This window comes from Microcebus murinus, chromosome 4 (genome assembly GCF_040939455.1).
Source record: "Microcebus murinus isolate Inina chromosome 4, M.murinus_Inina_mat1.0, whole genome shotgun sequence".
NCBI lineage: Eukaryota > Metazoa > Chordata > Mammalia > Primates > Cheirogaleidae > Microcebus > Microcebus murinus.
The window spans coordinates 19,022,181-19,094,269 of record NC_134107.1 but is presented as its reverse complement, the minus strand read 5'-3'; the positions used below and the strand labels follow the sequence as shown (position 1 = coordinate 19,094,269).

At 34.8% G+C, this 72,089-nt stretch overlaps 4 protein-coding genes across 4 annotated transcripts; 1 reads left to right on the top strand and 3 right to left on the bottom strand.

The window, feature by feature from the left end:
• Positions 1–3,694: 3,694 nt before the first annotated feature.
• On the bottom strand, positions 3,695–4,734 carry LOC105884140 (olfactory receptor 4A5-like). The gene has a single exon (XM_012787858.2). The coding sequence runs from the start codon at positions 4,682–4,684 to the stop codon at positions 3,695–3,697; it is 990 nt and encodes a 329-aa protein (XP_012643312.1). The 5' UTR covers positions 4,685–4,734.
• Positions 4,735–22,818: 18,084 nt separating this feature from the next.
• On the bottom strand, positions 22,819–23,790 carry LOC105884146 (olfactory receptor 4C6-like). The gene has a single exon (XM_012787865.2). The coding sequence runs from the start codon at positions 23,746–23,748 to the stop codon at positions 22,819–22,821; it is 930 nt and encodes a 309-aa protein (XP_012643319.1). The 5' UTR covers positions 23,749–23,790.
• Positions 23,791–40,694: 16,904 nt separating this feature from the next.
• Positions 40,695–41,627, top strand: LOC105884141 (olfactory receptor 4C16-like). Its single transcript, XM_012787859.1, has one exon. It carries the CDS (start codon positions 40,695–40,697, stop codon positions 41,625–41,627), a length of 933 nt encoding a protein of 310 aa, XP_012643313.1.
• Positions 41,628–47,445: 5,818 nt separating this feature from the next.
• On the bottom strand, positions 47,446–48,378 carry LOC105884142 (olfactory receptor 4C11). Its single transcript, XM_012787860.2, has one exon. It carries the CDS (start codon positions 48,376–48,378, stop codon positions 47,446–47,448), a length of 933 nt encoding a protein of 310 aa, XP_012643314.1.
• Positions 48,379–72,089: the final 23,711 nt, after the last annotated feature.

The window sequence follows — 72,089 nt, the reverse complement described above, 5'->3', positions numbered from 1 at the left end:
AAAAAGCTCTATAGTGGTGAAAAGGAAATGCAGGAAAGAATGAAGATTATGAAAAAAGGAAATATGGGAGTAAGTAAAAATGAATATTAACTATAGGCAATATTTATAGATGTAAAACAAATAGGAAGATGGGAAATTCAAATCCAATTATATGATCATTTTTATTTCATAAAATTTACAGAGTGCAAGTGTTTTTGTTACAGGGATGAATCGAATCACGTTAAAGTAAGGGCTTTCAGTGTACCTGTCACCAGAATAATGTACATTGTACCTGACAGATAGCTTTTTATCCCTCCCCCTACTTAGTTTTCAATGTCTATTCCCGCATTTTATGACCATGTATATCTTTTGTTTAGTTCCACTGATAAGTGAGAATGTGTGCTATTTGTTTTTTCATTCCTGAGACACCTCTCTTAGGATAATTGTCTCCAGTCCCACCCAAATTTCTGCAAGAGACATTATTAAATTCCTTTTAATAGCTAGATAGTATTCCACCGTACAGATATGCCACAATCTCTATATCCACTTATGTTGATTCTATATCTTTGCAATTGTGACTTGTGCTGGAATAAATATTTGAATGAAGTTGTCTTTTTCATAAAATGACTTCTTTTACTTTGGTTAGATACCCAGTAATTGGATTGCTGGATTGAATGGTGGTCTAGTTTTATTAATAGTTATCTGAAGAATCTCCACACTGCTTTTCATCATTCCTGTACTGGTTTACATTACCATCAACAGCGTAAAAGTGTTCCCATTTCACTGCATCCATGTCAACATCTATTGTTTTCTTATTTTTTAATAATTACAATGATTAATTTTGTTTTAAAGAATAAATGAGTACAATTCACCTGTTTACATAAAACAGAACTCAATAGTAAGAACCTTACAAACAAAATCCTAAATAAGAGGCTAAGAAAGGTAAAAATAAAATAGTAGAATAAACTATATAAACCCTGACCAAAAGAATAGTTTCACAATCAATATCAGGCAAAAATATACTCCAAGACAGTATTAAAAAATTGAACACCCTAAAGAAAGAAACAGACAAATGAGCAATAACACAAGTAGATTTTTTAGCTCAACCCTCAGTAAGGCAAGACTCTGTATCCAAAACATTCATAAATATATTTAACATTTAGACAACACCATTTACAAATGTCACCTACTGATATAGCAGAATAATGCATCCAACAGCTGTAAAATGCACATTCTTCTCAAGCACACATGGAACATTTTTCAAAATCAATAATATGCTGCTTCATAAAGCAATTCTCAACCAATTTCAAAGATTGATGATCATAAAGTATGTCACTGAACATAAAGAATGCAAGCTAGAAATACAAACCTAAAATTAGGCAGATAATTTTTGTATGTTTGAAAATTAAGCAAATAACTTCTAAAGAACCCATTGGCAAAATAAATAACAGTAGAAGTTAGAAAATATTTTGAGCTTAATGATGAGGATATAGCATATCAGAGCTTCTAAAAGTGATCAAAAATATTGCTGGCATTTATTAGAAAAAATATCAAACATCTTGCAATATCAGATTTTGGTAAAGATGTAGCGTAATGGGAGTGTCACACCTTGCTAAATAGGAGTATAACTTGTAACACAGCATTAGGGAAAATTGCAATCATCTGTAAAAGTGAGCATATAAACATTCTACTTAACACAAAATAATTGATTTCAGGATGTCTATAGTAGTACTGTGTGTAATATAAAAAACTGGAAACAAGCCAAATGGTCTTTGAGCGAATGATTACATAACCTGTAGTATATTCACACATGGTGAAATACAAGCAGAGGAAATGATGCAACTGAGCTAACATGCACCAACGTGACCAAATATTAAAAACTTAACATTGTGGATAAAAGTAAAATTCAGAAAATTATGTGCCATAAATGTAATTTTAATAAATGTAAGGAATATTAAAATCTAAATGTTATAGCTTAAGGATAAATTTAGCATTGATATTACCTTTGGGGAAAGTCGGAGAAACAGCAACAGGGAGGTACACACAGGTCGTTCCAATAACATTGATAATATTTTAGGTAAGAAGCTACATAACATATGAATAAATTCCATATATTATGAGATATCCATAATATCATTTTATTATTTAAAATATTTTATTACTTGCCCACCTATGCCCTTTGCAGGGCAGTTTTATTGGTGCCATTTGAGAAAGGTCTTAAAATTAGCCCTCAAGCCTTTGCCTTTCCTTTCTAAGAATGCAGTTGTTTCCTGGTCGTGGCCCCATGAACAAGAGCAGGCCTTGGTCTGAAGTTGCCACAAAGTCCATGTGTGAGGGTCTGAGTGCAAGTCTGTGTCCAGCTCTGGGAAGCTGAGGGAAGTTGGGTGTGTGTGGAAGCTGGGCAGAGCCCTGGCTAGAGATGTGTGGGCATGGTGAGCTGGCCCCACATGAACTCAGCTCCAGTTAAAATAAGAAGTGTTTTAAAAGATTTTTCCATATAGTGAAGTAAACATGTAGTGTAGACCTCTAGATTCAGATATACTCATTCTTATGTCTGTTTCTGCTCCTTTGTATTCTCTAATGTAGAATGTGAAGACTATAGGTAACAATATTGTACTATATTGGAAACTTATGCTAAAGGAGTATATTTTAATTGCTCTTTTCACAAATACAAGAAAATGAGTAACTATGTAATATGATAGATATGTTCATTGCTTCACCGTAGTAATCTTTTAACTTTTTGTGTGCATCCCATAACAACATGTTTTGTTCCTTAAATACACATAATAAAATTTATCTGTTAAATATGTAACTTATTGCAAAACATAATGTTCTATATTGCAATGAAAGCAATTTTATATTCCTCCTGGTTTCTGATATTCCAAGATGGCTGCTGGTTGATAAAAAACCTTTTTTTTATAAAATTGAAAGAAAAATTATTTATACCACAACAAATAATTTTTAAGTGTGTAATTATTTAAATTGAAATTAACATTTAAGGAAACACATTGCTTATGGAAACTGACACATTTCTTTACCAATATCTTCAGACTCATGAAGACAAAATAAGAACCTTTACTGTAGAGTGGCAAAAAGGCACAATAGCTGGTTGAAAATTCACAAAAATAAACCAAAGTGAAATCTCTATGTCATAATTAAGAACTAGAATATGTTTTCTTCACGATCCACATTCCAGCCAATAGATTGTCCACTCATAGTTTCTCTAAACACAATATCATCTATCAACCAAATGTCCTGAACTAGATATGGACAGACACTGATCTGATGGAACAGAAGTATTCTTAAGACAAAATATATAGAACAGTTACAAAAAGTTGCTTTGATGATAGAATAATGAACATTAAAACTAAAATCCACTGTTTTGGCCCTAGAAATTTGTTCTAAGTGTTAGCCAAATTGCTTTCTCATGAAGGGGAATGATAGTAAATTTTCAGAAACAACTTGGTTTTCCCCTTTGAAAGAGTAAACCATCTTATTTTAAGTCCCATTTCAATATAAACTAAAAAAAATTAAGTTACAAGGTGAGCTTAGTTTTATTTTTACTTGTACTAGGATACCTTTTCCTTTAATTTATCCTGCAGAATTTTCCATTTGATTCTAATCTCAAAAGATAATTTATTCTGCTTTTCTGTTGATGTAAATGTAAAGAGAAGAATTCCTAGTGAATCCATTGAATTGACTACATAACCCATTGTTAGAATTTACTGTCTGTTGCCTTAGAACTGGTAAAACACATGTCTGGTGTGGAAGAAATTTGTATTCCATCTCTAGTCAAATTTTTACACCAGAGTTTATCCATAGCATTTTTCATCTCAGAATTTCTCAATGTATATATTAAAGGATTCAACATGGGAGTGATAATTGTATAAAATACAGTTATGAATTTGTCAGTAGGAAAGTTGGAGACGGGTCTAACATACATGAAAATACAGGGAACAAAAAAGAGGACAACCACGGTGATGTGGGAGCTGCAGGTAGACAGGGCCTTACCCCTCCCTTCCCGACTGTAACTTTTAAGGGAGCTTAGAATGACTCCGTAGGAGATGAGTAGAAGGACAAAGACGACCATGCAGATGGCTCCACCATTGGCAACAACAGTGAGACCTATAAAGTAAGTGTCAGTGCACGCAAGTTCCAATAATGGGTACATGTCACAGGCGAAGTGGTCAATGACATTGGGTCCACAGAAGGGGAGACTGTACACAAAGACAATTTGAACCAAAGAGTGTGCAAAACCTCCAACCCAGGCCATCATCAACAGAAGTACGCAAACCCGTCGATTCATGATGGTCAAATAGTGCAGAGGCTTACAGATGGCCACGTAGCGATCATAGGCCATCACCACCAGAAGGAAGACCTCAGCTCCACCAAACAAGTGTTCTATAAAGAGCTGACCCATGCACGCTGGGAAGGAAATTGTCTTTTTATCACAGAGTAGGTCTACAAGCAATTTGGGTGAAATGGCAGTGGCATAAGCAGCATCCATAAGTGACAGAGAGGCCAGGAAGAAGTACATTGGGGAGCCCAAGGAGGGGCTGCTGTTAATAGTCACCACGATGAGCAGGTTGCCCACCATCGTCACAACGTATGTGAGTAAAAACATCACAAATAAAGCTTTTTGACCATCAGGATCCTGAGTGAGGCCCAGGAGGACAAATTCTGTCACATTGTTACTCTCTCCCATTTACTCTTCTGTAAGGCTTATATCAGAACTGAGAGCTCAGAACAGCACCTGTAATGAAATTGTGAACAGGACTATGAACATACCCACAATACCATGGAGCACATCTTCATCATCAGACCTTCAACAGTGGTTTACACACAATATACATTTGCTAAGTATCTACTGAGTTCGTCTTCTAAAACTCACACTAGACCTTCCTTTAATAACTCTATTTTCCTTATTTGATTTTGTTTAGGTCCTACAAGTAAAAGTTTCTATCTCTAAGTCTTAGTGGATATTCTATGGAGAAGAATAATTAAAGGCCTAACAATCATTCATACATTTATTAACTCCTTATGTAAAATATGTCACTTCTTGGCTCAGACATCAGGTACTCATGACACCTACTCTCTAGTGGTGACAATAAATTCTAAATAAATAAATTGGCATAGAGTCAGTACTTTGAAGTTTTAGCAGTTGTGGTATTTTACAATATGATTTATGTAGCACCAAACATATAAACCTGTTCTGAAATATCTCAATACTGTCGAAATTCACTGTCAGAGCCTTTGACGCCTCATACCTGAAGGATATTCTGTCTTCATTAATCTCTCATTAAATAATAAGAGACTGGACTTGAACTGTACTAAATAGCTACAAAATTATTTAGGACAGTATTTATTGATCTGACTCTTACTGTCTGCTTTTTAAGAAGCTGTAATTAATTCTATTCATTTCCTCTTTGCCTATAGTACAATTCCTATCACACTCACATACGCTATCCTGATTTTCAACAATTATTTTGAACTGAACTGAACTAACTCATGGCTATTGCCACCGAACACATTAACAGCTGGAAGTTTTTTCAAAACTCTTAGGGTGAGCTAGGTAGTGAGGAAGGAGAAAATGAATGCTGAGAATAGAGGTTAAGTCAGTGGGACAGGGGGTTATTTACAATGGTGTTCAGGCACTGAGAGTGCTCAAAAATAGAAAGTCAATGTGCAGAATCCAAAAAGAAGCAATTCAATGATCATTCTAAGCTCAACGTAAGAATACGTGGGTTTGAGTCATTTTCTAAATGTAATCTCAATTCTGTCTCGGTTTGCTCATTGGAAAATAATGGGGTTGAATCAAACAGTCTCAGAATCCTTTCTGTTGGAACTATCTATGATACTATCATGCAGCCCTACTTTAGTCTACTCCTATGACATTTTTTTTTTCATTTTTCTTATTTTTTATGATAAAATAGCAAATTCCCGGATTATCACTGTTCCTTGCAAAATGTAAGCCTGTGGCAAATGGGATTTGATCATTCAGTGTGCAAATAATGACTCTAAGTTTCTCATCAGGGCATACCTATTTAAGATCCAAGGCATTCTTGGAAAGAGAGCATGGCACAGTAGTGAATAATTTGGTCTCTGGAGCCACACTGCCTCTGCCATATCCCACCATCACCACTTACTATGTGACATTGAGCCACTTAATAAACCTCTCTGTGCTTCAGTGTCATTGTTTTTAGAATGAGGATACCTACAGAATGGAGATAACCATCTTAGAGTTGTTTCTGTATTACAATAAATTAAAGTGCCTAGCACAATGCCTGGCACCTGGTATAGCCTCCATAAAAGAGAGCTATTATTAGTGTTCTTGAATTCATTACTCTGAACATTTGGTTAGAACAAATTATCTGGATCTTGGTCAACTTGAAAAGAATTATAGAAATAGTCCAAGATAAAATGAATTGTTCACCACACTCATTAAATTTCTTTCTGGGAATACAATAAAATTATGTATCTTAGGAACTGCTTACCTAATTAAATATAAGTGGTAATTTTACCTGTGCTAGGATGGTCTTTGACGAGAAGCATGCAGAATAATAGGGGGGAAAGTTGGACCCATCAGCAGAGGGAAAGCTGTGAGGTAGAAAATGGAAGGAAGGAAGGATTAAGTTGGGAAGCAAAGAAATTATAGTTAATAAAGGAATGTCCACAAATAACAAGAATATTAATGTGATAATTAAGTGAGACTAGTATTCTTTTAAAATTTTTCTTCAAGAAGATATCTTTCAGTGAGGAAGTACTACTGGGAGCCCAACCTCCTGAGGGTCCTTGTGGATATATATGCAGGAGGTTTCATGGGGCAGCCTCAACAAATAAACACAGACAAGATCCCAGTAAAGAAAACTTTTAAAAATTCTAAAAGTCCCGGATAGAGCTTGAGTCCATCTTCCGAAGTGAGGTATCACAAGAATGGAAGATTAGGCTCCACATGCACTTGCCATCAAATTGGCACTAACTGATCAACACTATGGCGCTCCCATGGTAGTAATGTTCTTCAGGGATTAGGAGGTTGGGCTAGGTAAACTCACAATCAATGGACGCAATGAGCATTATAAGGGGGAAAAGGCACACCTTAAATCATGGTGTTGGTGTGGCAAAGTCATAACATGTAACCGAAATGTTTGTACCCCCATAATATCCTTAAATAAAAAGAAATCATTGATTTCTCAAAAGTTCTAGATCTGATGGTTAAGAACAAAGTTAAAGAACAGAGAAGAATGGGACAATTATGTATACAAATCCTAAATTTCTGTTTATTCATTGCTGAGGAAAATTATAGAATTAACCAAACCTCCCATGTAGACAAGATGATTCCATTTACATGGATTTGGCAGTGGGGGACGTTTTATGTATGAAGAGTTTGAGCTCTCTAGAAGCCGGTTGTGATGAACATCTACATGTCTCATTCACATAATTGAGGAGTTCTGTCAATTTTGAAGCTATAGACTGAAAAAGTCATAACTGTCAATAAACATAACTGTATAAGGTAGTCTTTATCCAATTCTCTATTTTTATCCACATCCCACTTTTCTCTCTTTGATCATCAATGACAGATTTCATCAGGTTAAATCTTCTATTGGACACTTTTACTATTAATATTTATTTGTAAATATCGGGTACATAAACTATCCTCTAAAATTTAAGTCATCAAAGATTTAATATTCTAAAAGCCAAAAGATAGTATTACTAGGCTTTCAACTTAAATCAATAAGTTAACACATTTATAGAGTAAGAAAAATTTTAACATAGATTCTTAAGAACATGACATTTTAAAAAAATAAATTCTCATATTAACAAAAATATTTCTCGATAGTATGTTAAAATTATAGTCTTATAAATCTTTCTAAATAATGGTAAACAAGGTACTTTCCTGACCAAGGGTATATATATATATATGTATATACATATACATATATATATATATAAACATATCTGCTGGGATAATTTTTAGATTCATACATAAAAGTCCCTATTTTGCTTCCAGAACATAATAAGCATTTGTTCCTTTACACTCTAACATATTTGGTATGATATGCAATTTAAAATTTTGTAATTCAAATATACCTAAAAGTAATTCTGAAACTTTAATACATCATGTCAATTATCAGATTCCCAGAAACTGAGATTATAATCCATTAGTTTATCTGTTATACACATAACATGCAATGTATTAATCTTTTAATTTGACAAAATGAAAAATGGACACCTATCAGAATATATATTAAAACCAAATATACTTTGTATATTCTGATTAATTTCTATTTTTCTAGCTTATATTTTCTAATTCAGATTTTTCCAATGAAAACATAGGATATTTAAGACATTAGCTATATTTTAACACATCATTGGAATTTTCAATGAGTATCTCATGTCAGTTGTTTCAAGAACTCACTTTTTGGGTTTTGTCCTTGGGGTGGAAAAATCAATGCTTCTTTCACGGACTGTAATTGTAGATACCTCATGCATCCATGTGTGATGATAGACCACATGGTAGTATATGGATGATGCGTGAATTTAGAAATTGTTCCAAGTAGCAATAGTTTCCATGTTTCCACATAGACTTCCCATTATCTCATTCTTTCAGTGATGTTGAAAGTATCCAAAGTGGATACCTAAAATATAAAGTCAAGACACTTAAACATAATGTCAATATTTATTGTACTAAAGTAGCTGAATATTCTCACCTGATGAGAAAATTCCTTCATAGAAAAACAGAGATGCTGTGTTTGCATGACTATATAAAAATTGAGCTAATTATTGGAAATTAACATGGCCAGTCCCATTATTTCATGGAACAAGTAAACTAAAAATTTATCAACACTAAACTTAATTACTAAATTTTTTTCTTCTCAGTTATTATGAAGCAACCAAAAAGCACTTTACTTTGATTGAGCATTTATTATAACATTCATGTGCCTAGTTATTAACTTCTGTACCTAACAAGGGAAATGCTGGGATCTAACTTCTTGAAAAAGCTAATGACAGAGCATTCTTACAAGTAGAAGAAAAAAATCTTTAGTTTTTCAGCCATTCAAATAGCATAACCCTAAGGCCACTGCTGTCCTAATGGAAAGCATCTCCCTATATGTCCCCAGTCTCATCCCAGGAAATTGGGATGTGGATAAAAATAGGTAAATAAAAGAAAAGTGGGATTTATTGTGAGGTTTACAAATAAGCTGTACTTTTATCAATGCCACTCAGAGTTAACAAAAAGAATCAAATGTTAATAATACTAATAAATATAGAATTAAGTATGTTAATATATGTCCTTTGGCTCACTTTAAAATAATTATTTTCATTAGGTTTCCAGGGTCATTCCTACTGGTGTCTGCACAATGAACCCCATGTCCATTTATAAGTTGTTGCCAAGGAAACAAGAGTTCAACCAAACCCTATGAGTTCATGTGATTATCAACACTCACTTATTATGTAGCAAAATTATGAATATACGCCCCAATAGTGCACAGCTTAGCCTTGGACCAAAGCAGGAATGACAATGAAGTGAAATGAGTAAGAACATCAGCTCCAGACTCATATAGACCTGGGTTCAAATCCAGGATCTTCTACTGGGTGAAACATGTTACTGAAAATTCTTTAAATTCTCAAAGCCTCAGCTGCCACTTATCTGAGTGGGCATAAGAAGAATGTCTATTGATACAGTTCTTGTGAGAATCAGACAAGACAACACACTCAAAAAATTGAGACCTTCCACAAATGTCTACCAGCAATAATGGGTATCAGAAGAAAACAGAACACCTAGAGGACTAGAGACTAACTGAATACATATTCTAGCTTGGGAAGAAATTTGAGTTTTCAGAAATCTCACGGGTTATTTAATCAGGAGAATAATTCTTTCACTTATGTGGTTCCATTGCACATCTTATATAATCATATGCCTAGTTAAATATTGAATCTTCTGTGCCACAAAGGCCTTTGATAAAGAGTCACATAAACACCTAAATGAACCAGATAAAGATCTTTATCATGTAATGGACTCCACTAAAATATGCAGATCTCAATTTAGCTAATAAATAGACTGAATCCAGCCACTGCAAATGGCCTATATATTATTCCTAAGATTTAAAGGGCATATCTAAGCACTGTGCCTCACTTATTGGTAAGTGCTAAAAGATGCACAAACATATTTTAATTGTGAAGAACTACCTGATGTGATCAAAGTTACTGGGAATTAAAATACGACTCTAAGATGAAGTACTAATATATGAATAAGGCATCATTCTCTATGTCTCTTCTAGCTGAATTCAAAGAACTACTAATGCTTTCTGCTTATGGGGCAAAAGTGTTTGCTAGAACAGATGATGCCTACAACAACCTAGAATCTGAATTTATTTACTCCAATAAAAACTACATTGAAAATATTAACTGATGGAAATGTTGCCTCAAAATATGCTGTAATCTATGGTAACTCTCTGTAATCAATATCTATTGCCAAACTAGAAAGTTAAACATAGATCTAGCAAAAATGTTTTATTTTACCCCAAATCTCCAAATAAGATCAATCAGAGAAGCTAGAAAAACATAATATGCATGAGCTTGAAAGCATTTATAAAACTAACAAGGTAAAAAGGATCTGTGGTACCAATACTTTGAATTAAAGCTAAAGAGCTAAAGTCTGCATTTGGGGTCTCTTTTCTCTATAGATATGGAATAATCTTAATTCCACAATAAAAGCCTGAAAAGCTGGGAGGAACTTTCTATACATGCTTTACCCTGAGGGACAAGAAATCAGGGTCTACCCAGGAGAAGAGTCCTTTATCAACAGACAGGCTTTCATCTGAGATCATTTGAGGGCTTTACGCTTGGAATATGGGCAAATGGACAATAGAGTAGTCCTCAAAGGAAACCAAGCCCAGCTTGAATCATCTAATTTCTTGATTGGATTAATGTTATCTGGTATCTTTACTTCTCTAATTCTGGCTGCTAGCTAGAAACACAGGAAATCCTTTTTTAAAAAAAGAAAACATCAAAACAGTCTTGCATTGTCTGACAACTTTTTATACGCAAAATCTGGGACTTAAAAATAACAAAAGTATAGGAGAAGACAAGGCCTGATTGAAAAGCAAGAGCAATAAAAAACAGACATAGATGATATAAATAATAAAAACAAGCATTTTAAAATAAGCTCAGTATGTACAAAAATATTAAAACACAAGATGGATAATATATTTGAAAACTCAAATATATTAACTGAAATTAAGAGCTCAATGAGTGGCTTTAACAGCAGAGTAGACACTGGAAAATAGAGAATTAATAAATTAGGATAAAAATTAGAAAAACATACAGACCAAGGCTGAGAGCAATAAAATAAATGCATAAATATTATAAAAGAGGTATAAAGGACATAGTGTTAAACTGAAATGTACATTTAATGTAATTACAATTCCAGAAAGAGAAGAGAAAGAGAATAGGGTAACCAAAATATTTGAAAGGATACAGCTGAAAATTTTCAAAACTGTTGAAAGACATTAAACTGTAAATTCATAGGGCGTTAAAGTTTCACAAAGAATAAATGTTTAAAAGAATAATTTGTAAAAGGATAAATAGAAAATGTAAAGCATAATGAAACCAAAAGACAAAGAAAATTTCAAGAACATAGTGCATTCAAGAAAATAACAGTAAGACCAACAACCTATTTCTTAAAAAGAAGTGCTAAAAACCAGAAGATGAAGGAAATAGATCTTCATGGTGCTAACTGAAAATATATGTGCACATACAACTAATATCAATTTTTAAATCCTGCAGAAACTTAGGCAAAATGTAGAGATTTTTCTCACCCAATGAAAACAAAATACTTAGAGATTTTGTGACCCATCAAATGATACTATATGGACCTGTGAAAACTGATCTTCAGGAAAAAGGGAAAAGCTCTGAAGTGGTTGGTAAAGAGGAAATTCAGGAAAGAATGAAGACTACAAGAAAGAGGAAATATGCGATTAAACAAAAATGAATGTTAAGTATAGGCAATATTTATAAATGTAAAACAAACAGGAAAATGGGGAATTCAACCAAATACATGATTATTTTTTATTTCAAAAAATTTACAGGCTCCAAATGTTTTGTTACCTGGATTAATTGTATCACGCTGAATGAAGTCAAGGCTTTCAGAGTATCTGCCAGTAAAATAGTGTATTTAATACATTGTACCTGATAGGTAGACTTTTATCCCTCCTCCCTTCTTAGTTTTCAATGTCCATTACACCACTTTATGACCATGTATATCTCCTGTTTAGTTCCCACTTATAAGTGAGAATATGTGTTATTTGTTTTTTCATTACTGAGAAACTTCTCTTAGGATAATGGTCTCCAGTTCCACCCAAGTTTCTGCAAAAGACATTATTCCATTCCTTCTAATTGCTGAGTAGTATTCTATGGTACATATACATACCACATTTTCTTTATCAACTTGTCAGTTGATAGGCACTTATACTGGCCCCATATCTTTGCAATTGTGAATTGTGGTGCATTAAACATTTGAGTGCAGGTGTCTTTTTTATAAAAAAACTTCTTTTCCTTTGGGTAGATACCCAGTAATTGGATTGAATGGTTGGTCTACTTTCATTAATAGTTCCCCGAGGAATCTCCATACTGCTCTCCGTGCTGGCTGTACTAGTTTATATTACCATCAACCATGTATAAGTGTTCCCATTTCACTGCATCCATGCCATCATATTTTGTTTTTTCACTTGTTAATAATTATAATGATTAATTTTATTAAAAAAATAAATGAGTAAATTCCCTGTATTAAAAAAAAGAACTCAATAGTAACAGTCTAACAAGAGAAACATCTTAAAAAGAAGACAAAAAAGGTCAAAATAAAAGAGTAGAATAAACTACATAAACCCTGACCAAAAAAACAGTTTCTTAATGAATATCAGGCAAAACTAGACTTCAAGACAAGAAGCACTACCAGAGATAATTTTTTTTTTTTTGCAATAGCAAAATGTTAGTAGCAGAAGGATATGGCAATTATAAATTGGTATACACCTAAAAACATAGCTTCACAGGACTTTTAAAAAATAGATTGACCTAAAAAGAGAAATAAACAAATCAGTAATAAAACAAGAAGATTTTAGCTCAACTTTCAGTAAAGGCAAAACTATGCACACAAAAACATTCACAAAGTTATTTAAGATTTAAGCAACATCACTACCAGTTTTCACCTATTGACTTTAGAGAAGAATGTATTCAACAGCTGTAAAATCCATTTGCTTTTCAAGGGCACATGGAACGTTTTTAAAAAAAAATCAAGCACTTGCTTGTCGGGAGCTGTGCTGGACACGGGAGAGTTAAAGTGTGGTTGCTGCCTGGAAAACTGGAGTCTTTGAGACATAGCACCTGGCGCCTTGACTCAGAACTCTGACATTCTTGGCCTTTCTTCCAGCAAACGGCTGGTGCTGGACATAGCAGTAGCAGTTATAGAAGGTCACTGAAGTAATCCTGTGCACACAGCCCTCGCAGCTTATAGCCCACCCCGAAGCCCTGCACACTCCTTTCCCAGGATTGTTAGCCACTCTTGGGTGCTGTTTTCCTTGAACTGTCTGAGTAATCATAGTTGAGTATTTGTAGCTTTATGGATATCAGAAGAAAGTTAAGTTGTAGACTAGAAAACTGCTTAAGCAAGGGAAAAGGCTATCAAAATGACGCACGGTTGAGAAAAAAAACAAGAACTGTTTTGTTTTCTGGTTTAATGAAGACATGTATCCATTGCATTCTGCTTCTCCTTTGTTCTTATCTGTATCAATAAAGCAACTGAAATAAACGCGGCACAGCAGTCACCAAGGACTCTGTCCTTCCGTCCCCATCTGTTTGTTGTCTCTTCATTTCTCAGCCTCGCCCCCTAACTCCAGGTGCCGCACGTCGCCGGCTGGCTCTGGCACTTGCTGCTCCAGAAAGAAATTCTCAACAAATTTCAAAGAATCATAATCATAAAGTATGTCTCTGTACATCAAGAATATAAGCTACAAAACAAAATCTTAAAATTAGCCAGATAATTTCTGTATGTTTGAAGATTAAGCAAATACCCTATGAAAAACCCACTGGTAAAATAGATAGCCATAGAAGTTAGAAAATATTTTGATCTTAATGAAAATGACAATATAACATATCAAAGCTTGTAAAAGTCAGCCAAAATCTTACTGGCATTTATTAGAATATAACAAAGACTGAAAAACCAATGCATTAAATGTCCATTCAGGAAGTCATTTCACTAAGCATAATATCCTCCAGGTTCATCCGTGTTATTGTAAATGATATCAAAACTTCCTCATAAGTACATAAAATTGTTTGTAAATTAAAAATAAAATAAAAAAGTTATTAAAGTTCTCCAGCTTCATGCATGTTGTCAAAAATAGGAAGATTTTCTTCTTTTTAATTAAGGTTGAATTATATTCTAATATATATATATATATATATATATCTCACATTGTCTTTTATTTGTTCATCTGTTAATAGCTTGACAGACATTTGTTTCCATGTCTTGGCTATTGTGAATAATGCTGCAGTATACACGGAGGTGCATATATCTCTTCAAGATACTGATTTCATTTCCTTTGGATGTATACCAAGAAGTGCTGAATCACATGGTAGTTCTATTTCAAATTTTATTTTTTTTATGAACCTCCATGTTTTTCCTATAATGGCCGTACCAATTTACATTCCCACCAATAGTGTACAAGAGTTCCCTTTCCTCTACACAAAAAGACAAATATCACGTGATCTCACTTGTATGTGGAACCTAGAAAAGTCAAACTCATAAAAGCAGAGACTAGAATGGTGGTCGCCAGGGGCTGGGAGTAGGGAAACTGAAGAGATGTTGATCAAAGGATACAAAGTTTCAGTTATGTGGGATGAGTAAATTCTGGAGAGCTACAGTAGAACATGGTGACTATAGTTAATAATACCATATTTTATATACTTGAAATTTGCTCAGAGAATAGATCTTGAATGTTCTTATCACAAGAAAAAGTAATTATGCAAGGTGATGGATACATTAATTAGCTTCATTGTGATAATCATTTCACAATGTATATGTTTATCAAACATTATACTGTATACCTGAAATATATATATTATATAATATATAATTTTTATTTGTCAATTATTCCTCAATACAGCTAGAAAAAGTAAAAACAAAATGCTTTAATGACAGCAACAGTTACTAATCTGCATGGTATGGCAAAAGCAGATAAAGTAGATAATTGCTGCCCTGCAGTCTCCCTTGAAGGTGGTCTTGAAGCATTATGGTGAAGGAAAATCCTCCCCGTGGGCAGTACTTTGAGCAGTCCATTGGGTTTTCCACTTAATATAGAAGGAGAAGTTGCCTGAATTATGGATCTATTCAGACTCATGGACACTGGCTAACAGATCTAATAAGATACTGAGGGTTATGGAAAGAAAAAAATGGAAAAATGATGACAAAGGAGTTGGAGGAGTGGCATGTAGATGGAGCTCTTATAATGGATACCAAATGCAACAATGTTATTTTCCCACATAAATGGGTATCAAAGAGAATCTACTACAGAGAAGTCTTTCAAAAACCCAATCAAGAAGATGAACTATACTTTGGATATCAGTCAGCCATTTCCCCAGTCACCTATGTAGTCACTGTGGCAGATATGAATACTCTATACCAGCTCAGTGAACGACATGGTCTGCCTTTCACCATGCCTGACCTGGCCACTGTCACTGCTCAATGTCCAAAATTCCATCAGCATAGACCATCATTGACGATTTGCTAGGGAAACTAGCCAACAAACTTGTGGCAGCTTACTTCATTGAAACTCCTGCATCTGGAGGAGACAGCTTCTTGTCATCATCATATTTGTCCCAGAACATCAGCCTTATTTATTATTCATGGAATACAATCCATCATCCATTAATGTGATAGCTCAACACTGTCATTTTTAACCAAAGGACACATTTTCTAGTAAACACAGTGAAACAAATCACTGACCACCATAGAATTTACTGGCATAACCCCATTTCCCATCACCTAGAAGCCATTGGTTGGATAGAACATGGGAATGTCCTCCTAAAGGCTGAGTCGTGGTGCCACCTGGAAGACTCTAACCTAAAATTTTGGAATGCTCTCTTCTATGTTTGACACACAAATGTGCTCAGTTTTATGCATCATACACCTTGTGCCATGTATATCATAGGAGAATATCCTCACACTCATGAACATTCCTCAACTCAGACTTATACTTTGCCCTTCTCCACGTCAATGTCCACAAGATCCATTTCCATACATGTTCCTCCAATTTTTGCCAGTACGTATTATCTAGATTCTGTAATTTTTTAATCAAGTAAATTATTTCCTTGTAGAAGAGGACCATATATCTAACTTGCACTCTAGGGACACCTGAACCTAAATATTATTAGGATGCAATGAGGGACTGCTCTGGGCAAGGGCATGAGACCTTGGTGAGGTGGCTCTCTGCGGCTTTCACAAATGTTGAAAGGGCTAACATGTGAAGGTTCTACTAATAGCACTCCCAACAACTAGAGAAATAATCCTTTCTTCCCAAAGGGAAGGCAGGACAGTACATCCCCACATACATCACAGGCTACTCTTTATGCCACTTGAATCTATTTCTTCATATGCATCATACAAACAGCTACTTTAGGGTTCTCTTCCAGGGTGAAAGTTAGAAAGGAAAGGTTAAGGGACAAACTGTGCTCTTTGCCACTGCAGCTGATCTGAGTTGCAACTGCTATTTACCATTTCCTTTCTTCATTATCAATTCTATTCCTCCCACTTAACCTTAGGCTACTACCGCTATTGGTCTCAATGACTTCCCTAAAGGTGTAGGGAAGTCCAGACCTTCAACTCTCAAAATTCTGATCCCCGTTCACTGTGCCCATTCAAAACAGGATTCCTGCACATTCATATTTAATTAGACAGGGGGGTATCAAGATGTGCCCAAATAGCTCACCTGGGAGACAAAAATATTACTCCTTGTCACCATTGTGTTATAGCACCTCCCTTTCCACATGATAATCTAGGTCGATTATCTCTGCCACAATTCCTACAGATAGCAATCCTTCTAGTGATAGGAGAGCCATGTTCAGTCCAACACTATGACATAGGGGATGCATTGAACAAAGAAAAGCCTCCTTTATAACATAATTGATCCATTTTATCAAATAGCCCTGAGGCTTTTCATAACATTGAAGTTTATACTTATGTTAGCCAATCAATAAATATCCTCATATTCCAAAACATGTTGAATTGAGTGTTCTGTCATTTGTACCAATAACGTCCTAACTGAAACACTCTCATTTTAAATATGTATATGAAATAAGATTACTTTATGCCTTTTTATTCATTCACATATATATATATATATATACATATTTGAACCAGTACTAAATTATTGTAGTTGTTGTAAAATTGTAATCTGTCTTATCCAGAATTGATGATTATTCTTTTAAAGTTTAGTTACAGTTTCCATATCTTTATGCTTCCAGATGAACTTTTAGAATCAAAGAAGTATCAGGAATAGCTTGTTTTTATTTGGAAAGAAATAAACATATTTACCATTTTCTCAAGAATATAAACTTAGCATACTGCCATAATTTGGTGAAATGAAATTTAGATAGAACCACACTCAAAGTAAGTTAATTCATTACATTGATAATGTTGCAATAGTTTCTTCTTCAGAAGAAGAACCTTGAAAGAATATGGGAGCTACAAAAATGTTATTAGTATGATGAGACTGATCAATCTATAAAAGACAAAATACAGAATCTGGACCAACCAGGCAAGTTTCTGGGAGCAACATGGTCCGTGACCACCATAGATAGACATCTTACAAACCTTACCATTCCACTATCTCTTCACATCCTAGTAAGAAGAAAGAAATGGCACTGGCTCTTGGACTGCAGTCCTGAACCCCCAGGCGGTAGACTGGTACCAGTCCATGGCTTGTTAGGAAACGGGCGACATAGCAGGAGGTGAGAGGTCGGTGAACAAGCGAAGCTTCATCTGTATTTACAGCCACTCCTCATCACTCATATGAATCAGTACCTGAGTTTTGCCTCCTGTCAGAGCAGCAGTGGCATTAGATTCTCATAGGAGTGAAAACCCTACTGTAAACTGCGCATGCCAGTGATCTAGGTTGCACACTCCTTATGAGAATCAAATGCCTAATGATCTGAGAAGGAGCTGCAGTGGTGATGCTAGTGCTGGGGAGTGGTTGTAAATACAGATTATCATTAGAAGCGAGGTTTAATTACGCAGAGAGCATAATAAATCAATTGTTTGCAGTCTTGGGACTGTCTAGTTGCAGGAAAGCAAGCTCAGGACTCCCACAGATTCTGTATTATGGTGAGTTGTATAATTATTTCATTATATATGACAATGTCATAATAATGGAAATAAAGTGCACAATAAATGTAATGCACTTGAATCATCTTGAAACCACCCCCACACCCATCCCCTCCCAGGTCCATGGAAAATTTTTCTTCCATGAAACCAGTCCCTGGTGCCAAAAAGGTTGGGAACTTCTGCTCTAGAAGATTTGTAATGGAAATTTGCCCAGGCAATGACATTGAAACCCAATAATCCTAATGCCCATATGTTTTTGGAGGTGTCTACTGTGTGAAGGAAGATATGCAGACTGGAGACTCTGGCAGAATCCTTAACACTGCCACCCAGTGGTGAACACTGGGATTTGGGATTCAATAATTCCCTTATGCAGTGGCCAAATGAAGCACACTTTAAAAACAAGAAATTGACTAAGAAGATATTGAACTTTCATAGAGATACCACTTAATGTTATCATGAGTGTCCTTTATTTTATGGATGATGTCAGAGGGACATTCCTAAAAAGATGTATATTGTAACAAAGTTTGTTGATATAATAGAAATAGCACATGCAGAAACATAGAAGGTGGCTCAGGGAAGTATATCGTATTTATAAATATAACTTTCAGAACAAATGAAATGTATGACAAAGGTTTTCAATCCTTCAATTCATGTCAATCAGTAACATGAATATAATTATTTACTTTCTGCTAAATAAATCAGAATACGTAATTTCCCAATAGAGGTTCTCAAATTGAAAGATATAATTCATATGGAAATCTGTTGAAATTTTCCCTCTGAATGATAAAACTTTGGTCAAAGAAGGCAAAATTTAGTCCACTGAATGAGCATATGTATGAGCAACATATCCTTCAGTGCAGGGAGCATTTGGTTCTCACTGTCGGAGCAATGTCTGTATATTTACAGACTACTATGTGGTATTCTCATCATTTTATCAGGCATACAAGCCTTTGATGAATGGATGATCAAGAAATTCAGGGATAGACAATGCTGGTATGGAAGGCCTTGCTTCAATAATCTCCTGAGGGAACATTAAAGTGGGTTTTCCCCAAAGAACCCTAGGTTTGAAGTCAAAATGGAATAGAATGCATTTAGCCTAGGTTCTGGAGATGGCCACTTGGATATATGTGACAAAGAATGACATTTAATGATGCGAAGAATAATGGCATATTCCACTAAGTCAACCAAACCAATAATGTAATGAAGACGTATATGGTATTAAGATTAGTATTAATAGAAAAGCTATTTTAAATAGCTTTGAGGATTATTTACTACCTCCAAGGACCACAACATAGCTTGTAGTGATAATACAAAGAAGTGTTAGACATACCTCCTGGTGGCTTTAAATAGATTTATACTTACAGAGACTTTTTTTAAACATTTCAATAGATTTAGGGGGTACAGATGTTATTCGTTACATGGATGAACTGTGTAATGCTGAAGTCAGGGCTTTCAGTGTTCCCAGCACCAGAATTGTGTACATTGTACTCAATAGGTAGATTTTTATATTTGATCCCTCTCCCACCCTCCTCACTTCTTAGTTTTTGATATCCATTGCTGCCAAAGACATTATTTCGTCCTTTTCACAGCTGAGTAGTGCTACATATATATTAATATTAATACACATGCACACACACCACATTTTCTTTATCCACTCATCAATTAATGGGCACTTAGGTTGATTCCATATCTTTGCAATTGTTGAATGCGCTACAACAAACATTCAGATGCAGGTGTCTGTTTGATAAAAGAACTTTTTCCTTTGGGTACATATTCAGTAATGCAATTGCTGGATTGAATGGTAAGTCTACTTTTAGTTCTTTGAGGAAACTCCATACTGCTTTCCATAGAGGCTATACTAGTTTATATTCCCACCAACAGTGTATGGGTGTTCTCTTTTCACCACATCCATACTAACATCTATTGTTTTTTGACATTTTAGTAGTAGCCAGTCTGACAGGGGTAAGGTATATCTCACTGTCATTTTAATTTGCATATCCCTGATGATTTGTGATGTTGAGCATTTGTTTTCGTATTTTCTTCTCCATTTGTCTTTTTTTCTGAGATCTTTTTATGTCTTTCACCTACTTTTTGATGGGATCATTTGCTTTTTTCTTGTACATTTGCTTGAGTTATTTGGATTATGTTACTGAGTACGAAATGCCTGATTTCCTTAAGTATTAAATTTGATAGTTGCTATCTATCTCTGACATTTCACTTTAACACTTCTTGTTTTAATCTTATTTTGAAGGTATATCCTCATACTTTCAAATGCACATTTTTGCTGTGATTTCTTTTATTGTTTTTAGAGCAATTTTTGTGAAAACATGGATAAGTCAAAAATTTGTGTTATTTTCTATTTGAGTTCTGTTATGGAACCAATGTAGCACAGATAGCTCGAAATATCAATGAAGTGTTTGGGATGATGAGCTGAAAATTATAGTGGAAGCAAATCCATCTCAACCTACCTGTGAAATGCACTACATCAAAAGCCCTGACTTAAGCATTGTAAAAGATATCCATGTGGCAAAAACATTTGTACCCCCTTAATATTTTGAAATAAAACAATTTCCAAGATTTACCCGTGGAAATGTACTTAATAAAAAAAAAGAGAAGCACCCCATTTAATGAGAACGAATTTTAATTATCCACATAAATACAGTGAACAAACTGGCAAGTGACCCTAAATTATAGGATCACATTGTCAGAAAAACTCTCAAACTATACAAGAAACATAAACCTAAAACTAATGTTAAGCTGTTTATTTGATTGACATTTGTCATATTAATAGTCCTCACATATTCAAATATAAAATTAAGGACTTCACTATAAGGTTTATTCCAAAGTTTTTCTTATTTGATTATAATAAAAAATCATCATAAAGTTTTAACAAAGATCTAAGTAATCACATTATTATGCATTTTCCTTCTGTGTTGATAAGAGAAAAAACTAAAGAAACTTAAAGCCAAGATGATTACTTTATTCTGAAATATTTGAGGAGGTATTGTGAAGTTCACTCTACAATTGAATATTAAAAGGCAAATAGAAGCTAGCTACAAAATATTTATTTTATCTTATTTAAAAAATTTATATTTATTTGTTTTTTTTTTTTGTTTTTTTTTTTTAGCTACAAAAATCTCTTCATGCCATGTTGTGCAACTCATTTATAGCACAAAAGTTAGAGTTTATGTTCTGAAAGCATTTTTGACCTTGGGTTATTTTGAAGAGTTGATAACAACATTCATTCTCTTTGGGGATTTGAGGGTGGAGGAGCTAGAACCCCAGATTTATTGTCCCTACTTAATCTGATACTTGCTATACTTCTGGTCCCTTTTCTTTCCACTTCTTACTTGGATCATTATGTTCACTCACACTGGTCTTTCAGAGTTTATTGAAAATACCCTCGTAGTTTCTGCACAGAATATTCCTCTCTAGATTCTTCAATCTATTCATCTGTATATGCCTATTTCCTTTGGATAATTTTTTTAAATTATTGATGGTCTTCATTATTATTAAACTTATTAATTAATATATTTAATTACTTTTCCTAAGGAAATCTCAAAAGGATACAAAATCAGCTGAACTGTCACCTGCTTATAGAATCCTTCTCTGCATACTAATTATGAAGTATCCTCCAAAGTATACTCATAGCCCTCCGTTTCCATTAACTTGTTCTAATAATCACTTTCTGACTTTTTTGTTTATTTTAAATTAAATTAAGTTAATTATTGACTGTCTCATTTGCTTCCCTAACCATATGAATTTGGTTATTTGGAAAAACAGCAGCTCTTATGTTCTATAATTATTCAACAAATATTAATTGAAAACCTAATAGGTGCAAAGCATAAATAAAACAAAAGTTCTTCCCTCACTCACATCCAGTCTAGAGACGGATATGGAAAGTAACAAAAGTCAAGTGATAATTACACAAAATTAATTATACTTTTGGTCATTGTTACTAGGAAAATGAAGATGTTAAGAAAGAGAATAATGGTGGGAATGGAAGAAACTTTGAATGCAGTCATAGAGGGGAAAGACTTCTCTGAGAAAATGCAACTTAATCTAACTACTACTGGAAATTCCAGAGAAACAACCACCTGAAGAGGGCAAGGGCTATTTTTCAAGTAGAGAGAAGCAAAATCACTGAGATGAAGAAAGGCTTGTGTACTTCTAAGGCTGATGCTCAGTGAGGGAGGGGCGAGGGCTCCAGCTGTGTTTGCAGAAGTGGAGGCAGCTGCAAGAGGATCAGGGAATCCCAGGACAAGACGAGGCGATTCTGAGGCAATGGGAACTGAGGACAGGTATAAAGCAGGACAGTATCATAATCTCTAAACTGTAAATAATCTGAATCATAAATCAGAGTCTATAGTTTTAATAGGTGCCCCTGGCTGCCAGGGAGAATGCACAAGTTTAGTTGTCACTCATTTCTGAAAGAATGACCTCTGCTTTGGGGAAACACATGACAGTTACTTGCCAATCAAAGTCGCTCGTTTCATCCAAAGTTTCTTCATGGCAGTTTTCACCTCTGCATTCCTCAGTGTGTAGATCAAAGGATTTAACATGGGTGTGATGATTGAATCAGACACAGCCATTGCCTTGTCAATGGGGTAAGTGACCACAGGCCTCATGTACAAGAAAATACACGGCACGAAGAACAACACGACCACTGTGAGGTGGGAGCCGCAGGTGGAGAGGGCTTTGCGCCGCCCTTCAGAGCTGCAAGACTTCAGGGAACATAGGATGACCGTGTAGGAGGCAATTAGGATGAAGAATATGGCCAGACACATCACCCCACTGTTGAGGGTGACTAAGAGGCCCAGGATAGAGGTATCCATGCAGGCAAGTTCCAGTAACTGAAACAAATCACATATAAAGTGGTCTATGACATTAGGACCACAAAAGGGTATTTGACACATGAAGAGGAGCTGTATTGCTGCATGAAGAAATCCCCCCACCCAAGCCCCTGCCACCATCAGGCGGCACACGCTAGGACGCATGATGCTCGTGTAGTGCAGGGGCTTACAGATGGCCACGTAGCGGTCATAGGCCATCACGATGAGCAGGATGATCCCCACACCGCCAAAAAAATGCTCTGCAAAGAGCTGGGTCATGCAGCCTTCAAGGGAGATGGTAGTGCTCTCAGAGAGGGAGTCCACAATCATCTTGGGGGCGATGACGGAAGAGAAGTTGACATCCGAAATGGACAAGAAGGTAAGAAAAAAATACATAGGTGATCTCAGACTCTGACTTGTGATTATGGTGACCACGATGAGTAGATTTCCAAATACTGTGGCCACATACATGATTAGAAACACGGCAGAAGATATTTTCCGCAGCTCTGTGTTCTCTATAAGGCCCAGAAGAATGAATTTTGTCACATTGTTTTTATTTTCCATTTATCAGGTGCTGATATGAGTTCCAGATGAGAGCTGGGAATCCTAAAAAAAGTCCACATATGATTTATAATTAGTGACTAGTTGGCTTGCTGTACTACCAGGACCCCAGGGAATCTGTTTTTCTTTTCTTTTCTTTCTTTTTTTTACTCATATATTCACCATGCAAACATTGGCTTTTAAGAATGTGTTAAATAAAGAATTTAAAAAACATATAATTCATTAATAGAAGGTTTCCTCAAACCTTTTCTCTTCTCTTTCTAAATTGTTCTTTCATGTCAAATAGATTTCTCTTTGTCCTTCTCATACCTTTATGATTGTTATTATTAATAGCCAAATTTTTGAGTGCCTAACTTATATTTGAGGCAATTCCTCATTACAGGCACTAGAATGATCCTATTATTAGATTTATTTTATAGATAAATGAAGTGACTCTTATAAAGTTTAGGAGACTTAACTAAGGTTGCATAGCTGGTGAGGAGGGAAGCCAAAATATGGGCCATATTTTCTGCCTCCAAAATCAGTGCCCTCAAACATCAGTATTGCTTTTCTAAGAATTAGGCTTTTAGCTTTTCATTCAGCAATCACTGTGCTAAGTACATTGCAATTATTTTCCTGTTTTATTTTAAAAACAAACTGGTGTTGTGGGTTATTCTTCTTGTGCCTTTTTAAAAAAAAATAATAATAAGGTAATTCTTTTGTATTATTTTGCCTTACTTCTAGATTTTAAATGATCATATACCTGAAAATAATGATTATATAATATTTGACTAACATTTTCTTAAATGAAAATTACAAACCTTGATGGTCCAACAAAAATTCATATGCCTAGTATAACTGACTTGAACCTGGAATCAACCCAAGTCATTCTTTTCAGTTTTCTCTGTCCCTTAAAAGAAGCAAAGGATTCTTAGTATAACAATGGCTCAACTAAACAATTAGCTTTGAGGGGTTGACTAACTGCACTGCTGGTCACTGTGCCAAGTATGTTAGAAATATTACCTCATAAAAATGAAGGTAACATATGAGGTAGCTGTCTGTGATACTCCCGTTATAAAGAGAAACTGAAGCCCTGGGAAGTTAAATCTCTAGAATAAGGTTTTATGATTATTTTGTTGTGGAGCTGGCACTTTGATGACATAGCTCAAATTCTTACCTACTGTGTTCTACCACAGCAGAAGAGAAGAACAGATTATGTGGTGTCCAAGAGGAGTTACTACTGCAACCAAGATGAAAGCTGCGCGATAAAACATGTCTCATATTACTGGGAACTTTTAAGCAGAGGCTGATTTCAATGTTTTAGGAATTTTGCAAAAAGCACAGTTTTACATTGATATTTGGACTATACACTCTGTAAATGATGAGAATTCACTCTTGCTATTCAATAACCCACTCCCCACCATCCTTTACACAAAGTGTGGAGCAACCACAGGACACTGGGGAAATGACATTTATTACTTAATCTCATCCTCTCCCTGCCAGCCCAATAACTGAGGAATTTCTTGCAACTTTACTTGTCAAGTAAAAAGAGCACTGGCTTGGGAGTCAGGAAATGAGAAGTGTGTTTTATTCCAGGTTGCATCACCAATGTAGTCCCTAAATTTAGGTATGATGCTGTCTCTGTTTCCTCATCTGCAATATAAAGAGAGTTGACTAGATGAGTAGCAACAGGACTGACTGTTTTCTCTCCAAGCACACTCATTCTTATTTGCATTAATTGTTTTTGCCTTTGGGTAAAATTTCCTTAAGGGATGGTACATTTCAAGTTCAAAATATTGAAAGCCCCTTCTCTAGGTAAAAGTCTATGCCCTGTCTGTCCTTAAGGGTTGGAACCTACAGTGACTCCCTATTGATACAACACAGAATTGAATTTCCCACCTGACCTTCAACTCCAGTTACCAGCCCCCCTCCCTTACTCATTGGACTTTTAAATTACTAGATAAAAGACAATGATAGTTATTTGAGATCAAAGTAGATTCACCAATATAGTCATTTCAAAATGATAATATTAATAATAACAATAATTAGCATTTATTTGTTATAGTGAGTTTGTCACTTGCTCAAGGTTTAGTGAGTGGTACAGCTTGGATTTGAATTCCGGGAAACTTGACTCTGTGTGATCTTTCTTTCTCAATTCTATTTCAATATATGTACATATATAAATTATAGAAGATATATATATTATATATATATATATATATACACACAAACTGTGATTTTTTCCCAGTGAACTCTTGAGTACCTAGATGGCCTATGAAACTCTGTGAGCATTCAACTGGACAAGCAGATTTATCACTGAAGGACTTCAAAACAAATCCTTAATACAAATGTCTTCCCAGTTCCTTTCTCTTCTGATAAAACTAGCACTAGTTTGTGAGAGTGCAACTAGCTTCAGTAGAATCTTTCAGAGTGAAACTGGCAATAATACTGTAATTTTAAAAATTAGGTTCTGGAGTAACCACCAGCATCACCACAACCACCATCACCACCACCATCTTCACCACCACCAGCAGCAGCATCACCACCAGTGTCACCACCACCATCACCACCACCACCATCACCACCACCAGCAGCATCACCATCGCTGCCACCATCACTTACCATCCACTTACACCTAAATTTAGTAGTTATATTTTGACACTTAGAGAAATAGAAGAATCCAAGTCCTTTCTAAATAAAAACAATTAACCAAACATGATATTGATAAAATATTACAAATTTTAAGGAAAGTAACATATTTTTCCTTAATCAGTGATTAGAGGCCAAGTAGGGACTATAAGAAAGAAAAAGTCTTGGGGACAAAAAAAAAAAAAAAAAAGAAAGAAAAGAAAAGCAGTGAGAGACAGAAGGAAAGCAAAGTGAAAAGAGTGTGGAATACACAGATGTATAGGCAGAGAGAGGCGAGAGAGAGGGAGGGAGAAAGAGAAAAGGAGAAAAAAAAAAGAAAGAGAGAAGAAAAAAGGGCATCAGAGACTCTCCTAGCAGCTATTTCCAGATGGATTATGTATTCCTTTTCTTGCTGCCTATGAGGACTCTTTGGAAATCAACACATATAATTTTATTTACCAAATATAATTTCTTAGAAGCTGGGTTATTCAATTTTTAAAATATTTGCTCTAAAGAATATAAAAGTTGTTCAAGCAAGGTAACTTGGTCTAACTCAAGGTCGCACTCAAATATAAACTCAAATTCATAACTCAAAGTTTCTTGCTCAGAAATAAATATTGCTGACAGGTAAAGCAATATTTACGAAGGAGGAAGAGGAGACCAGACCAAACAAGAAAGAGGAGACCAGACTGGATGAGGAAGAAGAAAACAGACTAGATGAGAAAAAGGAGACAAGACCAGACAGGTATTGAGTGTGAATTATTACCATACTTTACGAGACATACCTTTAGATATATATGTAATCTTTCAATAAAATTAATTCAATTACTGATTTTATATTTTGAAAGTCATTTCTATGCTATAATTCTATACAATAACTAAAATTTACATACCACTTAACCAAATAATGTGATTCTTAGAATCTTTACCATAATTTAAAAGTGGACAGCTGTGTAAAGATTCTAAGGCCATCTGAGGTATAACCTGAGATCTTCTTACCACATCCAAGATGATTCCCATGAAGTAACTTCTTCAGAGAGTAAAAGAACCAGGTGAAATTATTTCAACTTGACATTTCTAACCGTGGAGGTAAACTGCCCAGATAGAAATGGGGAAAAAGTCATCCAACTATTAACTTTTGGTCAAATTTGTAGAACTAGCATTTCTATTGTTCATACACACAAAAAAAGAAAATTTAAAGAAAAAGGCATGATAATCTATGAGACTAATGAGAAAATAATCCTTCTGAGTCACCAAGGAAATTTTGATTAAGAACAGTTTTCAATTATTAACAATTGCTACAGAGGTAGCCCAGTAGAGCACTTACCTAATCATTTCATCTTTCTTTTTAAATTCCAGGTGACAGTATTTTAAACTGAATATAGAAATGATTTTTGTTTGGCTTTTGAGGACATACATCATTAATATGTGATCCCCACTGGATGACAGACCTGGGCAATTTGAGCAGTTGTGATACGGCCAGATTTGCATCATTCCAGTTCCATCCCTTGAGGTTGGTTCTCCACTGATGGAGGTGCTAATCCCTGCTCCAGTGAATTCCCAGCCACCTACTTCAATAACTGGGTGTTCTCAGGGGCAAGAAAATCCCTAGGTCCAGACCAACATGCTAATCCACAAGCAGAAATCTAGACCATAATATTAACAGTGTAATCATTTATTTCTGTACCGTGATCTGTACCTGAACCACAGGATGGCCACAGTCTTACAGTAACTACAACGTATGCCCTGGAAGTATCCTGAATGGAATCTCATCTCCAGATTCCAGTTCCCACATAGGAGTCATACATGAGCCCAGGAAGTTGCCACTGTGATCAGAAAATGTTTATCCAGGCAGAAAAGTTCATTTTAATTATATCCAATTTTTAAAGAAAAGGCATTTTCAAGTAATATTTTGCCATTACTGACTTAAGGAATTATAGCTTTAATTCCTTCCTATTATAAGTTTCTTTAATTAAGTTGCTGTCTTGGCACCCATTTTTAGGCCTGACGTAAGTTGTCTAAATCCCTACCATATCCTGTCATTTTTGGCCTGGTTGTTTATGACATATACCCTACTTGTTCCTCATCTTCCTGACCCACAGCCCAATGCACTTAACAGCTGCTGACTGTGATAAAACCTAATTAATGATCAATGCCAGAGTCAAGCAAATCAGTCTTTACTCTTTACTATGGGTTTTCTTCAATCTAGCCCATTCACAACCCCCACAGGAAGACCTGAGGAATAATGTCCTTGGACCTTAATAAAGGTGTAGCCACACTTGTCAGCTGTTGCTTCCCACTTACTGGTTGAACTCCCTGATGCCTCTCGGCTTCCATGAGTCTCTGGTGGGCACCACTAACCTCTTTGGAACCAGTGAGTAATAAATTTCTTCTGTTTCATGCATTTTGGTTTCACGTTCTCATGATGTCTCATGTGACACACACATATCTAAACCTAACCTTCTTTCCAATCAGGGCTCTCCTAGGAAGTGGCTGTCTTGGCAGAAATAAACTGAATGTGGGTCAAATAAGAGCCACAAGTGTTTAGAGACAAGGTGGAGAGTGCTAGAAGCAGCTTGCACATGTCGCTCTCAAGGAGAAGACCGAAAGTTGCAAGACGGTGCCTACCTGTGAATGCACCTTCTTGTAGAGACCATTGCAAATCATCATAGAAGTCATGGGAGACATTCTGAGTGAAGGAGAGGGAGACGGAGTGATCCACTCACCAAGATCAGAAGGTACTTGCAGAAGGATAGGAGGAGAGAACCCCAGGACTCCACACTCCCCTGAAGACACCCTGACCCAAACTTGAGGGTTCCCCCTGACACCGTAGACCTCTGGAATAATCAGGGAGTTGCTTGGAGACTGTGCAATAACAATGCACTGGAGAGCAGGCACGGCAGGACCCTCTGGCTTCTGTTCCCAGTGTGTAATTCTCCAGGAAAATATTTTATACAATAGTAAACAAAAATGATTTCAAATTTAAATGGAAAATATCTATAAAAATAGAGGAAACTATGGCAAAATTGATGTATAACCTTTTATTTGGGAAAACTTTGCTAATAATGATGCAAGGGCATTTGGAAGTGAGAGGGTTTCAGAAGAAAATAAAGCAGATGGGAGAGTTAAAGATTGAGGAGAGATGAGAAAATGAAAGAGTATAATAAAAGTGTTAATTTTCTTGAAAGTATGGTGAGGAGAGGGACTTGTGCTTTGTATCTTGGGAAGCTGTTGTCATCATGAGTGTTGGTGTAAAGCCTTGAGTTATTTAATAGTCCCGCTTCATATTCTTAGAGGAGCTCAGCTCTCTATGATTGAATGCTTTTGATTATGTCATTGTACACAAATAGTATTTACTCCTCAACATACTAGGATTGAATTTATCAAAATTTCAGAATTGTGTGGTAGAACAGTGATGCAGAAGTGGGCGTGTGTGTCAGCTGCTGCTCTGTCCCGGGGTTTCATTAAATTTATTAGATTCAGAGAGAGAGAAGGATTGGAGTTTGCAAAGTGCTGGGAATCTTAGCCTCCCTGCGTGTTTAGTGTGTTGACATTCCATAGGCAAGTTGAAGTGTACATATGTACTGTTTTTTACTGGAACAATTTATTAATATTAATAATAATCATAAGAACTAAATATTAAATCATTTACGATGAAGATATTTCTGATAATTAAATAAATAGAGAAATGGATCAATGCTTATTATGTACAACAAAAGAGTATGTTGGCTACATTACATTTTGGGAAGAATGTTATAGAATTTTTGAGCCAATAATTGTTTTGCAAAATATAAATAATTTTAATCAAGAAGAACAATAGTGGCTAACATGTGTAAAAATTCTAATCTTTATATAAAAGTTTGATTTTAGCATTTATAACATTAATAAAATAACCATTAACAACTATATTTCATTTAAAATATTTAATTAATTTAGGCCAGAGTTCCTTAAATAAAAAGCAATCATGGGAAATTTTTTACATTGAATAGTATTGAATTAAAAACACATAATGTTCACTCTGCCATCTCAAAATATCAGAAGGAGAAAAATTCCTAAAGGGATTTAAGACTATATATTTAATACCTTGTAGTTTTAAAAAATTCAGACATAACTAATACAAAGACTATGAAGAAAAAATGCTAAGAATAAGTTAACTAAAGTTATTGATCAAGCTTACATTCACGAAACCGCTTGGCTTTGTTACCTTTGCCAGCTTGGGTTAGAGTAGAAGTGTCCAACCAATTTCCAGTCCAGTCTGTTATTAATATTATGGGTTCCCGTGAACTATTGGGGGAATCTCTGATCTCATCTTCCTAGAAGCCTGGGCCTCCACACAATGTGCCCCACAGAGCTGGTTTCAGATATCAACACCGTGAGTTAACCACATACCACTGCTGGTACAGTGTTCTTCCTACATGCTCTGGCGTATTAGAACTTGTCTCTCATGCTAGACAGCAAGAACAGAAATCTTGACAATTGTTGGTTCTTCAATAGCTGGAAACCCTAGATAAATTTCTGTGGCTGTCCTTCCTGCTGGGATGCAATCCAGAGATATGATTTTGGAAGTGTTTGTGGGCACCAGAACTTTAACCTGGAGCATCCACTATTATTTTACATGCTTCCAATGACCATGCATTTTTAACATGACTCAGTATCCTAATTCTTAGCCTGTCTTTCTCCTTTTCCTCTTCCCTGCCCTATCCTGGAAACATTTCTTCAATATCACACTGGAAAAATTCATCCAGGCCCCTTCCAATGGTCATCATTCTTTACAATTTCCAAAGCAAACAAAAAGTAAAAATATTACTAAAATATAAATTTCATATAGCTTAAGTGGTAGGAAATAGTTGCACGATTTCATTTTACTTCATGATCCTATTAAGCTAGTTACTGAAGCATCTGTGAATGTCATGGCTGTGTTCACTGTTGGAAAAGATATTAGTACTATAACTATTTATACTATAAGAGCATCAATCTCATTAAGCTTTGATATCTAAAAGAAAAACAAAGTGCAAAAAAAAAAAGAAATAATTAGAAAGTCTCTCCAAGTTACATCTATAATTTTCACCAATACTTGAGAATGAATATGTATAAATTGACAATAAATTAGATTTCCATGACTAATTTGCAATTGTGCCATTATGCAGATTGTAGAAATGACACTGAGGTAGGCATTTAGCTCTTCAGCATTTCAAGTGATGAAGTCTAAGTTGATAAGTGAATACCACGGCTAAAGCTAAACCTCAGAGAATCTCCATTAAAAAAATCTACTAAAGGGCACGCCTCAAAACCTGGTTTGGATGTGGCAAAGTCATAACCTGTAACCAAAATGTTTGTCCTCCTGTAATATCCTGAAATTAAATAAATAAATAAATAAGTCCATTGAATCTTTCTATGAAAACAAACAAAAGATCTACTACAAGCACTCAAATTTAAGAGACAATTGTTTATAATTGTTTAGATAAAAAGATAATTAAAAAGATACCCTCTGGTTGCACGTACGCAAACAAAGAAAAATCTCAAGGAACACACAGTCCTGAATGAGGATGTAGCTGTGTCCCTGCTCTGTGTGACAGGAAGGTACTTTGTGCAAAGGCAGAGGGTTGGCATAAATTCACAGATAGGAGAAAGGCACGAGGCCTCAGTCACAGTTCTTGACTAGCAGGGCACTGGGGACAGAAACAGCATTAAGGTGGTTGACGCAATAAGTTTAGATCATCTTTCAATTTGTTGGGAAAATTGAGGCCTGTGAATAGGGGCCATTTTAGTAGCTCAGCAGTAGGATTGAGCTCGGAAGCTTCTTACCAAAAAAGCATTGGCTGCTAGAGGTTACCACTGGGCAGTTGAACCAACAGTGCCTGTTAGCATGGAAGTAGTTTTGGCAACAAACATTCCAAATGATTAAATCATTGATGGCATCAGCCTCAGATACCAAGAGAAATGCGAGAAGTTACTGACCACAGTTGGACGTATGCCTCAGGGAATGGACTTCTCCTTTTTCTAGTTCATGAGCCAGACACAATGGCTGGAGTTCCAAGGATTCTGTAAGCAGGATGGACTTAAAGAATACATCATTGTCATCGCCTCAGCATAGTTCATGATCCCAAGAATTTACACCCTAGAGAATCACTTGGCATATGCATTTTTCTGCGTAAGGATGATATATCTGATTATTATTTTTGAAACAGGAGATCTTATTTTACTTGGCTAGCTTTTGAGTCCAGGCTATATTCTACGAAACAAAGAACTCTAAAATATCATATAACAATATAATATTTTTTATTATTATGCCTCTGCTAACCTTTCCAAGTCATCTTTAATTAAAGTAGACATGTAGGGATGGAAGGAAATATTTGTATAAATATGCTTTTTATTAACAGAAACATAATCAAATACCTCAAATGGAACTTTCTAGATCACATATTTAAACATTATTTAATAAATAAGGGTAAACCTTTACGCCTCAAAGAAAATTTATTTCTTTTACAGGACATCAGTCTTTCTTAGTGCTCAAGAAAATTTAGTTCAAATATGACATAGATCAAATGACTAAGTACCGACATTTTAAAACTGACATGAAAAGATAAGCACAGGGTGTCTGTGAATTACAAGTTTATCCATGTACTTAATTAAAACAATAATAAAATAAAAAATTATTCAATTACTATTTTCCTCATGGTGTGTATGTTATATTAGGTCTGTTCACAAACTTTCCATCTGGCTTCTTTTTGGCACATAGTTAGATTGCATTTCCTGGACCTTTTGTGCAATCGCATGAAGTAATATTATCCTAAAAAGCTGTATATTGGCACAACCTGCAATGCATTCCTATCAATGGCATTCCTAGGAGATACTTGTAAAAATGTTTATAGTTGCCCTGTTCATAGTAGTCAAATATTCATTGACAGGATAATGAATAAGCGCATTTAAATGATACAATAGGTACAGCATACAGTTAAATGTAGAACTACATTTAACAACTCATACTTGACTTAGAAACTTAATGTTGAGTGAAAAAATATAATAAATTCTTACAATTCTACAAATATGTTTAAGTTTCTAGATCAGGTAAAAATTTAACAAAAAACACATATATGTAACAAAGATAATTCAATTTCAAGAAATAAGATACTAATACATTAAAAAATAAGGATATTGGTTACTTTTAGCATGAGGCAGAATAGGAAAGGTATTAAAATAGATTCAGTCATTGGTAATATTTAAATTTGGGGGATAGATAGTAAGTTTGGAAGTACTTGTGCTATATAAATAAAGGTAGAAAAATCAATACTGTAAAACAAAATAAAGTAGTTTGGAAATACATGACTCTGGTAGTTGAAATTTTATTACAAGAACTGAATTTTTCTGCTTGTGTGTTGGCTCATATTTCCTTTGGGGTTCGTTCCAGTTTTGATAGGCTGTTTCCACACATGGTAAGATTATAGGCAGGAGTTCTAGGCCTCTCCTTTTGGAACCCTATTAGGAAAAAACTGAATGACTTTTCTCAATAACCCAAAGGAAAGTATGGAGTTTGCATCTCATTTGCTACTAGATTTCTGACCTGATCCTTCTATCTTTGTAGACATATTTTCTGATTGACCAAAGGGAGTCATATTTCCATTCTGGGGAGATAACCTTACCAAAGCCATATAGATTGAATGTGGAGAACTTGTGGTTTCTCAGAGGAAAATCAGGGTTTAGTTATTCAAGATGGAAAAATGGGAATGGACAATCAGGGCCCCGAGACAGTTTGTACAAGTCATCTTTAGCCATCATTATGCAGTGGGCTGGATGTATTTGCAGACATGTTTAGACATCGTGCAGCAAAACAGTGAATGTCCTGCAAAGGCAAATGCATACTCACTGTTGGTAATGCCTTCCACACTACATCAGGAAAATATGGCCTTCTATTGTGGGAACAACATGACATTTTAAATGTCCCACAGATGTCTCTCAGTGCTGTTGAATGTGCTAGGAAATCACAGCTATGAAAGGGATTACTGGAGGGGTATTTATTGTATCCTAACATCAGATCCCACTTCTGTCTGCTGCCTTCTAAATCAGTGGTCAGTTCAGAATCAGAAAAGATTCTTATTTGATATATGCTCACAGAGGTAGTTTTTCAGAAAGATTGAGTATAAATTGTTACTCAAATTCTTTTCTAATTTGGTTTCTTTTGTTTCATTTATTCCTTTACTTATGGAATGATTATTAATTGCATGCTATAATTAGTAGTTTATAAATATTATGGTAAATATAGTAGACAACACAATAGTCATGATCTCTACCTTCGGTAAGTGCCCACAATTGATAGAACTTGCTAAGAGTTTGAACAATAAAGTAAGAATCCTTTCCTGGTTTCTAGCTGTTATGTAAAATTTTCCTATTTTAAAGTTCTGTGGTTATTGATCACTTCAGTCAGGACCTGGATGTATGTGAGTTTCAGACACTAATGCTCATGTGGTTTTCTTACACAGAACACTTACTCACTCCTTGCAAAGTCAGTCTATCTAGAATTAACTTCCTAGGATTCTTTTGAATTTGGTATGACCTTATATTTTGTTCTTGATTCACTTCTCTAATCTCTCTACCTGTTTTCTTTGGGTTACCGCATACAACCTCATTATTTAAATAGTTACTTACAAATATTTTCAATGTGCATTCTCTAATACTGACTCCAAATTTATACTTTGCAAAAAAAAAAAATCAACTGTCTGCTGAAAATTCACATGTATATCCATAGCTACCTGAAATTCAACCTGCCCTCATTGCCTCACTATCAATTTTTTTTTATTTGTCTTTTTCATTGTTTTGAGGGAAGGTTGCTTAGTCACCCAGGCTAGAGTAGAGTGGCAGGATTCATAACTCACTGCAGCCTTGAACTCTTGGGTTCAAGGGATCCTCCTGCCTCAGCCTTCCAAGTAGCTGGATGACTGGCATGTGCCATTACACCCAGCTAATTTTCTTACTTTTGTAGATGTGAGGGATTGCTATGTTGTCTAGGCCAGTCTTGAACTCATATCTTCCTCCCAAAGTCCTGAAATTCTAAGCTCAGCTTGATGAACCTAGAATTAATAGTAAATAATACCATTACTCAGCCAATAGAAATGTCTTTCATCATACTTTTTAGTACTTCCTGGTTTTTAACTTAGGGTAGTGTAGGAAATGTTTGTAAAGAAGAATAGATACAGAATAAACCAGTCATTACAGATATTAATACTGAATTTACCATATGTGTAACCTGGGAAAACAGCTTAACTCTCTGAGTTTCTGTTTTCTCTCGTCTGAAATGTCATTGTTCATACCTACCTCACGTAACAATTATGTGAATTCAAAGATATAACTTATGTATGCTGGTAAACACAGAACCTAGTATATAGAAGGTATTCAATAAATATTTGGTGAAGTAATATTATTTCAATAAAATATATTCCTTATTAACTGTCTTTTTACTAAGATGAGTTAGTAAAACCAATGGAAATGAATTTGAAAATAATGTGATATTAGTGCTCCTTATACATATTTAAATCCTTAGATCATTTGCTGTCAATCTGTGGTTATCTGGTGGGTGTTGTCTGTGGCCCACAAGACAGAACCTCTGGTATCAGAACACCCTATTTTCAGGATGGTCGCAGTGCATGTTGTAGTAGATTGCCGTAATTTTAGCACTGGGAGGTCAAGGTGGGAGAATTGCTTCAGACCAGGAGTTCTAAACCAGCCTGGGCAACAGAGTGAGATCCCATCTTGACAAAACAAAACAAAACAAAACCTTACACTGCCATGCCTGAATTGCAAATATATTACAAGTGTATGCAGGAGCTAGAAAGTTTTGTTTTCTCATGCACAGAGTGCCAACTCAGGGCACTGGGTAGGAGCAGAGTTACTTTCTTGGTGATCCACTTCTGCTTTTATCAATGATATCACATTTTCATTTTCCTGTGTTTTTATAACCCTCTCTACCATCCATTTTTATTCTTCCTCTTTTTCCCTTGTACCTTTGGTGTGCCTGTGGCACATAACACTTCCACAATTTGTGTCTGGTTACTGAATATGAGGAGGATTAACTTGCTACTTTTATGGGTTAAATAGGTAATCACAAGTTAAATTTGTTATAACATCTGAGATGTTTCTGATTAGCAAAAGAAGGGAAACTTTGGGGACTAATGCTCTCTAGGATACTAATATCTTACGTCATTATGAGTTACAATATTCCCTCTGGATTGCACAATTTTTTTTTTTTTTTTTTTTTTTTTTTTTTTTTTTTTTTTTTTTTTTTAGTATTCTATGTGAAGGCAGCTTTAAAAAAGAGATGGATAGATGACCCTAATTTCAAGAGTCTTCTCACAGGTAAGTGATAGATTATTTCTATCTTTAAGAGCTAAGAGAGTTATGATTACAAATTTATTCAACATAAATTTGAAATATATTTCTATATGTGTTGTGACTATACTGTTGATGCATCAGCCGAGTAAGAAATAGGAAAAAATGAATAACCCAGTTTTATAGACTTACTGTTAATATAGGAAATAAAATGAATGAAATACAAGCTTTGGAACAAAACAATCTTTTGAATTCAAAAAAATATCTTCTGAGCACCAAGCATGTGATAATTCATCATTGTTGTGTGGGAAAAGAAGGATGCATTATATGACTTAAGGTTTATTACTGTTTTTGAGATGGCAGGGTACATAAAATTCCATAATGATTTTTCTTTTTTAAATGAAAGGCAACTGGGTGGGACAAATCCTCCCTAAGAGCTATGGGTACCAGAAACTTAGACGAGATTATGCTTAATAAATAATTAAAGGAATGGTTAATAGAAAATAGTGACCTTGACAAAGCTTCTAGAGAATGCCAGGTTTTCCATATACAAGTGAAAGATTTGAATAGATATCAATGCATGGAATTATTCCCTGCATGTTTCTTAAATGACATCATAAAAATATAATTGACAGTTAACACACATCTGAGCTGTATGTGGTTTTAAAATTGGACAACTACTAATATTGATAACAAGCAAGAAAATGCAGAGTCAAACACTTTACATCAAAGGTGAAAGATATTTTGCTATACATGTGGTAGGGACATTACTAAACCTACCTTGGATATGAATCTTCCTTTTTGCTCAATATTTGTCCCTGCCCTACCTTCTTCCCCATGTCATCTTTTCTACTCTCAACAATGCTCCTGCTCTCTGTCTAGTAAGATTTGGGAATAGGGGTAATTAAACATTAATTTCATGACACTGGGGGCAACCAGATACAGGAAGCGTAGATAATGGGTGTTGGATTTTATGATGATATTTTGGTCCTCAGGCCAGGCTATTTTCCAGGGCATCTTGTGACCAGATAGCAGGAGTTGTCATGGGATTCAGGGACACAGGGTGAGGAAATCAAGGTGGGTAGGTATATCACTCTTAATTTGTGGAGGATAAATTAGCTTGGGGCAATCTGTTTTCTTTTGCACAGAGAATGGTAAATTTTGCATAGAAATTAAGTGAGTATAGAGTTTCTCCCAAAGACAGAAGTCTGGTACTACTGATTTAGAGAGTTTGTGTAGCTTAAGAGAGCCTCCTTAGCAACCCTTCTCCTTGTGTCCTCTTCAGGACAATGCACAGGTGCAGAAGGAGCCACCTGACACTCTGTATTCGACCCTCATCTCTCCTCCACCTTTTCTTCATTGCTTTTCTTTCAGCTTTTCTCTGTTACCTCCAACACGAACACACTGTCTATTTAATATTTTTTGTGGGGGAGTGGGGGTAGCAATATAGCCATTCTAAAATTGGTCAATCCTGTTGGAAGAGTTGAGGTCACTGCAGTAGTTGTTATAGTATTATAGATGATGTGCTATGCTACTGGTGTTGTTTTGTCTCTGGACTACTGTAGCCCATTTTTGTGTCTGATTCCTTTTAGAACCTGAAGAAAAGTGTTAACAGTCTTCTGGGGGAAAAAAATGAGTGTAGAGTCATACACATAGAAATCCCTCCAAATGTGCATCAATACCAGGAATCCATGAAATATGTCAAGGCTCTCCTTGTACCCTTTACAGGCCAAAGATTCATGTAAGACAACAAGAAATTCCTATAAAAATCCTTTTATGAGATTAACATTTCCAATGTGTTTCATGGCAGTGTCTTGCTGTGCAGAGTGCAACATGTATAACTCCATCTTGTGGAGCTGATTCATTAAGTTATTTCAAATAGCTCTCAGACATTTTTTTTGAAAGAGGAGCACTATGTCTGTCTACCATCCATAATAGATAGAAAGCCCTAGTAAATTAATGATGTCAATGTCTTTTTGCAATCAGAGTAGTACTAAAATTATCAGATAAATCTTACTACATTGTAAGAGGTGAGATAGTATATTTCATAAAACACTAAGAATTTACATTATACAAACATTGGATTTGATACAGTGGACAATAATATCCCTCAGACACGTAGTTTGCCAATAATCTTATTCCAGGAAGGAAGCTAAAAGAAGCACACACATAATTACATTTAAGCAAATATATGTAATAGGATAAGAAAAAGTGTAAGTAGAGCCCTTAGAGAGCAGCAGAGATAATTTACTTTATCACAAGGCATGAAAGGTGCTTTATCACAGTCATGAAAGGGTGCTTAGAAGAAGTTTTTGCACAGCTGGGACTTGAAATTTGAAGATTGAAGTAACTAGAAATGGAAAAGAATTCCAGGAAGGAAGATGGATATTGATTAAACTATTAATTAAATATTTGATGAGGACCCTTAGTTATTATCGAGTTAATTTAATCATATATTTATACTACTTAATTTACCTAAAAAATCTAAGCCTAAATGTATAATTAAACAAGCTTATAAATGTATAATTATAAATGTATAATTAAATAAGCTTGTTCTTATTTAATTAAGCTTAAATAAGCTTGTTCTAGAAATGTATAGTTTAATGGAATTGCTAATATATAGACATATAGCTATATGATCAAATGAGTGGCCAGAATCATGGACTATTTTGGAGGAAAAAGACTCTCACATTTTCCTGCCTTCGAAGCCTACTACATTTTTAATACAAATACTTTATGATGGATCACTGTTATAAATGAATAAAGGAAAAATGAACTTATTACAATGATTAAAATTCAAGTCTTTACATTACCAACAAGAAGGATATACTCAAAAGGTTTTGTTCTTGAAAGTGAAGCCTTCTGATATTTCTTCCCAAATTAAAAAAAAATAATAATTCATTGAAAGAAGTGACATTTCAAAGTTGAAGAACTATTGACTTCCAGACAGAAAACTATTGAAGAAGTCATACTATCTCTTTTCTTTAAAACCATATCTCCTTCCCTCTTCTGAATCTCTGTTGTATTCCAAGAATATGGGGCTTGCAGATACCTCGAGATTAAAAACTCTACTGGGGATTACAACCATGCTCTAGTCTTACTCTAACTGCCTGGTGATATTCCTTCTAACTACCCCAGTTGTAATATACTTAAGCTAAAAACTTGAATTGTGAAAACATGAGCAACTGTACAGCAACACCCCACCCTCATTATATTTAAATGTAACCTTAGGGGTTCTGGGTACTATAAGGGTGCTTTTAATACTTTAGAACAAAATTCAAAATAGAGATATTTAGGATATTACTAACTACAAGAGAACATTCATTTCTGTCAATTAGTGTATGTCAAGTATTAGATATCATAAGGTAATTTCAAGGTAGCAGCAGATTATTTAGAGGATATAGATGTTTCCTTTTCCTCTTTTAAACTGGAATATCTGGAGGAAATTTGCAAAGAATTGTAGCATATCATGCATTCACAAATAATATATGTCCATATAAATATGCAATGTATAAACTATGCATAAATAAGACGTTATCTAACGGGAGTGGTGGTGTGGGACTTTATATGATTGAAATCCAAGGGGAGGGCAGTCGAATATAAACTAAATGTTGAGTGATACACCATCCAGAACATGGGCTCCAATATTTATTGAAAATGAATAAAAAGGAAGTTAATATTAGAATAGACCCATACATCCTAACTTTACATTTATTGAATTTGCAAAATTAATCAGAATCATGCTAGAGCTAAAACTGGATTGTGTTTCAAAAATGGTATAGGAAAGTATCATATTTATAAGCATATTTGAGCCTCATAATAACCCTATGAAATATTCATTAAAATTCAGAAACAAGTATTAACATGACTTACTATGAAACCACAAACATAATGTTTCTGGTGAGGAATAATTAATTTTGCTTAAAATATTCCAAACAGAACATAACCCACTATACATTAATTCTATTATTTTTTGCAGATAAACCATTTCACACTTGCCCCTTCTCCTCATTCATGAAACCATGCAACTGAGTAATAATGTGACCGAGTTCATTCTGATTGGGTTGACACAGGATCCTTTTTGGAAGAAAATAGTGTTTGTCACCTTCTTGCTTTTCTATTTGGGGACGTTGTTGGGAAACTTGCTGATTATTACTACCATCAAGACCAGCCAGACACTTGAAAGTCCGATGTACTTCTTTCTTTTCTACTTATCCTTATCTGATACCTGTTTCTCTACTTCCATAGCCCCTAGAATGATTGTGGATGCCCTCTTAAGAAAGGCCACTATCTCTTTCAGTGAGTGCATCATTCAAGTCTTTACATTCCATTTATTTGGCTGCCTGGAGATCTTCATCCTCATCCTCATGGCCGTTGACCGCTATGTGGCCATCTGTAAGCCATTGCACTACACGACCATCATGAGCCCCCGGGTCTGTGGTGTGTTGGTGGCCGTCGCCTGGGTGGGGTCCTGTGTACATTCTTTAGCTCAGATTTTTCTTGCCCTGAGTTTGCCATTCTGTGGTCCCAATGTCATTGATCACTATTTCTGTGACTTGCAGCCCTTGTTGAAACTCGCCTGTGCAGACACCTACGTGACCAACCTACTCTTGGTTTCCAATAGTGGGGCCATTTGTACAGTGAGTTTTGTCATGCTGATGTTCTCCTATGTTTTCATCTTGCGTTCTCTGAGAAACTACAGTGCCGAAGGGAGGAAGAAAGCCCTCTCCACCTGCATCTCCCACATCATCGTGGTCGTCTTGTTCTTTGGACCTTGTATATTTATATACACACGCCCTGCAACCACCTTCCCCATGGATAAGATGATAGCTGTGTTTTATACTCTTGGAACACCTTTGCTCAACCCTGTCATTTATACATTGAGGAATGCAGAAGTGAAAAATGCCATGAGGAAGTTGTGGAGCAAGAAATTGATCTCAGATGACAAAAGATGAATGAAGGTTTTAAATCCTAGATGATGTGAATGGAGGATATTATCTTCTTATGGTTGCTTTAATATAATTCTGTCTTAGGACATGAGTGTTAGTTTCTTTAGGAAAACAGACAATGTGTAAACACAAACGCTGACTAATATTGAGCCTTTTCCATGCAGAGGAAGAGACAGGTTGAGGTACAAAGAGACACATAAAGCCCATTGCCTTCACCGTTGTTCACAGTGGTGTCTCTGGCTCTCTTACCTGCCTTCTATCACTTGTGGTTTTGGTTTCCTTTTTTTTTTTTTTTTTTTTTATGTTCTTCTCCATGTTGCCTTCTGGAGTCTCCTGCTAATAGTTACCAATCTATAGGCCCAACATTTATGTCCACAGCCTGACAGATTTTTCTTTTGTTAAACAGCTTCCTTTATTAGGCATTTTGTTTTCATCATATGCAATGATCAATCTAGTTTTTCTTCCTCAGTAGAAAGTACCAGATTTAAACAATTGTAGAATATTCATATTATAAGGAGCAACATACTTAATCTAGGTAATCTCCCTTTCAATTCTTGGGGTTATACACTGAAATCTTACCATACATTTACCTGCATCATTCTAGAATAGTGATAGAGCACAGAGAGAAAATTCTCCCTTCTGAAAGGGTTTGTGATCTTAGGAAGGATCTCACTATTAGGGTTATAGTCACATAACTATTCTTTTTGTAAAAGAATATGCTTTGCTCCTAATGTGATCCCTTCTAATTTGGGGGCAATATTAAGTTTTCTCTTGAATCATAATAATTATTATAATTTGTTTAATGATGCCTACAATGTTTGAAGCATAGGTAGTTCAAATTCAAATAGAGGCATTTATGTGGGCTAGAAATAAAGAGTGCAAACAGTTGAGGTTGGGGAATTTGAAAATATTAAAAGATTAAAGAAAGAATGTGATAATCAAGAGGAACATTTTTAGGCTTTCAAACAGAAAGAGTTGCATTACAGATATAACTTATTATAGTGAGTTTTCAAAAGAATCCAGAAAGGAGTAACTTAAACAGAGAAAATGGAGATTTGGGGTGGAAAGCATATTTCTGCAGTGGAGATGGCTGTCACATTTTATGTTTGCTTGTCTGGTCCCTGCTAAAAACAAATGTATTATGGTATATATTGATGGAGTCTCACAAAGAGCTCCCTTACCTGAGTACTTTATATTTAGTATAATCACAGAAATTTTGGCACTTGGTAATAGCACACTTCTTGATTCTCATAGATAGGGAGCATAAAATCAGTTCACATTTACACAGCAGGTACAGAAAGTACTGAAGTGACTCAGGGAAACCAAAAGACTTTCCACCTCAGCTACCCAGTATGAACTGGCTGTGATAGGATTCATTTGGAATAGGATTCACTGGATAGGATTCATTTGGATAGGTCTTGCATTTGGAGGGTGCAGCAGCCTGAACTGGTAAGAGCTGGCTCTGAGTAGGGCAGAAGGTCAGAGTAATTCATGAAAAAATGGATGATTCTGATTCTCATATCACTCAGCGCTGTTAAATCCATGCCTTTCCCTCATCTCACAAGAATAACTTCCTTAGGAGTACTCTATGATCAACTGACACAGAAGGAAAGGATTTTGGTCTGGTTTTCAAACAAGCCACCAAAACACATTGGCATCAACATGAAAGGAACAGCTGCCCATCATGGCCTGATTCAAAGGTGGTCTCAAAGTTAAGTAATATAGGAAATTTATACTTTGGACAAATTCCCAAATAATACTCTTGTTTTCCACTTTATATAGGGGAAAAGGTGTCCTAGATTATGGACATACATTGACTCAAGGGCAGTGATAAATTTATGGGTTGTTGATCAAGTGTCTAAGTGTATGGAAGGTAAAGAAACCTGGACAAAGTTGTCTGGAAAGAGTTACGTGAATAGACCTATTAATATGGGTACTAACTGGTAAGCATCAACAATTGAGTAGGCTTTACAGTTTCAGATGATCAGCATGCCACTTCTGGATGTCCAACCTGCCAGTAGCAGATTCCTTGTCTGCACCCTCAATATGACATCAGTTCCTGGGAGAACAGTCATCCACCTGACACCAGGTTAATCATATCAGACCTCTTCCACAGTGATGGTGGCAGCAAGGTGTTCTTATGAGAAATAATACACACTGTAGGTATAGTTGTCATCCATCTCCACAATGCCTATGCCAACATTTGGTTGTTTGAAGATTGACTGAAATATTGAAGCAATATCCCTTAAGCATTTCCAAGGACATTATAGCTATTTGTGGGCAAAGATGTGAAAATATTCTCATCTCAGAATGAGGAACTGATTTTCTCAAGTAACTTATCAGCCACAGGTATCCAGCTGATAGAAGAGGGGAAAGGCCTATTAACAGACCAATTAAGGGATTAGGTAGAAGTCATCCCTGTGAGGAGCTGGGATGCTGCACTTCAGATTCAGTACATGCCTTGTACACTGAACCAATGCCTGATATATGACGTGAGGTCCCTACTTGCCTGGCATACATCATGTGACACTTAAGAGGGGAAAGTAGAATGTTCCCTATTATTAACCCTCCCAGGAACTCATTTGTAGCATCTGTAGCTTCACCAATTTGGAGTTCTTGATTTCTAGAGAGAAAAATAACCTTCCAGGGACACGGTATAAACCCCAATTCTGGGCTCATTATACAAGTGAACCAGCAGGCAATAAAGAATTAGTGTTCTGGCTGGGGTACTTCATACTGATTATTGTGAGTAATTAGGGTTGCTACTATAGGTTAGGGCAGAGATGACAACATCCAGAACACAAAGAATTCAGTGGAATATGGCTTAGCACTTGCATTCCCAATGCTAACTATAACTGGACAATTGCTGCAACTACAGTTCAGTAAGAACAAGGCAACTGGCATGAAACTCTTGTAGCAAAGTTTTCAGTTACCCCAGAAGGGAAATAGCTCAAATCAACTAATGTGTTGGTCAAGGTTGAGAGAAATCTAGAATGGGTGGTGGAAGAGAAAGATATTCCTTATTAGTTATCGTTCTGGGAATTGTTGGAACAATAAGGAATGCATTTCAGTTTTGTGCCCTTCTTCAGGTCTAGCTTGGAAAATATGAATGATAACACTCCCAGGGGATTCTGAGTTTACACCTCCCAGACTTGGCCTATATGTTCAATTGCCAACCAGTTATGGTTTAAAACAGTATTTTGATATTCCTAGCAAAACAACTTCAAGGCATTGATTTATTTCCCTGATCTTTAGATTTTTCATCTGGAAAATTTTACTTTTCAATAGAAATATCAAACTGTCTTATTTTAGTGAAATACAAGTATGATAACAACAAAAAAGGCTTTGGACACATAGTAGACACTGCTTGTTTCTAAAATTAATGGATAATTAGATTTTGTGGTTTCTCTTTTAGTTTAATCTCTTTTTTTATGTCAGAATATTACATTACGGGGGTGACTCCAAAATTATCCATTGGATGGATATGCTGTTTCAAAATTTTTTGATAATTTTACTATTTTCCGAATTTCAATTTGACTACTATTATTTTTGAAAGAAAACATTCCAATTTTTATTCTCCTATATAGCTTCTTCTTATTCTATTTTCCAACCTTGATTTATTTACTTATATTTTAGCTTATTCCTTTCCTTTTAAAATTCCTATTTTTAATTATTCATCTGAAATGCAAGTCAACATAAAAGCCTGTATAGGCTGTGTGAATGTGTGTGTGTGCGTGTGTGTGTACCTATGTGTTTTGGTGTTATGGAGGAGATGATTAGATAAGTTTTGATGGAATCACTATATTTCCATTGTCTTTTAAATATATAGCCCTCGTCAAGCATGACATGTCAACTTTGGGACACAAGAGCAAACACTGGGATTGTTATGTCCCAATAAACAAAAAGAAGTGAGTACATGTAAAAACTCATGCTATTTTACTGAACTTATTTTAAACTTATTTGACAGGAGGTCATCGATGAAATTGATAATATTCTCCCATTTAACAATAAGTACAAGATTAAAGATGAAATCAATCTGGTAGCAGTTACTAAAGATGTGATGCCAATTATTACACTGAAATCAGTGAACATTAAAAGTTCATAATATAACTCATGACATTCACATCTAACATGCAGCTGTTAATCTGCTTTGCTCACTCTGGGCATGAAAATTCCATTTCAATTTTAACTCATGAATTTAAACATCCCCTTTATTAGGACAGGAAAAATAGATAGAGAAGGTGACTTCCTGAAGCAGTAGTGGGTTTCCCCAACCCCACTAACTAGAGACAAATATCCTGAGTATTTTATGAATTATGCTGGTAATTTTATTTATTTCATTGACGTTATCCAACTTTGAATAAAATAGAACATACTGTTTTTGGCTTCAAACCATGTTCTACCATTCTGCACTTCACTCTGAAAACTATGTTGTATCTCTAGTGTATTTAAATTTTTAAAAGTTATCTGTTATTTAAAACACTTTTGATACATTATATTTGTATATATTTATGAGGTACATGTGAAATTTTGTTACATGTTTTGTATGTGTAATGATCAATCAGGGTACTTAGGCTGTCTATAATCCTACTATTTGTATGCCTTGAGTATATTTCAGATCTTCTCTTCTAGCTATTTTGAAAAATACAATATCTTGTTAACTACAGTCATCCTACTCTGCTGTCAAATGTTAGAACTTATAACTTCTATCTAACTTTATGTGTGTACCCATTCACAGACCTCTCTTCATTCTCCCCTACCCAATTTAGTTTTTGCCAACATCCATTATTTTATATTTCTACATTTTAGAATCTTAGAATCACAGAAATCTGTCACTGTAGCTCCAATCCTCTAATCATATAAATAGCTGAATATCTCAACTATTTGTAATACTACACTAAAATTTTTCATAAATAATGTGCTGATTATCTTAATAGCCAAGGAAACCATAAGTAAAAAAATTAGTGTGAATTATCATTACATCCAAAAATTATCTGATTCCAAAATAGGGAACTTTTAAAATGCAAACTAGTGATAAAATGAAATGGACAATCTTTTCTTTTTCCACATTCAATAATATTTCTTTACTAATTAGATCCATGTTGTACATACATACATAATATAAAAATATAATATCTCGAATAAAAGAAGCTAATGTGTACTGTTTACTAAGTACCAGGTGATTTTTTAGTGAAATGGGCAATCTTGATATACCAAATTAACTCCTTTCCCCTGGAAGTGTTCAGGAGGAAGCTCAATACCTTATCAGAAATGTGTTATATATGAAATTAAAATTATAGAGGAGTGGCTGTACTTTATTTATGGATGCTTACAAGTTTCAACAGTTGTGATTATATAAATGTCTTTCTTCACATCAAACAAGAGGGCAAAGTTGTGATGTGTAGTTCACAATGAGCAATGCCAGAATCAAGCTTTCAGAGAAAGAGTCAGATTAAAGATTTTAGGGAAAACTACCAGTCTCTGGTCAGAAGTGCAGAAAAACAAAAAAGTGAGAGAATCAGATGCATTAGATCCGTGCACAGGGGTAGTCAGTCTTATACCTTAGAAACAGCATGGCTGGGAAGGAGACTCTGAAAAGGAAATGCTATCGGTCCATTTTTTACCTGAATTAATCTATACTTTATCTGCTGACACAAAAGACACAATATGCATTGGCATTCAGAATGCCGATTAACTAGAAAAACTAGGAAGCCACAAACTTATATATGATAATGTTATTTCCACAGTATTCAGACACTATCATCTTTGATATCTGTACTTAGTCAAATCATGACTGGATAAATAATCAGGTCAGGCCCTCAATTCATTCTTTGCTCTCTGAAATAATTTTGATGTGCCATAACTTTTTCATGGCATTTTTTACTTCTGCATTCCTCAGTGTGTAGATCAGTGGGTTGAGAAAGGGTGTCCCAATCGTGTAGAATACTGCCACCATCTTATCCATAGGGAAAGTAGTGGGGGGACGTGTATATATGAATATGCATGGGCCGAAAAATAAGATGACTACAATGATATGAGAAGTGCAAGTGGAGAGAGCTTTTTTCCTCCCTTCTGCACTGTGGTTTCGCAGTGAATGTAAGATGACAATGTATGAAATCATCAAAATTATGAAACTACTTGAGCAAATTGCCCCACTGTTAGATACCAATAGCAGGTTGATCAAGTAAGTATCCATGCAGGCGAGTTTCAACAAGGGCTGCAAATCACAGCAATAATGATCAATCAAATTGGGTCCACAGAAAGGCAATCTCAAGGCCAGGATAATCTGAGCTGTAGAATGTATAAAAGACCCTATCCATGCAAGAACAATCAGGATGATGCAGACCCGCCGGCTCATGATGGTTGGGTAACGCAAGGGCTTACAGATAGCCACATAGCGATCAACAGCCATGAGGATGAGGACAAAGATTTCCATGCAGCCAAATAAATGTAGTGCAAAGACTTGTGTCATGCACTCATTGTATGATATAATTTTCTTTGCAGAGAGAGCATCCACAATTAGTCTAGGGGCTGTGGAAGTTGAAAAGCAGGAATCAGCAAAGGACAAATAAAACAGAAAGAAGTACATGGGGCTTCCTAGTGTCCGGCTGGATTTGATGGTAACAATAATGAGAATATTCCCCACCATAGTTCCGACATAGAAAATTAAGAAGATTAAAAACACCATTTTCTGCCTTGCAGGATCCTGTGTTAACCCTATCAGTATGAACTCAGTCACACTGTTATTTTGCTGCATTGTTTCCGTTGATGTGGGGAAACCACTGATTAGAAATAGTTAATCTGTAAAGAAGAAAGGAAAAAAAAGTTAAAAATGAATACTAAGCTTGGAGATCACATACATGTTTTCAGCCATGAAACTGCAACTTTCCAAGGAGTTACAATTTATTGCTGTGTATTTTTTATAAATAAAATAGAATTAATAGTAATTATTCAATACATTTACCAAATTGCACATGAAAATAATGAAATGGGAAATAGGAAAATAATTAAAAAGCAAAAGGTTGTTCAAACAAAGTGAACATTAATTTAGGGAATTTGGTATGAGTACATAACTTTCTGACATAGATGTGGGTTATTTTTGGTTTTCGTTTTGTTTTTTGTTTTTTGTAGTTTTCAGCAAGGAATTATCAATATATTGTAGCATGTTTCAATAATAGAGAAAATTATGCATGATTTACTTCAATATGCTTTCATATTCTTTGAACATGGTAGTTCCATTTTAATATACTTATCTAGCAAATGTTCTGATCATTCTATTAATGATTGTTTAAATATTTGAGAGTGCCTTCCTTCATAAAATCTAAGCATGTGCACACATACACACAATACTAAATATAAAATTGTAGCAATGAGCAACAAGCCAGTCAATCCAGTATGATTTTAATCTCTTGCTTTGATCATGTTCTTTTCCTTTTAATATACCTCTCAAAATTTTCTAGTTATTTTTACTTATAAATTCAGCCTACATTATTAAACCTTTTTCTGCTTTATTATACTATGTGGTCCAAAGTTAAAATTTTCCCATTTCATTATTTGTATGGGTCATTCAATGTGTTTTCATAAGACACCAGGAGACACTGATACTAAAATGAAGGGAAAATGAGGGAGATCAACTGAAGAAAATCAGAATGTTCCTTCCAATTTCAGTTTTGCAGGGAAGCCCCAGAAATACAGGAAACAAGCTCTGGATATTCCAAGTTAGAACTGAAAGTTTCAATAGATTTTTTAATATCCCATATTTTTGAGTATTCTATACCCTGACTCCATGAAAGAGAAGATAGATATAAAAAAGGAATTGATATTTATTTAAATATGTCAAATACTGAACACATTGTTATATGTACCTTATCACATAGATATTCCAAATAACAACACAGGAAAAACAAAAGATAAATGTCAAATAGGAAAATATATTTACAACACACATGCCAGGCAAAAGCATAATTTTTTCAGATATAAAAGGATTGGACAGATCAATCTTAAAACACTCACAGAGACACACACACATGAATATTGGTCAAAGAACCAATTTTGAAAAATATTCTTCTCTTTATTAAAAAGATTGATAGCTTCAATATCCATCAACTGGGGAATTAATAAGTCAAACATAGTATTTTTATGCAAAAGTTGATTAAAATTAAACAGATACATATCTCTGTACACACACACACACACACGCACACGCACACACACCATTGTCCCTAAATATGGTGCAAATAGAAATTTAATAGATTAGTACTGTATGTGTATAGGATGGTATATTTTCCTTAACAGAACAGTATATATTACACACACATGCATACTTATATAAATGAATTGTATTTAGAAGAGTTTGACAAAAACATAATATTAATAGTTTTGGGTGGGGAAACTACATTTTAAAATTTTTCAAATTGACTCAATAACTATACATATTTGTGGGTACATGTGATGTGATACATATAATGTATAATGATCCGATCAAGATAACTAATATATCCATCATCTCAAACATTTGGAAACTGTATTCTTGGCATTAGAGATGGGAGGAAGACCTGATTTTTAAAATATTTATCTTGGTAATACTGCTGCTTTAAAAAAGGCTTTTTCACAATTGCAAAGCTGTGGAAACAACCCAAGTGCCCATCAATTCATGAGTGGATTAATAAAATGTGGTATATGTATACCATGGAATACTATTCAGCTTTAAGAAACAATGGTGATATAGCACCTCTTGTATATTCCTGGATACAGCTGGAACCCATTCTACTAAGTGAAGTATCTCAAGAATGGAAAAACAAGCACCACATGTACTCACCAGCAAATTGGTATTAACAGATCAACACCTAAGTGGACATATAGGAATAACATTTATTGGGTGTCGGGCAGGTTGGAGTGGGGAGGAGGGGATGGGTATATACAAACACAATGAGTAAGATGTGCAATGTTTGGGGGATGGATACGCTTGAAGCTCTGACTCGAGGGGGCATGGGTAATATACGTAACCTTAACACTTGTACCCCCATAATATGCTAAAATAAAAGAAGAAAGAAGAGGAAGAGGAGGAAGAGGAGGAAGAAGAGAAGAGGAAGAAGAGGAAGAAGAGGAAGAAGAGGAAGAAGAGGAAGAAGAGGAAGAAGAGGAAGAAGAGGAAGAAGAGGAAGAAGAGGAAGAAGAGGAAGAAGAGGAAGAAGAGGAAGAAGAGGAAGAAGAAGAAGAAGAAGAAGAAGAAGAAGAAGAAGAAGAAGAAGAAGAAGAAGAAGAAGAAGAAGAAGAAGAAGAAGACGACGAAGAAGGCGGCTTTTAAAAACCTTACCAAAGCAGGGTGGGAAGGTGGGCAGGGGCAAGATATGTAACCCTAACAATATTTGTACCCACAGAATTTGGGAAATAATTAATTAATTAATTTTTAAAAAAGCACCATAAAAAAAACTTACCTTCAGAGACGATATGTTATTCACATTGGTGTATCTCTAAGCTATCACAACTGTCCTCTGTGTCTTCTGTTGTAGGCAGGAGGTAGAGTGGTATTCTTAGGGCAACATTAAGCTTGAGAAGGTTGAGTAAAATTATGAATTAGCTACAGTGATAGTTTTGAAACTCAGTGATTGTTAAACATATCATACACAAACACACTGCCATTGCCTATAGCTTCATTTCTTTTACTGGAAGTTTTTGAAAGTTTTTTAGCAAACAGAACTGAAAAAAAAATTGTTTGGCATCTATGAAGTAAATGTCAGGATAAGATTATCTATATCCAGAGATAGATATTGATATAGATATAGACATCCTGACATATTTGTATAGTAACCGTAACTTATACCTATTTACCTATATAATAATTACAGACATAGGGATAGCACTTTAGAATGAAGCAACATAAGGAAGGACATTTTTATCTGTTCACTGCTTAATTTCCACTTTGAGAAAAATACAGATGTTTAATAAATATTTGTCAAATGGGTAAAAATACTAAGAAAATTTCCTATAGTTACAAATCAATACGGTTCCATACTATTCTACACATAGTTTCCATTGAGGAGAAGGGAAGCTTGCATCCTAATATATCCATAAAAATATCATCACCCCCTTGGAGCATTTATCTCTTACACCTCCATCTACCAACAGCTCTGATCTAGCAATGCCCATATCCATCAGGAACTGCTGTGCATGTCTTTTATTTCCAGCTCCTCACTTTGGATTGTAAAGAACTCCTAAAAAAAAAAAAATTTTGCTAAACTGCCTACCTTTCCACAAGTGCCTTGTATGTGTTAGTTACTGGCTATACCATTGATCAGACCCATTTTCCCCAAGTAGTCAATAAAACTAAGTCGTCCCGCTAAACAGATCTTACCAGCTTTAGTAAAGGTTCATGAAACTTAGAATGTTGAGTTGTCATCTTTTCTTCGTAAAATAATTAGAAGCTGCTTACTCAAAAAAGAACTTTTTAAATGCTTATAAATTAATGTTTGATTATTCTGGAACCAGAGTCTCTGATTTCACAAAGAAGTGTATGTTCTCACCTTTGTGCTAGAAACCACACTAAATCTGAAACTTTCTGAAATCAACCCTCACACAGGCTTTTGACTGGAAAAATTTCTTCTTTTGCCTTCCCTGGAGAAGTGTTTAACATGAATGATGCAAAATATAGGCGTCTGGGGAAGGTCATTCTCTAAAATGTCCCTTTCCTCTCAATTAAGGAACATGAGCCAGATGTGATAAAGAACTTAATCTTTAATTTGTCTTAGATTATGGGAAAAGGAGGTGGTCCATTCTTGCTTTCAAATTTGATAATTTGGGTGACATTTTAACTAGAATTAAAAATGGTCATTTAGCACTCGGGTCTTTGTTTCTAATACCCCATTCTCCAATAAAATGATCAGGACTTCTTGAAGAAATGTCTGATTCTAGGTCTGGGGCTAAGAACGTACAAGATGAACTGGAGCATCTTATAGTGGTGGAAAGTAAGGAAGTGCTAAAACACAAGCACACACTCACAGTGATGGGGGCACAAGAGTCCACTGGAAGAGCCTACAATGGCTGAAGCTGTACAAAAAAAAATGTTGGCAAGAAAATGAATAACAGCACTGAAATATAACCTTAATTATACAGTACATATCAAAGACTCCACATGGTTACACATAATTGAATAAATAGCTAAATAAATAGAGAAGAATAAACAAGGTTCCTGTGAATATATTTCCAAGTTATTTATGTGGATAATGTGATCTTGAAGAATTAGAGGATAATGTTCCACCCTTTTTTTTCCTTTATTTTTGGTTGACTCATAATAATTATACATATGTATGGGATGAAGACTGGTATTTACACACATGTATAGAATGTGCAACGATCAAATCAGGGCAATTAGCATATCCATCACCTCAAACATTTATCATTTCTTTGTGTTGTGAACATTCAAAATCCTGCCTTTTAAGTGTGGACTATACACAGTTGATATCCTTCCAAAGACAACAGTATGAAACTGGGGAGAAGTAGTAACTACAGAGGAAATATGTGACAAATACAACCTCAGTCAAGTGATTGAGCTTAACATCAAAAGTAATATCATGCTGATAATATGTACCCATTGATATAACATGATGAAAATAGCAATTTACCTCTTTGTTATTTCCCTCAATATCCATTATTTGAGGCTAGTACAAAGAAAATCCAATAGAGTGATTAAATCATAAGAGAGATGTATAGATTTGGATCCACATATATGGCCAAAGGCTTTTTTTTAAATTTATAAATATTCAGGGATACAAATATTTTCATTACATAGCTTGAGTCTGGGATAAAAGTGCCTAATCACCCAGTGTTCATTTTATCTGTTAGGTGGTGTTTTGTTCCTACCCTGCTCCTTCCCCCCTGCTTGATTTCCAATGGATTTTACTTCCCTCTGTGCACTTGTGTGCCCATAAGTTATTTCCAATTTGTTAGAGAGTAAAAGTAGTGATTTTTCCATTGTTGATATACTTCACTTAGTATAATGGTCTCCCAAGCCTTCCAAATTGCTGTAAAAAGTGTTCATTCATCCTTTTCTATGGCCGAGTAGTGTTCCATGGGATACACATACTGCATTGAGTTAATCCACTCATGAATTGATGGGCACTTGGGTTGTTTCCACATCTTTGCAATTGTGAATTGTGCTGCAATAAACATTCAAGTGCAGGTATCTTTTTGATAAAATGACTTATTTTCCTTTGGGTAGATACCCAGTAGGGGGATTACTGGATGGTATATCAAATGGTAGATCTACTTATGGTGCTTTAAGAAATTTCCATACTGTTTTCCATAGGGTTTGTGCTAATTTTCAGTCCAAGCAACAGTGCATAAATGTTCCTTTTGCTCTGTATCCATGCCATAATCTATTGTTTTTGGACTTTTTAATTAAAGCCATGTCCATTATGATTAAGTAATATTCCATTATGAGTATATACCACATTTTAGTTATCCATTCATGAGTTGACGGGCACTTGGGTAGTTTCCATGTCCGTGCAATAGTGAATTGTGCTGCTATAAACATTCGGGTGCAGATGTTTTTATAATAGAGTGACTTGTGCTCTTTTGGATAGATGCCCAGCAATGCTATTGCTGGATCAAATGGTATTTCTATTTTTAGTTGTTTGAAGAATCTCCAAATTCTTTTCCACAAAGGTTGCACTAATTTGCAGTCCCACCAGCAGTGTAAGAGTGTTCCTGTCTCTCCGCATCCTCACCAGCATTTGTTGTTTTGGGATTTCTTGATACAGGCCATTCTCACTGGGGTTAGGTGGTATCTCATTGTGGTTTTGATTTGCATTTCTCTAATGATTAGAGATTTTGAACATTTTTTTATATGTTTGCATGCCATTAATCTGTCTTCTTTGGAGAAGTTTCTGTTCATTTCCATTGCCCATTTCTTGATGGTGTTGTTTGATTTTTTCTTGTTTATTCTTTTAAGTTCTAGATAGATTCTTGTTATTAGTCCTTTATTGGAAGTGTAGAGAGCAAATATTTTCTCCCATTCTGTGGGTTATCTATTTGCTCTAATGATCGTTTCCTTGGCAGTGCAGAAACTTTTCAATTTGATCAGATCCCATTTGTTTATTTTAGCTGTGGTGGTGATTGCCTTGGGGGTCTTCCTCATAAATTCTTTGCCTAGACCAATATCTGATAGGGAAAATATCTGTTGTCTAGTGACATCATAGTCATCAACATGTTGCAGCCCATTATTCATGTATTTATGGTGATGGTGTGAACCAACTTACTGAGCTGCCAGTCAGATAAAAGTGTAACTGACTCTATGAAAAAATTTTAATGACCCCTATATTTTTGTATAATCCTCTTCCTTAACTAACTGCTTGACATTTTGAGTTGTTTCTCAGAAATGGTGGATTTTCTGTAAGACAAAGGAGTTGAGATTCTCAAGGCTGCAGGACAGACTTCGTGACACCAAGACTCACCATCCCTCCATAACTTTCCCCATGCACTAGACCCTTGTTGATTTCTTCACAACATGCCAAAATGCATGTAGCCCTTGTTAATTTCTCCTCTTTAAACAGCTGAGACTACAGATTCTCCTTTAGTTCAGGAGACAAACTTTGAATCAGCTTCTCCCTTTCTCCCAACAAGACGTCTTTCATATTAAAAAAATTGTTTCTTCCTTGGCAATCCTCGTTGCCTCAATAATTGGATCATTGTGTGGTGAGCAAACTATGCTGAAACCCCTCTATGGTTTCCATAACAAAAGTATAGGACATACAGTTATGTACAATACATAATACTTGATAATAAATGACTGTGTTACCATTTATGTATATACTATACTATACTATACTTTGTATCATTATTTTAGAATGTACTCCTCTACACATTAAAAAAAAAAGTTAACTGTAAAACAGCTTCAGGCAGGTCATTCAGGAGGTATTCCAGAAGTCATTGTTATCACAGGAGATGACAGCTCCATGCGTGTATATGTTTAGATATGTTTGGATATACAAATACCAACTGCCTACAGTATTCAGTACAGTAATATACTGTACAGGTATGTCACCTAGGAGCCATAGGCTACACCATATAGCTTAGGTGTGTAGTAGGCTATACCATCTAGGTTTGTGTGAGTACATTCTAGGATATCCACCCAACAACAAAATTACCTAATGATGTATTTCTCAGAATGTAGTCTGCCATCAAGCTATGCATGACTGTATATATATGTACTTTATAAAATTTCTGTGAAAGAAAATTTAAAATAACAAGTTAAAAAATAAATGTAAGTGTTAAAAAAAATAAAAGCCATGTAATAGGAATAAGGTGATATCTCATGGTTTTAATTTGTGTTTCCATGATGATTAGTGATTTTGAGCAATTTTTCATGTTTGTTGGCCATTTGTCTATCTTTTTTTTTTAAAAAAAAACTTCTGTTTATGTCTTTTGCCCACTTTTCAATGGGGTTGTTTGTTTTTCTTGCTGATTTGTTAGCGTTCTTTGTAGATTCTGGATATTAAGCCTTTAGTGGATATATATTTTGAGTATTTTCTCCTAATCTGTAGGTTGTCTATTTACTGTTTTGGTTATTTCCTTAGCTGTGCAGAAGCTTTTTAAGTTCATCTAGTCCCATTTATATATTTTTCTGGTTGCTATCATTGCCACTGGGGTCTTAGTCATAAATTATTTGCCAAGATTGATATCTAAAAGAGTTTTCCCTATATTTTCTTCTGGAATTTTTATGGTTTCATGCCTTACATTTAGGTCTTTTATTCATCTTGAATTAATTTTTGTGAGTGGTGAGAGATAGGAGTTCCATTTCATTCTTCTGCATGTGGCTATCCAATTTTCCCAGCATCATTTATTTAATAGGGCCTCTTTTCTCCAGTGTAAATTGTTGTCTGCTTTATCAAAGATCAATTGTACATGGTTTTATGTCTGGGTACTCTATTCTCTTGCATTGGTCTATGTCTCTACTTTTGTGCCAATAGCATACTGTTTTGCTTCCTTTAGCCTTGTAGTATAGTTTGAAGTCTAGTAATGTGATACGTCCAGATTTGTTCTTTTTATTTAAGATTGCTTTGGCTATTCAGGCTCTTTTCTGGTTCCAAACAAAGCACATGATTTTTTTTTTTCCAGATTTATGACATATGACATTGGTATTTTGATGGGGATTGCTTTGAACTTGTAAACCACTTTAAATAGTATGGACTTTTCAATAATGTTGATTCTACTGATCTATGAGCATGATATGTTTTTCCATTTCTTTTTGTCATCTATGATATCTTTTCTTAGCATTTTGTAGTGCTCCTTGTAGAGATCCTTCACCTCCTTGGTTAAGTATATTCCTTGGTATTTTCTTTTCTTTTTTTATTTCAAACTATTATGGGGGTACACAGGTTTAAGTTACATATATTGCCTTTGCCCTGCCTGAGTCAGAGCTACATGCCCATCAATATATGAGTGGATTAATAAAATGTGCTATATGCATACCATGGAATTCTACTCAGCCACAAAAGACAGTGATGACCTAGTATCTTTTGTATTATCCTGGATAGAGCTGGAGCCCATTCTACTAAGTGAAGAATCACAAGAATGGAAAAACTAGGTAATTTATTTTCTTTGTAGCTATTGTGAATTGTATTCAGTCTTCGATTTGACTCTCAGCTTGACAGTTATTGATATATTGAAATACTACTGATTTTTGTACAATGATTTTATAACATGTGAATTTGCTGAATTTATTAATCAATTCCAGGAGTTTCTTGGTGGAATTTTGGGATTTTCTAGATACAAGATCATATCATCAGCAAAAAGCAATAGTTTGACTTCCTCTTTCCTGATTGGGATGCCCGTTATTTTCTTTCTCTTGCCTGATTGCCTGACTATCCACGTTGTTAGTACCTTAGTGATTGCTAACTCAGGGATGGTGGTAGTTGTAATTTTTCTTGTCCTAGTAGTTTCCTACATTCTCATTTTACATAACCTGAGGACAAGGTCCTCTGCAGGGAGACGCAAAGCTCTTTCAACCTGTAGCTTTCACATCATGGTTGTAGTTTTGTTTTTCGTGCCCCGTATCTACACCTGTGTACTGCCTGCAGGTAGTGAGAACAAGGATAAGGAAATCTCTGTGTCTTACACTGTGATTGCCCCCATGCTGAATCCTCTCATCTATACCCTGAGAAATGTGGAGATGAAAGTTGCCATGCGAAAGGGGTGGTCCCGAATGTCACATTCAGAATTAAAGTAAATCAGGAAATATTCATTGTGCTTTCATTCTTATATCTCCAATTCAATTATCATTTGAAAGGTTATAGGAACAATATAATCTTTCTTTGGGAGTTAGACTAAATGACTTCTCATGATATCTGAACCCCAAAAATATTGCTATTATTAGGATTAAAATATGCACTTTAAATGGCTCAACTAGTTTCAGGTGTGACTACTTGCATTTGAGGAATGCTAAAAATATATCAATACCCTCTCTAAAAATTATATGAAACCCTATTTTCCTTGAAATGAACCCCAAAATTTGTTACCCAGACATCTTCCAACATTGGTCCACATTTAACTTGTTAATCCCAGGACACTGGAAGCAATTATGGTGTTATGGTAACAGGCTTTGGTAACTGGGAGCCCTGGGTGACACACTGACTGCTAGTTTATTCTCTGTGTTTTGGTAGTTTGCTTTAATTAGACTTCACTTAAAATCTCTGTTAAATTGGTTAATATTGAGTAATATTCCATTGTATACATACACCTCAATATTATCCTTTGTAAAGATGTAATATTACATTGGTTAATACATGAAGTTTAACAGAGCATATGGCATAACAGAAATTCATGTAGGTTATTTTCCCTCTTTACTTTTCTTCCTGTGTATCCCTTTGCTTGTATGCTTTCATTCAGCCACACTGGACCCTCTGCATTCTCCACACTTCACAATCTTCCACCTCTAGGGCTGTAGTTTGGCTTCTCTCCTTTGCTTAGGATGCCCTTTATTATATGTGTCAGGGTTCTTGTCTTCTTACACATAATTCACACTGCTGATGTTGTCTTATTCAGGATGAGTTGTCTTATTCAGACCCATGAACAGATCAGATGTATTTCCCATTCCTTCCATGTTCTTATTTTGGCCTTCATCTGTGCATTATACTTCTTTGAATAATCCTATGCTCTATGTTAGTGTTTCTTCTTATGAACTGTGTGTTTCCAATTGGACTAAGCCAAAATATTATGTGACATATCTTTATTTTTGTTTGTCTCACTCTTTTGGCTAATGTTTAACTTGACACAAATTAAAATGTAAATAAGTTACTGAATTGAATTTATTTAAACTATCTTATCTTTTTATTTGACTGCATCCATTGTTCTGGCATATCCAGAGCATCAGCTTATGTCATTAATAGTATTAATAGTAAAATAAGTAATTCCAGAAATGCAAAATTTGAACATGTATCCTCTTGTACCTGTCAGGGAAGAAATGAAACCCAGCAGAATCTCAGCCCCCTATAATGTCTTCCTGCTTATTTATTTCTGACTTAAGGAGGCATTACTATTCTAATTATCTTTTACCCCAATATATTATAAGTCATATGGCCCCATCTCAGCTCCATGACTTGGTCCTCATCCTCCTAGACATTTCTCTTTGCCCAGGCACTTGTCTTTTTCAGCAGAATCACTGCATTACCTCTATTTCCTTGGTTACATTATTTCTGCCTCGTAGCTAAGGCAAAATTCAGGAAAAACCACAGAGGCAGTAGTGTTTGTCTTTAGTGCCTATTGATGTTTCAACACTTTGGCCATTTATCACATCTAACTAATTACTTGTTTTTTCTCTCATATACCTGTGTGACTTCTGGAATATCAGGGGAAAACATTCCATCCATTTGAAAAAATCCATTGCCAGTTACTTTTACTGATAGATCTGTGTGATTTGGTTTATTGTAGTATTTTTCCCTAGTAGTATCTGGATTTTTAAAAGGTACAGTAACATAGTATGAATACACAGGCCTAAGTGTATGTGCTGATTGTGTCCACGTATATGGTATGGGGTCCCTGGGGATCTTGAGGGTGGGCCACAGAAAATACCGACCCTTCAGAAAAAATGCTATGAAAAAAACAAAAAAAAAAACCCTTCCTTTTATTATCGTTTTCTTTTCTCAAGTGCCTACAAATTTTATTTTAAAAATATGAAAATATTTTACAATAAATCAGTAAACAAGGCATATGGAAGTAGGATTAGTTATCTGTTTGATCAGTGTTCTTTCTAGGATTCACTTTCCAGCCGGTAGTACAATGCCTAATATCTGCAAAAAATGCCTTTCAAGTACATGTATGGAAGGACATGATAAAATGTTTTCTTCCACGTGTGAGTGTAAGCACAGGATATTTAAGAAATATTTATGTTTGTAAATGTGTAATTTAAAAACAAATCTATCTATTTATGTAGAAATTTATTGGCAATTTGAAAATGCACCATTACTGAATTTTATTAAAAGAATACCTTAATGTATCTTAAGAACATTCATATTGAAGAAGCACCATACTTAAGCCTCAGGACTGTCAGATATTACCATGCAGAAAGAAGCTTGGAAGTCTTGGATGGGGCTTAAAGGAAGGATTAGAGGTCAAAACTAGCTGTGAGTGACACTGTCCCATTTGACTTCCTGCCTCAGTCACACACACTCTTTATTCCTCAGCCTTTTCCTCAAACCCATCTAGGCATCCACTCAGAAGGCTGATTGGACACTTCTAGGCTATCTTAGTATCTTCTTCAAGACCTAGAGAGGCTTATGATCATAATCACATATCCTTGATATTTCAAACCAATCTTTATTTCAGATGGATCACCCTTCCTGTGAACCTAAATTATCAGTTTTCCTAGAACTTTTGAAAATTTCACTAAATATCTATTAGACTATCTGCTTCATTTGAAAGTACACAAACTAGTCTTATTTTATGTCATGTTATGATGTTTTTTTTACTGTGAAATGAGATATAATCTGAATTGGGTCCACCACAATGAAAATCGGACTAGCAACTATATATATATATACACACACACACATATATCAGAGGAGGATGCAAGGTCTTTCTTAGACCTTAGCCTCCATATTCCATTCCAGGTTATATATTAGAGTCACATTGATTAATTTGTCAGGTACAGGTGGTCCTGTTGGGATTTGGGAATGTGATGTGCTGGGTGTGTTGTGGTGGCCAGGAATTAAGCTGAGTTAGAGAGACCTATTAATAATAGTATAGCTGTGTGACTTGCAACATCATCCATATGAAATCCATAGTTTATTTTTGTGTATAGTAAGCATCCCATATGTAGTTGCAATAGTTACACTTATTATTAGGATTTTAGAGAGTTTAAGTACCTTGTTCAGAGAAGTTAAACAGGTTGGGCTAGTAAGGTTTTGTATGCAGACTCTCTGACTTTGAAGCTCAAGTTAAGAAAAAAAAAAAAAAATTGGGTGTGTTACCTGTCCATTACCAGCAGTGATTGCTTATTTTAGTACATTAATGCCAGGAAGTAGAATTGAAAGATACATTTTATGGTAGTAGCTTGAGTAGATACTGTCAAATTTTATTTCAAAGGTTTTATACAAGCTTACAATTTTACCAGTAATAAATGACTTCCTTTCCTCAGCGTGATAATTTGCATTTTTTTCTTTCTCTCTCTTTTAATTTGATTTAGCTTCGTAAAATTTTCTAAATTTTATTAATCCTTTCAAAGAACTAACTTTTCCTTTATCCACTCCTATTGTGTATTTTGTAAAGTTGGTTATATAATAGATTCTTTTTAAATATTGATTATAAGATAAGGAATCTTAATATTGTTTGGATTTAATTTGCTTTTTCCTCCCTAGAACTTGATAGTTAGGATACTCAGACCATTGATCACCAAACTAACATGCATTTAGTGACAGAGGTCATATCACTACATATTCTACAGATGTAAAAAAGTGAATTAAGGTTTTTGTTGCCTAGAATTGCTCTTGATATTCGGGGTCTTCTTTGGTTCCATACGAAGCGTAAAATTATTTTTTCTATATCTGTGAAGAATGCTTATGGGATTTTAATAGGTATTGCATTGAATCTGTAGATCAGTTTGGGTAGTATAGACATTTTGATGATATTGAGTCTGCCGATCCACGAGCATGGTATGGATTAGGGACTGATAACTAGAATATACTTAGAACTCACAAAAATCAGGAAGAAAAAATCAAATAACCTCATTAAAAAGTGGGCAAAGGACTTGAACAGAGATTTTTCTAAAGAAGACAGAAGAATGGCCAACAAACATGAAAAAATGCTCAACATCTCTAATCATCAGGGAAATTCAAATCAAAACCACAATGAGATATCACTTAACCCCAGTGAGAATGGCCTTTATCAAAAAATCTCCAAACAATAAATGCTGGCGTGGTTGCGGAGAAAGAGGAACACTCCTACACTGCTGGTGGGACTGCAAACTAGTTCAACCTCTGTGGAAAGCAATATGGAGATACCTTAAAGCGATACAAGTGAATCTACCATTTGATCCAGCAATCCCATTGCTGGGCATCTACCCAAATGATCCAGTGACACTCTACAAAAAAGTCACCTGCACTCGAATGTTTATAGCAGCACAATTCATAATTGCAAGGCTGTGGAAACAGCCCAAGTGCCCATCAATCCAAGAATGGATTAATAAAATGTGGTATATGTATACCATGGAGTACTATTCAGCTCTAAGAAACAACGGTGATATAGCACATCTTATATTTTCCTGGTTAGAGCTGGAACCCATACTACTAAGTGAAGTATCCCAAGAACGGAAAAACAAGCACCAGATATATTCTCCAGCAAACTGGTATTAACTGAGTAGCACCTAAGTGGACACATAGGTACTACAGTAATAGGGTATTGGGCAGGTGGGGGGGGAGGGGGGCGGGTTTATACATACATAATGAGTGAGATGTGCACCATCTGGAGGATGGTCATGATGGAGACTCAGACTTTTGGGGGGAGGGGGGAAATGGGCATTTATTGAAACCTTAAAATCTGTACCCCCATAATATGCCGAAAAAAAAATTACTTCAGTATCAGAAAATAGAAAAAAAAAAGTGAATTAAAGAATGTTAGGAACGTTATTGTGGCAATAAATTCAATAATCTATGATACTTATAATGGGCAATTTTTTGATGGTATAAATTACCAAAGCTTACTAAAAAGTAAATACAGACACTACCCAACTTATGATGTTTTGACTTATGACTTTTCAACTTTATGATGCTGTGAAAGTGATAAGCACTTAGGAGAAACCATACTTCAAATTTGAATTTTGAGCTTTTTGGGGCTAGTGATATGCAATATGATACTTTCTCACAATGCTGAGCAGCAACAACAAGCAGCAGCTCCCAGTGAACCAAGCAATTATGAGGGTAAACAACTAATACTCTACGGGTGTTCTTTGTTGCCAGTGCCTTTGGATATTATGTTTTCACATTCCACCATGTCCACAAAACATCCCTCTGTGTACAGTATTCCACGCTTTATCATAAAACAGGCTTGTATTAAATGATTTTGGCCAACTGTAGGGCAATGTAAATGTTCAGAGCATATCTAAGACTTAGACCAGGCTAAGCTATGGTGTCCGGTTAAGTTCAATATATTAAATGCATTTTGACTTCAGAATATTTTCAACATACAATGGTTTTATTGGGACATGACCCCACTGTAAACTGAGGAGTACCTATAATGGATATTCCCAATAGTCCTTGATCTCTTAAAGAAACTGAAGAGTTGTTTCAAGACTCCTTATTCCTTGTCTATATAGCATTAATGGTAAATTCTACCAAATATTAAATTAAAAAAAATACTCTATGTAAACCTTCTCAAAAATAGAATAGAGGAGAATACATTTGAACTCATTCCATGGACCATGAATTTCTCTGATATTTATGAATTATATCATCTTTCCTACATCTTCATTAGAATTTTCTATATAAATAATTTCACTGTGAATACAGTTTTACTAGTTCCTACTCAAAATAAGTGATTTTTAAAATGTGAGTTTAGCATGGCCATGGGATATGACATCACTATACACAAATCAATGGTATAGTTTGTACTAGTAACTAACAACAGAAATTGCATTTTAAAAAATTCATTTATAATAGCATTAAAATATAAAATACTTAAGTATCAATGTGACAAGATAAGGTCAAGATATTGTCACTGAAAACTAAAAATTTTACTGAAAAAATATAAAGATGTTACTAAATAGAAAGAAATACTACGTTTATGAACCAGAGAACTCATTATGAAGATGTGAATTCTCCCCAAATTAATCTCTAGATTCAAGTAATTCAAAACAAAATCTGAACACACAAATTTTTTTAGCATTTTCCAAATGGGTTCTAGTATTTATATGAAAATGAGAAGGACCTATATTAGCTCCTAAAACTTCAAAAAGGAATAAACTTAGAGAAATTAAATTGCCTTATTCAAGGTATATTATAAAACATCTGTGTTCAAAATGATTCGGTGTTTTCATAAAGATATAATAGGTCAATGTACCAGAATAGAGAGTCCAGAAGTAACCTGCATATATGATCAACTAGCTTTCCTTAAAGGTTTGTAGGCAGTTCAGTGGGAAAGTTAGTCTTTTCAATATATTAAGGTGGGAGAATTAGACTTCCTTTGTACCAAACATACACACACGCACGCGCACACAACTTCCATCTATGCAACACACCTTGTACAAGTTTAATTCAAACTGATTAACACCTTTGTGCCCCTATAATGGTAACATTCATTGGGAGTCAGGCAGGTGTTGGGGGCAGGAAAGGATGGGTATATTCACACCTAATGGGTGTGGTGCGCACTGTCTGGGGTATGGACATGCTTGAAGCTCTGACTCAGGTGAGGCAAAGACAATATATGTAACCTAAACATTTGTACACTCATAATATGTTAAAATATATAAAAAAAAGAATATGGATCTTAGACCTATACATAAAATGTAAAGTGTAAAATATTTGTCTTCTGTTCTGAACTATCTGCTCCCATAGTTTTACCTGGTAACAGTTATGATCCTTAAGGTCATTGATTTTATTATCTAGCTACTCTACACACCTAGGATCTTGATAATAGTCCATTTTGGACTGTAAATGCCTGCCTTTAGTTCTCTTTGTCCTTCTTCATCTCAGATTTTTTTTTGCAAGATAACCTAATACTACTACAGGCTACACTATTTTCCCTGCTATTTTTCAGAAATGCGGAAACAGAGCAGGCAGTTTTCTGAACTGCTGTGTCTGACAATAACATTTTGGAACCTCCAGAGAAATATTGCCTGAGCCAGGTTAACCCAAAGTTAGAAAGTAAATACCCAGAGGCACCAGGAACTTTGCTGTGGACAGTTGCTTAGCAGCATTTGGCCAGGATCTATTTAGAAATATCTTCGGGGATATAACTTCTTAGAGCTTTCAAAGACTTATTAATTCTTGCATTATTACTTATATTCTGCTCTGCTTATACTAATTTCCTTCAGGCACAGTCACAAAATAGATGACTCCTGTGACTTAAAATGCATGTTAGCATTTGCAAAAATTTCAAAATACTTTTTGGATTTTCATTTTATTGTATTTTATTTTTTTAGTCGGAGATAGTGTTAAGATGTTAAATCAGCATTCCATGTCTCCAGCAGCCTGCTTTCCTGAGAGATAAAGATGCACTGCTCCTTGTATCACTCATTGATTTGGTAAATATTTGAAGCTCACTTTCCTTGCAAACCTGTAGAAGTTATATAACATGTTAAGATTTCCCAAATATTTTCAAAGAGTTCATCTGGGTGTGTTCAAATTACTGTTTTTTAATTCTATGTATTTTATTCTGATTTTGATATTGGAATGAACTGATAGTTTGAGTATCCGAGGGTGGATTTCTTCCTGATGTAGCTGAAACTAACCTGACAGCCACTCAGACCTGCTGGTCAACGAATTATCCTGCTGCCTTGGTTTGTGGAGAGTTCCACCAACAATACGCTAGGCCAACTGCATGCTATTTATATTTCTTTTATATAATTTCATTCTGAAGGCTATGATTCTTTTGAAGCATATGATAATATTATTATACAAATATTTTACCATAATTCAATTTTAATTGTGTATTATTTATAAGCATAATTCCAGTTAATAACAATAGAGTTAAAGTTAAAGGCACTTTCAAGTTGGCATTGAATTTAATTGTTTACCATTCTTATAACAGTATATACGAAATAGTCCAGTTAATGGTTGAATATCTAATATAAGGAAGAATTTCCCATCTTTCCAAAAACATGCCATCCTAAATGAACTAGTTTTGTCTGTCTCACCAAGGTAAGTTTATAGCTTGCTACATTCTGATACCCTAAGAGAAAATTTGAACATATGCTAGAAATTGCACTTCATTTAGCAGAACACCTATTCTTATTATATTGATTTAACATCCCAAAGGGCATACAAAATTTTAATTCAATACTACCAAAGAAATAAAGTAGTCATTTGATTATTTTTAGAGTGCAAAATAATCAGGCTAGTGATTAGTATTAAGAAAAGCCCAAGATAACCAATTCATCATCAGTCTAACTTAAAATGTCTAAATGGAAGTTTACTTGGTCACATTTATTAAATTCATATTCTGATTCTTTTTCTCTGTTTCTTCATTGGACATGGTGATTGATGTGTGTACATGACAATTTCATTAGTTTCTAAGCTATTCACTCAAAGAGAAAAGAACATTAAGATGAAAATAGCTTTGTATTAACCTTATATGCCACTGGGGTATTTCATAATATCTCACATATTCCTCATTGTATTTCTGAATTATGTAGATATATTAATTGTATAAATAAAAAAAATGAGGCTTAAGAGTCTAAACAATTAGGTCACAGAACATAATCGGTCACTTTATTTTACACTTCTCAACCTTCCTACCTCTTTCTGTGTTGTCGCTGTTCTAACCACTCAGTTACTAATTGCCTAATATTTTGTATTTCCTCATTTATGGGTTCAATTTTTGATAGAAGTTTTCTTACTATCTCTATGGTCAAGATAATATTGTTTTAATGACTAAAATTATCCTCACCTGACTGTTCACTTTTCCTTTTTACTTCTGCTGTCAGCAGTGACCATTCATCACATTCCACTAGATACAGGATGAGACATCAAGAGCTATGGTAGATTAAACACCAATGGTAACCTAAAAAACAAGCAAGAATTCTGACTTAAGAAATTTACATTTTTTATTTTTTTTTAAAACAGAGGGGACATCATTTCAAACTGATTTAGAATCAGATAATTCTAGAATACATATTTATAGAAAATACAAAATATATTTTTATATAAATAGGAAGACAGACTGGGTGTTCTGATAACCTGTCACTGTGCAGATTCTTCTCTACAGAAACAAATAGTTCTTTTTGTTGCCGTCCTTCTTGAGACCCTCTCCTCCCTTCCACTCTGTCCTCAGGCATGGTGTGCAGCCCCAGCTGGGCTGAGAATCATCAGTTCTATGTATGACATCCACACATAGTACTTCAGATCCAGAGAAATTACTTAGATCTCTTGTTCTGAGTCTCCTTTATTTAAAAATCAAATGATTCCCCCTTTTAAATTATTCACAGTCTACTTATATCATAAATCGTTCAAAATCAAATTGTTTCAGGTAAATGAAAGTATTTGAAAAGTTAACAACATTCCACTTCAGAAACAAAGAATCAGCATCAGATGTGATAGAAAAATGTAGAAGTGATGTAGATGACAGATGTAGAAGAGAGGTTAATAAACGCCCTGCCATCCAATTTCCAATACCTTCTAGTTACTGGTTACTTCTGCACACCCTGTGTCCAATGATTATTTTTTGTTTTGTTATATAAAGGAGTCTAGAAAGGCATATAGTGGTACCCATGACCAAGGGGGAACAAACTCAAAAATCTCTTTGATAAAGTTAGAGTTTTGAATAATAATTAAAAATGGAATTGGTGCCCCACAGTATAGACCAGTTTCTAAATACTGTAACTGTTATCTATTTGCCATCTAAATGTATCTCAAATACTATAACTGACATAGATATTGATTTTATGATCTCTTCTAAATAACCTTCTGACAAGTGTAGACATTCAGGGGTCCAGATGTGATTGTCATGTCAGATTCAGACTAAGGTAGGATGTTTGTTAGAGCTTTTGCATCTCCACTGGGGTCAAGTAATTCCTTACTAGTTTGTAAAATACCTCCTGGAGGGCATTTTCTGTATACTACATACCCTTTTAATGTACTGATTAAATAATGTTCTTAAGATTATACATAAAATACAAAAGATTTATACCTGTGAAATTTTCATTTATTCATTCATGCAACAAATATCACTGAGTGCTAACAGACCACAGAGTTTGTCTTAAAGTTATCTTCTTTATCATCTCCTTTTATTGACATTTGTTTCCTTAATTGTATATAAAATATATGGAATTTCTAGCAAAAACCATGACATATACACAATTCATACCCATCAGTGGTGTGTAGTGATTTAATGTTTCTTTTGCTTATTGCCATCTCAAACTTGAATGACAGTATTTTCTCAAAAATGTCTTTAATACATAAAATGTAATAGAATAAATGAATGGATTTGCTTATGCTTTTTCATAGCTTCAGTTATTAAATGGAATTCTTCCTTTTGCTGTGTAGTTTTCAAGCATTCTTTGCTTTTTAATATAACAGCAATTATATTGGTTTAATATGACCCATTGACAATATTTGCTGACATGCTAAATAAGAGTACACTTTATACAAATTAAAGTTCTGAAATCAAGCTGTGGCATTTAAACATATTTGCATTTCCTGAGGATTTACTCTCACATAATTTGTGAAATTTAGCCAGATCTTATTAGAAGGAAAGTTGACCCTATGAATAAGGGACACACTTTTAAAATGTAAGCAAAAGAGCTTTTTCTTTGTGGAAAGTTAATTAAACCTTTATTCTTACCTAAACAATATACTTAATAATAATAAATGGATTTTTAATTTTCAAATAAGATTCAAGTATTTTCTAATAATTACAGGTAATACTGAGTAGAAAACATAATTATTCTTATTGAATATTATTTCAAACAAACTTGTAAAATGAACTATAATAAAAAAAGAAATGCTTAATTTTATAAGTCAATAATAATTATATTATTATTCTACGCATGACTATTTCTTAGAAATTTTTATACCATTGGGATCATAGCATTCATTTTTAATCCAAATTTATGTTTTCTTTCTTGCAGATATTTAACCTACTATTGCATAAAATACATAAAACTCAAATATATAGAAATGCAGAGAAACATCTCAGAATTCATTCTCTTGGGACTTTCTTATGATCAAAACATACAAATATTTTGCTTTGTGCTCTTCTTTTTTTGTTATGTTGCTCTCTTGGTAGGAAATCTTCTAATCCTTGTCTCCATTGGATGTACCCCTCTTTTTCACCAACCAATGTATTATTTCCTCAGCTATTTATCATCTGTGGACATCTGCTATACCTCTAGTGTTACACCCAAATTAATTGGTGACCTTCTAAGAGAGACAAAAACCATCTCTTATGATAGTTGCATGTTACAGGTTTTTGCCATGCACTTCCTTGGAAGTACTGAGGTGTTCATTCTTGCTGCCATGGCATTTGATCGCTATGTTGCCATTTGTAAACCTCTACACTACATGATTATCATGAACAGGACAAGGTGCAATCTCCTAGTCTTTGCCGCTTGGGCAGGTGGGGCCGTCCATTCCCTTCCTCAATTATTTATGACAGTCCGGTTACCCTTCTGTGGTCCTAATGAGATTGATCACTATTTTTGTGACATCTTCCCTTTGCTAAAAGTTGCCTGTACTGATACCTACATCACTGGTGTCCTTGTGGTTGCCAATTCAGGCATGATTGCCTTAGTTACCTTTGTTGTCTTATTTGTTTCTTATGTCATTATATTATTCACTTTAAGAAATCATTCAGCTGAGGGAAGACGCAAAGCTCTCTCCACCTGTGGTTCTCATATCACTGTGGTAGTCTTATTTTTTGTGCCTTCCATATTTGCCTACCTTAGACCTCCTACCACTTTCCCTGAGGATAAAGTATTTGCACTATTTTACACAATCATTGCACCTATGTTCAATCCCTTAATCTATACTCTGAGAAATACAGAGATGAAAAGCGCCATGAGAAAAGTTTGGTGTCAAACATTATTTTCAAAGGAAGTACACTAATTTGCAAAAGATTATTGGCTCAGAAACTTTATAAAGAAAAGAACTAGATGTAAATGAAAAAGCTAAAAACAATATTACATAGTTTATGCTACTTTGTTGACTTGAATGGAATGAATAAGGGAAAAGACTTAGAAGTTTAAAGTAATAGCCTATCATATACATATTCTAGCATACCAGAATGACTTACAAATTTATTTAATTTTATGCTGCATTGAGATGTTATACATAGGGCTACCTACATTAAAACAAAAACAAAAACAAAACACTCTGGGACAAAGTAAATAAGGGAATGATATAATGGACAATGATTTATAATGCAGAAACATTTTAATAATAACTTTATTATAAACTTTGGATTTGGGAGACCACATAGTGACACAATCATGTGATAGTGGAGAGGTTGAAATCTATAATATAAATAAACTTTAAAATTTCTGATAGAATATTCACATATATATCTTCTAGAAGAATTCAGAAATCAGTTGTTTAGCAAAGAAATCAGTATAGTATTAATAGAATCTGTTTTATAGTGGTCCCTGAAGGGTCCACTCTCCTGAATTTCCATTGGAAAATTAATAATAGCCAGTGAAGACAGAGTAAGAGTCAATACTTTATAATACTAAAACATACTCATAGGTATTCTACCTACAGGCCCCAATTTAATAACATTTCATATAACAGTTAACTGATTTATAAAAATGTAAATGTCATACACCTTTTTGTCTAACATTGAAAAGTTAGTGGCTAGTCACTGGATCTTGTACAAAAGACTTTTCTTGCTAAAATGAGAAAAAAATTGCAAAAGATAAGTAAGATGTGGCTAAAAACAAACACAAATAAACCAACAAATAAGATACATTCTGGCTGCCCATGGATCTTTATAGCAGCATGTTTCATAATTACTAAAATTTGGAGGCAACAAACACGACCTTCAATATTTTATAGTTAGTTTTCAGTATATTGATCTTTCACCTCCTTGATTAAATTTATTCCTAAGTATTTTTTTTCTTTTTGAAGCTATTGTAAATAGAATTGTTCTTGATTTCTCCTTTGGATAGTACTCTGTTAATATGCAGAAACACTACTGCTTTTGGTATGCTGATTTTACAATTTGTAACTTTACTGAATTTGTTTATTAGTTCTACAGTTTTTTAGTGGAGTCTTTAGGGTTTTCTACATTTAAAATTATGTCATCTGTAAACAGAAAAATTAGCATCTTCCTTTCCAATTTGGATGCCTTTTATTTATTTATCTTGCCTAATTGCCTTTGCTAGGACTTCCTGTACCATGTTGAATGGAAGTGGTCACAGTGGGTATCCTTGTCTTGTTCCTGATCTTACAGTAAAAGCTGATTATGGCATGAGCTATGGGTTTGCTGTATACAGCCTGCATTCTGTTGAGGTACATTTTTTCCATGCCTAATTTGTTGAGAGTTTTTATCATGAAACAATGTTGAATTTCATCAGATGTTTTTTCTGCATCTAGTGAAATGACCATATGGTTTTTTGCCCTTCATTCTGTTAATGTGATGTGTCACATTTATAGATTTGCATATGTGGAGACACTTCATCAAGGAAAGTATACAGATTACAAATAAGTACATGAAAAGATAAAAATTATTAATTATTAGGCAAATGCACACTAAAACCACATGATACTGCTATCTATTCACTATAATAGGTAAATGAAAAAGACTGACCATGCTGAGTATTTGCATTACAACCCAAGGAACTGAGAATATAAAATGCTACAACTATCCTGGGAAATAGTTTGGAAATTTCTTCAAAATGTTAAACATACATTTCCTAAAATGATGAGGGATTCTACTCCTTCACATTTACCCAAGAGAAAGAAAATATTTGCCCATAAAATATGTGTATCTGATTTACTCTGGCAGCTAATTAATGTTGGCCAAAATATGGACACAACCAAATATCTAAAATTAGGAAAATTTTAGATATTCCAAATTTTGGAATTTTAATACAGTGGAATAACTTCAGGATTTAAAAAGGATTATACTGTAAATGTACACAAAGACAACTAAATCTAAGAATACATAAATTGAATGAAATAAGATAGCTCTTTCCTCCCCAAAACTGTGTATTATGCTCTTTCTTCTTAAAACATTCTACAAATGGAAATTAATCTATCATTCTGGAAATGGTTCAGTGTTTTCTTGGGCATGAGGGAGGGGCTGGAGAATAGAAATACAAAATGGCAT

What these genes read in the sequence shown, in the direction of transcription:
- LOC105884140 (XM_012787858.2), bottom strand. Translation starts at nt 4,684, where the DNA reads ATGGGAGAGAGTAACAATGTGACAGAATTTGTCCTCCTGGGCCTCACT.
- LOC105884146 (XM_012787865.2), bottom strand. Translation starts at nt 23,748, where the DNA reads ATGGAAAATAAAAACAATGTGACAAAATTCATTCTTCTGGGCCTTATA.
- LOC105884141 (XM_012787859.1), top strand. Translation starts at nt 40,695, where the DNA reads ATGCAACTGAGTAATAATGTGACCGAGTTCATTCTGATTGGGTTGACA.
- LOC105884142 (XM_012787860.2), bottom strand. Translation starts at nt 48,378, where the DNA reads ATGCAGCAAAATAACAGTGTGACTGAGTTCATACTGATAGGGTTAACA.